This window comes from Hibiscus syriacus, unplaced genomic scaffold, assembly GCF_006381635.1.
Source record: "Hibiscus syriacus cultivar Baekdansim isolate YM2019G1 unplaced genomic scaffold, ASM638163v2 tig00111132_pilon, whole genome shotgun sequence".
NCBI lineage: Eukaryota > Viridiplantae > Streptophyta > Magnoliopsida > Malvales > Malvaceae > Hibiscus > Hibiscus syriacus.
Genome location: NW_024062992.1, coordinates 750731 through 822819, shown reverse-complemented (window position 1 = coordinate 822819; position 72089 = coordinate 750731). Strand labels below are relative to the sequence as shown.

Sequence of the window (72089 nt, the reverse complement as noted above, 5' to 3'; positions counted from 1 at the left end):
ATTATCCAAGTAGAAGTTTAGAAGTCACATGTATACACTTGAATTAAAGCATAGAAAAGTAACCTCACTAGCAAGTGGATGCCTCTCCTTTAAAGTTGTCAAAGTGGACCAAACTAACTTGGACATATTTAAGGCAAGAGTCTCCGGGCAACCTATATAAAAAACACGAATTAACACATGAAATCCCAGCATAAATAAGATTTTGCATGAAAGATCATACCAACCGTTGTTGTTATCTCCACCACCAACGATATAGAACATTTCATCAACGGAAATACCGGCATGACCAGCCCTAGGACTCACCAAATCACCCTGAACTTGTGGTTGGGACCACTCCATCTGCATGGTAATTAAAGTCCAACCCCCAAATTAATTATACCATTCAGACAACGTAAGCATAAAAGTACTATGGTATCAGAGTTACTGCACATCTAGCTTATTATCACTATGAAGTCTGCTTCACGTTCTGCAGTTCATATTTCTCTAGGAAGGAAAGAATGATCAAATTAGAATCGGTAGTAATTGCCAAGAAAGACATTATTGTAGGAATTATAGAAATGAGCTGTCAAGAGATTCTGTAATTATTTTCTGTTTTCAATCCCTTATTTCAAGGGATTACATCTCCTAGGATTAGTATCTTTCCTAACTTAAGAGTTTCCTAGTTTAGAGGCATAATTTGTATATAAATATGTAATATATTTCTACTGAAAGTAAGCAAGAATAAAATAATAGACTTGTCTGTTTCCTACAGTCTGTTTTCTACACTACAGTCTGTTTTCTTTCTACAGTCTGTTTTCTTTCTACAGTCTGTTTTCTACAATACAGTCTGTTTTCTACATGGTATCAGGTTAGAGCGATCAATTCGATTTCCGCTTCTCTTTAAATCAATTTCTGTTCAACTCTATTTTTTTTCATGGCTAATCGGGATCCCTTAGCATCCGAAATCACTTCCCAGACCAGCCCCTCTCAATCTGTTTTTCAGATTTCAGATTTTCAGTGCAGCAGAGACAAAATCGCCTCTGGTGTGAACATTGAAGAAACCAGGCCATATGATAGATCAATGTTGGAAGCTGTACGGAAAACTAGCCGACTAGCAGCACACACGGTCCAGGTTTAAAAAGGAGGCCCATATTCCCTCTCAAGATGATTCCTCAAGCAGTTTTAGCAAGAAACAGATAGAGGAGCTGCAACAGATTTTGAGCAGTATGACAGCCAAGCCTACCAATGTGACTTATACTGCTATTGATGGAAATAATCCATATGCTTTCTCGGTACAATGGATAATAGACTCGGGTGCATCAGATCATATGACAGGAAATATTAATCTCGATACAGAAGCATACTCGGTGAGCATTGTCAGCCAACATATGAGTGATCCTCGAGAAGAACATTTGGAAGTTGTTAACAGAATTCTAAGGTTCTTGAAGTTTACCCCAGGAGCTGGACTTATATTTAGAAAAAATCAAGACAGAACAGTGAAGGTTTATACGGATGCAAGCTGGGGAGGTGAATTAACTGATAGAAGGTCAACTAGTGGCTATTGTGCCTACGTTTGGGGTAATTTGGTGACTTGGAGAAGTAAGAAACAAGTCGTTGTCTCTCGAAGTAGTGCTGAGCCAGAGTTTAGAGCAATGGCTCTCGGATATGAAGGAATGGATTAAAAGACTGCTCACAGAACTGGACTTAGATGACAAGAAGAATTTTGAGATTTTTAGTGACAGTCAATCAGCTATGAGTATAGCAAAAAAACCCAGTACAGCATGATAGAACGAAACACATTGAGATAGACAGACATTTTATTTACGAGAAGGTCAACAATGGAGTTGCACAACTACAGTACATTCCGACGAAGAAACAACTTGCAGATATCTTCACCAAAGCCCTTCCACGAGTGACTTTTGATGAGCTGTCATTCAAACTGGGTATATACAACATATATACACCAGTTTGAGGGGGAGTGTAGGAATTATAGAAATGAGCTGTCAAGAGATTCTATAATTATTTTCTGTTTTCAATCCCTTATTTCAAGAGATTACATCTCCTAGGATTAGTATCTTTCCTAACTTAGAGTTTCCTATTTTAGAGGCATAATTTGTATATAAATATGTAATATGTTTCTACTGAAAATAAGCAAGAATAAAATAGCAGACTTGTCTGTTTCCTACAGTCTTTTTTCTACAATACAGTTTGTTTTCTTTCTACAGTCTGTTTTCTACAATTATGTCTATACATAATTCATTATTTTGGATGAAACGTAATGGTAAGAGAATCTCAAGTTATTTTATTTTATGATGAAGAAAAGATACTTTGTTTCTCAGACTCAAGTGTATCATACAAACGTATGTGCCTAAAACAGTTGTGTTTAATTTTTGCCAAGATTTCCATGTATTTAGAGAGTCCTCAAGAAATCATATAGACATATACCCGTACCGATGTCCAGATATCCATCAAACACAGGTATTGGACTCACATATTTCAAGAAAGATGATGAGTCTGAGCAACATAAGGTCAAGTGATGGGAGCAATACTTGTATGAAAAAAGTTTTCACATGCATTGTGCAATTTACATAGACTGTCTAACAAGTTTAGGCTGGAGCCAGCTAAATGGAGAATGTTGGGGAGGCCTTGGAAGAGTTCTTAGTGCCTCACAAAGTACAACTTCAACAAGTACAACTTCAACAAGTACAAATGAGAATAAGCACTCATCTATACTATTTTTAACTATGCCAAAATAACACTGATAAGCCTTTCCACACACTATGAATCAGGGGAAAATATGAGCACTTACTATAGAAAGAAAAAAAATGACATTCAACTCGTACCCAAAAAGTAATTAGAAAAAATGCAAAGCCACAGAAAGGATTCCAAAACTTACAGTCTGCAAGTCCAATACATGAAGATCATTGAAGAATAATGAATGAGAACAACCGCCAAAAATCAAAAGGTAGCGCTCTGAGTGCACTGCAGCTGAGTGATCATATCTTGGAGCTGGGGGTGTCTGCCTATCAAAATACAAGGAAGTGATGCAGGCTACTTTTAAACTTTTGAAGAATAATCAGCATTTAAAATCAGAAAAGATGTTTACGTTGCCTCGACTGCAAACCAAATCATTGTCTGTAGATCAAGAACATGTACATCATTAAGCAATTTCCTGCTCCTGTCTTCTCCACCAAAAACTATCAGCTTAGAACCCACCAGTGTGACAGAATGACCCCCACGTGCTACCTGGAACATATAACACAACAAACCAGCAAGTGAAATGAACTCTACACATACCAAGGAACATATAACTTAAAACTATAGATCAATTAAGAACAAAATAAACGAGAAAGCAGAGAGAAAAGGAAAACTGTAAAATATATTAATACAAGCTGTAAAAAGAGAGTTACCGGAATTTTTCCAAAGGTCTCCATGACACCACATACATGAGTCTCCAGATTGATGAAATGCACTACATGTGCATCAACTATTTTTATTAGACTCCAAACAATGTAAAAATGTTTGTTTGTCACAAACCATTAAACAAAATACTGGATTCATAAACTTCTGCTGTAACTGTACCAAATGACCCACAGAAATACAAACCTATCATTGCATCAGAAGATTTCTTAGAATTCCCACCAAGAAGAAGTAGTTTATTTTCCCACTTAATCTGAAACAAAATATATAAATAAATAATTGATTCAAGTGCTTATTCAAAATTGCATTGAACCACAGCATAAGTACGAGGAGTTTATTTAGGGAAAAAAGAATCATATCTATTGGGGTGGTGTAACAAAAGTCATACCATACTGTGATCTGAAATGCCTGGAAGAACTTCCTGTAAGCCATTGTCCTCTGATTTATCATCACTAGGCTCAATATTCAGTTTCAGACTAGACCATGTCAAACTTCTAAGATCAAATACCTGCAAAATCAGCCAAAGAGCACATTACAGACAATTAAGCACTTAATATGTAAGAATGAGGTCATGTAACAAAACCTGAATATCAGAAAGGTATCGACCATTACGACTGCCTCCAGTGATATATAGTTTCTCATCAGCCACTGCTGCAGCATGCTACATTGATAAGCAAACAATAACATGATAAGAAACCTAGCCCCATTGTAATAGAAAAATTCATAAATGGATAGCAGCCCTATTAACGATTAACAACATGATCAAACATCCCAAATGAGACATATACATAAAGTGACACAGCCAATATGATATTGTGCAAGCTTCACAAGAACAAAGCAAAATACCTTGTACCGAGCTGATGGACGTGCACCAGAAACCGGGAGTTTAACCCACTGCTCGTGGGCCAAATCTGAAGGCCAACTACTGATATCCATGTCTGCTTTAATTTCTTCTGCTCTCATAAGAGTTGTTTGTCTATCAGTGAAGTTCTTCAATTGCAAAATATAAACAATCAAGAAATGCACAATTTGTAACTCATTAGTTTTCAGAAAAAGCTAGTCGAGTTGAGCTTAAGCATGATAGAATTTTATATCCTCTATGTATAAATTGGTGTGACAGCATAAAAATGCAAACGAAAAAAAATTCTAGAGCAATTTTAAAACCCACTTTTTCCCCTTGCTTCAAGATCTAAACAAGACATCAATATTAGATTCTTGAGACAAGAGAGAGACACAGAGTTTTAAATATTGTACACACTGTTGTTTAGTCCAGTAAAAAAATGGATTTGCAGAAATTTATCAAGAATGAAACTCGTACATTTTTAATTCAAAAAGTAAAAGGGCATTAAACCAATAAATATGAACTTAAAGGGAATTAAAATATTTCATTACCACAACGTAACCTCTTTAATATATAGCTTATACATATAGATAACAATAGCTACTGATTAACTCACAAAAAGCATTTTAGTGGGATATTAAATTTGTCAAATTTAACTTAATTATCTACTAGGAAACAAAAATATAATACTGAAAACATTAACATATGATAATTATGCTTGTCCAAGAACAATTTGATCAAAACAATTCTTGAAATTCTTCAACTGAATTCTATCCATTAACTCACGATACTATTTGAAATCAAACAACCTAAAGTTTCTAAGGCAAAAAAAAAAAAGCAGAAAATTGTTGTTCCTGAACTCCAATAAAATTAAAAAATAATGGCCAATGCTAAATTACATGCTCGTTTGAAATTCAGCTATAATTCGACAATTCAGTGTGGTAGCAGAGAAAAGGCAGGAAAATCGACAAATAGTAGTAATTCACATCTCTTAGTTCAGGTTCATCTGATAAAACTTGTTTGACTAAATCAAGTCAACACTCTCCCACTTCCTTGGGAACAAACAAAATTCAAATTGCTTCCATTTTCTTAGCAACCAAACAGAGTTCACCAAATTCCGCATTCCTACCAGAGATCTAAAGCATTAATTTACAAATTCGAATAAAAATCTAAAGCATAAAATGCTTAAAACGAAAGAAACAATAAAATTACCTGAATTATGCAAAATTAAACGGAGAAATGGATCGGAGAAGATATTTAGGTATATGAGAATGGAGGACGGAGGGGAAATGTGGGGCGAGATCAGACGATGTTGATTATGCGATAAGACGAAAAATCGAACAGCAACCGTTGAGATCTAAATCTCTGAGTCCCGGGTGAAGAGATACTTTTATTTTCTGCTTTTCTGTGCAAACGTGTAATTTTGTGCAGACAAAAAAAAAACCGTAAACCTCGAGGTCATCTCTTCAAAACCTATAAATGGGCTTTTTTTTTAACCCGAATATAACCGTGAACACAAGAAGGCTTATTCAAACACTTAAAAAACTCGAATCTAAACCAAGTAGGATTTAAAAACATCTGATTTTCCCAAAATCCATATTGTTTAGAAATATGTAAATGGTTTTCAGAACAGGATCTGTTAGCGAATCGGTTATATTATCAGTTCATTGATTTAACTGATTGAATCGGTTTGATCGGTTGGAAGAATCAGACGACGTCATAATTATTTAAAAAATTAAATAAAAATACTAAAAATATTTAATAAAAAATAATTTTTTATATCATAAGTCATATTCAAAGCAAGTCATAACATATATAAGTTAAAAATCATAAAATCAAGTGAAACAAAATGATTCCAATTAACTACAACATAATATTTAAGGTAAACATATTAAATAATAAATATAATTATATAACTATAATTAAAAAATAAATTTGGAGCTAAAAAAATCATAACAAAATGATATTGTTTGGTTTAATTTTTTTTTAAAACAATCCCACATGGCTAAGAAACATAGAAGAGCATCTCAAAAGTCTAAAGAGTAAAAATATGAGAACAAAACAATCTCACATGGCTAAGAAACATAGAAGAGTATCCCAACTAACTTATATAAATAATAGAGGTAATTTGGCATTCAAAATCATGGACCCTTCTGGTGAGAATTGAGTAAAGTATTTTTTCACTTCAATCAAGCTCGACTTTTAAGCTTCAATCAAGCTTCTAATTTTTTTTTTTGAGTTCAAACATTTTCGAGTTCAAGTTTCAATATTATATTTCGAGTTCGAGTTGAACTTGATAATTTTTAGCTCGTGAATTTGAGTCGAGTTGAGCTTACTTTTAAAGTTTTCAAGTTCGAGTCGAGTTCAGCAATACTCGAGTTCAACTTGGCTCATTTAACAAACGACGTCGTTTGGTTTAATTTTAAAAAAATAAATAAAATTGGCGGTTTTTTCCGGTTCTTCTCGGTTTTTAGCCGGTCCGATTCGAACGGTTCAGCGGTTCTAGCCGATTCACTAGTAGCGGTTCAACCGGTATAAATTAAACTGGACTAGACAACGATTCCCGGTTGAACCGATCGATCCGATCTAATCCGATTTTCAAAACACTGAATATATATTTTTAAGCATTTAAATATAAATTTTTAAACATGTATTTGTTGAGTAATTGAATATAAAATTAAAAATGCTAGTTGCCAGTGTCACCACATCCTTGCTCAAGTTTATTTTTTTTTAAAGTAATAGGAGGTCTCATTAAAAACTTTTTATTAATACAATTAAGAAAAAACTCAATTCTAAAAGCAAAAGAAGAAAAGAATGCGTCAATTATTTTATTAAGCCAAAAATATTGTTCGAATACATGATTACGCCTTTGAGGAACCTAAGGAACAATTAACATCAGGAAACCGATTAAAAAAAATTAGCTAATCCTATTCCCCTATGTAATAGGGTAAGAAGGAGGTAGAGTAGTAGGCTTACTACCCAATGTCAGGTTGAGAGCATCTTCCGTGAAAGACCTCTGTTATGAATTGCCCTCAGTGAGACTCGATCCCACGACCACAAGATTAAGAGCCTTGCGCTCTACCAACTGAACTAGATCGACCAAACCATCTGACAAATATGTTTACATACCAACTAAGCTAGGGAAAACCGAAACCAGCCACCTGGAAAAGCACATAGAGCATACAAACTCCCCGAATACCAAACTGCATAGATAACTACTATTTAATCCCAGCTTTGGCGAGAGAGTCAACATCTGTATTGCAGTTTCGAGGAATCCATTTAATAACTATGCCTAGCTCCTTGACAACATCAAAAATTTCTGAAACCAAGCGAATCGAATGCGAAGGAGGAACAACTTTAAGTGAGATCCAATCAACAACCAATTTGCAATCAAATCCCAAAACTAACCTGAACCTTTTACACCAGGGAGAAGCAAGGAATAGACCAAGCCTCTTCTTCACAGCATTCAATTCTATCAAGGCAGGAGGGCTATCATTACACGGCTCAGAAAATTGAAGTAAAATCTCTCCATCTGAGTTAGTTAGAACCCCCTATACCAGCACTAAGACCACCTTGTGCAACTACCCCATCAACATTGAATTTCACGAAATCAATCGGAGGAGGAGGCCATTTCATCGGGACAGCACACTTACTAGGATTAATAATTTTATTGGAGACCAGAAAAGGATCAGCAATAATAGCATCCAAATGAATATGGCAGTCGAGATAATTAGCTTTAATCCAAGAAGCAAGGCCAAATTTAGCCAAGAAAAAGATTTGCATCCAACCATAGGATTTTTTATTAAAAATAATGTCATTCCTAGATAACCATAGAGTCCAAATTATTACGAAAGGGATAAAGCTGCATACTTGACTTACCGAAGACGACCCATTTCTCTGCAGGACTCCAAAAACAGCATGGGATCATAATGCAAAACAGTATAAATTACTAATTCTTTACAAAACCACATCCAAATCAACCAGTAAAACCAACAATCAAAGAAAATATGCTCAATACTCTCTGGAAAGTAAAGAGCAAAATGGGCACAGATTATTAGAGATAGAACTAACACCCCTCTTAATAAGTTTAATTTTAACCGGAACACGTTTCCTCATCACCAACCAGACAAACAACTCAACCTTCGGAGGGGAAAAACCAATCCAGATACAATTTTTCCAAAAATCATCAGCCAACTTATCTCAGCTTTTTCCCCAAACTCAGCTATACATCCTGACTGATTCATTTACTGTGCATAAATACGGGGGAATCGAATCTTTAATGATGAATTACCCAGTCACACATCATCCCAGAAAAAGATATATTTTCCATTTACCGCTTGTAAGGACAAGTTTAATCTTAGACAATTACCATAGCCATCATTGCTATAGAAGAGCGTAGAATTGAATTCCATATCCAAGAGAAATGGTGAAGGCCTAGGCAAAATGCTATCTTTACCTTTCGAATATTTACATTGAATCACCCGTCTCCACAAACTATCTCGATCATTGTCGTATCTCCAAATCCATTTACCAAGGAGAGATCTGCTCATACTCGACAAATTAACAAGGCCAAGACCACCTACTTCGAGGGATTTGCAACATGAGTCCCAACAGACCCAATGAATTTTATGTTTCTTAAGATTACTTCCCCACAGAAAATGGACATGAGACTATTTAGCTGCTTTAATACGGAGACCGTCGTCCTAAACAAGGATAAATAATACATCGGGAGACTTCTGAGAATTGATTTTATCAGGATTAACCTCCCATCATATGACAGGAATCTCATCTTCCACCCTTCCAATTTGCTTGTGAATTTTTTCACAATCGGTTCCCAAATAAAAGGCGAGTTCCTACTGTCCCCCAATGGCAAGCTAAACATCCGAATTCCTACTAGCCCCCTGAGCTCAAGTTTATTATTTTTATATAATTTTGTTTGAAAATTTAAAGATTATTTGGTTATTTTGAAAGAGACCAGTTTGCTATTGACATGAACCCAAGAGGTATTTATACCAATCTATTAATCAACTTTTGGATGTTCAAATAATAAAATATCATGTGTAAAGCATCATTCAAATCAAGCTACATGGTATCAATTATCCAAAAAGTATCTTCTCAAAATCCAATAGAAGTAAACAACTGCGAGCTGTTACAATTATATAGCCAAAGGAAAATTATGCTACTCTGAATTCTCAGTTACGCAAATGATAGCCTATTCTAACATCCGTTTTTCCCAACCAATAAAATTAGATTGTATGTTTCGGAAAACACCTAAAAAGATCTCTGCTATATAAAATTTCCCCGTTCTTGCTTCTACCTCCATTCTCCTATAGCTTTGTCAACAACTTGAACCAAACTATGTGAGGAATTCGTGAGCGGTTCCATGAAATGACTCAACGAAAATGGTTTTGAACCTTTTGATAACCAGAAGACTAATCCATCGCCCTCTCAGTGGCGTTTGCTACCTTCTGCATTATCATGGACTCAGCTTGACGAATTGCTCTTTGTGATCCCGTGATTGTGACTTTCCTGTAGCACAAGGTTGGGGGGGGGGAATTACCTAAGAACTCAATGCTTAATGGCAGATTGATAAAATTGGGATTGTTGTACCTGTCGGTTGTTCCAGACATGAAATTGCCTCTATCCGATATTTTTATCCTGGCACCACTTACCTGAAATGAGAAAGTGCTCAGTTTCATAGCATATGCAAAAAAACTATGGAACCAAATGTATCTATTCGACTTTCTAATTTATAAACCTGACTAATTTCCATGATACTCCTTCCAGCACGACCTAGAACCAATCCAATATGCTCATCAGAAACACCAATCGTAACGGAGTTGCTATGATCCTCCTGGATAGACATGTAAAAGAATTCTATCGAGTAAGGATCAATTTATTGACAATATACACATATAGCATGAGTTGTTGTTTTCAGAATATCAGTCACATCACTTGCAACATAAAGGGTTTAGGGAGGCATTAGAAATTGAAATGACACTAGAAATACAACTATTTTGCTCCTATTCTTCATTTAGCTTAAATCACCCATGTCCGACATATTCAGACAAAAATAAGGTATGGAGATATGACACCGGTACCCATATCCAACACTCATACCCAAACCCGAGTAACATAGTACCACAATACAACAATTATATAAGTATGGTAAAATTTTGCAGTAAAGAGTTAACAAATAACTATTCTATGAGTTTGCAAAAAACAAATGGAAGGACCATGTGATCGTCCTCTGCGAAAACACCAAAGCAAAAAATAATAATAACAATAATATAGTTTGTCTGGCACTGACCAAAGTAAATTAGCATCAGCCATCACGCAGGACAGAAAAAGCACATAGAGAGAGATGAACCTTGTGATTAGGAAACTTCACTCCAGCTCCATTTGGTGCATAGTTTATTGAATTATAAGTCGCTGTAGCAACAGAAGGAAGCACATATGCATACGGTATACCATGAAAACCAGAGAAGAAAATACCTAAATTCCTTTTTTTATTATTTAAAAAAAAAATCTTACCGGAACAAAATCAAAGATACTAGCAATATGTAGTAAGAACTCAACAAAAGACATAATATCATGGTAAATATGCAATCCTTCCAAAGTGAACATCTGGAATTTAAACACATAAAGGAACTTCCATGATATTTTTGGGCCACATTTTTTGCAGACTATGCTTACTTCCAAGCATTTGGCCACCAGTAGAAATCTGCAATTACTTTGCAATTAGGATAAATTATATAGGTGCAACACCTTCCGATTAAGTGTTTGTTATGCCCCTTTGCTTTAAGGTTTCTGCGATCATACTAAATGGCTCAGGTCCAATGGAAATTAACATAACAGTTCTCTAAGCATTCATCCTCGAGCTTTATTTTTTATTTTTAAAAAAGAAAATCATTTTCCAGAGAATAAGTGTGAAGGCTAAAAGAGCATTAAAATAACAAAAACTGCGATGAAAGATTTGTGTTGGATGTGGTCCTGGTGAAAGCTGAAATACTGAAGAAAAAAAATGTTGTTGCAGACAAAGGCAGTGTTAAATGGTCACAGTACAACTGTTTGCATAACAGGATTATGATATAACCATGAAAGAGGTGGGAGATAAAAAAGGCAATATAGCGCTGATAAAGCAGAGACAATTGATGCAATTGCAAACATGGACTCAATAGTCAAATAAAAAGATAACACACCTGCGCATGAAAATGGGGCATGCATAGCTTGTGAATAATGGGGGTCTTCACAAAGCTTTGAAAGAATCAAATCAGTAGCTCTCAACTGCTCATCTAGAGTGCCAGTTACTGTTATTAGCCTATCATTCAAGCCATAAAAATTATTATCCTGTGGAGATATCTTAATGCCAGCTTGGGAGCCATCAATAAATGACCTGCAAAAAGGTATAAATAATAATTAGGGTATGTTTAAGGCAGACATAATGAAAAGGGACAAATAATACTTCAATAACAAGTTAGAAACTAAAACATGCCGTGGACCACAGACATAAAACATGAGCCTAGTTTAAACAATCAATTTTAGTATATGTTTTGTTTCTCATTTCATCTAATGCATTTAGAAAAGATTATGTTCACAGTTCACAACAATGGTTTTCTTACAAGGGAGAATGTTAAGGATTTATGAGCTTTAAACAACCAATTATAACTTCTTGCGAGACTTAATCCACAAGTAGCAGCTATAAGTCACTTGGGGAGAAGTCATACTTTATGAATCAGATTAACTTGTGAGTCATACCAATTATCATGCATACTTAGGTGGAAGTAGTGGATAAATGTAGAAAAGCACAGGTTAACATTAATTTTCCTTGCATTTGAGTGTTACATTTAAGATACTGATCCATCTTAAAGAACATGTCCACAGCCCACACAACACCCCAGCACCAAGGTATAATGACAACATTAGATTGGTTCTTTTCCATGATTCTCAGTTGACATACAATCATAAATAAAGCCCAAGGTACTTAAATTGAAAAAAAGAAAGCAAAATATCATGCAGCTCAGATATTGATGCCAGCTGGACCTTCCTATAAGAAAGCACTGTTCTTGTAAACCTTAAACTCCACATCTTCAGATGTTATAATGAAACAAAAGCCATCCCCATCTAATTAGAGAATAAGCATGTCATGAGTATGCAATTCTAGAAGTAACTTATTAAGCTGCATCAAAATTATAGCTATGGTAATCTTTACTAAAGTTATTCCTATCACCAAAATTTCCCCTTTTCAGTGCCCACCTCACCAAGTTAGCTCTCTTTGCATGTGAAGTTCTCAAATCATCCCTAACTCAGTTGGTCGCGTATAACTTCCGTTGTAGACATCACAAATGACTCCATTCCAAAATAAGTAGTTCAAACACCAGTCATGCCTTATTAGCTCACTATAAATCAACAGTAGTTTAAAATTTTTATGAAGTGTATCCCTACGAATAAAAAGCATAATGGAAGAATAAACCCATATGCTGTATAAAACAAGCCTGCTTAATATGCTGCAATTCTATGAGCACTACTAAAAACTATATTAAAAAACCTTTGATTTCAAGCCTGCAAAACATCCTATCCAGGTTAATTGCCAAAATCAAAGCAACAAAAACATGTACAATAATCAGAGTATCCAAGTAGACTTCTTACTTTATGGTAGCCCCTCCTTTCCCAATTATGCTGCCACAAGAGTTATTGGAAAAAATTAGCCTCACTTTTGTTCTAGGTTCAGCATCATCATTATCATTGATATTAAGCTAACCAGAAAAACAAACTTTGTCATTTATAAAATTGTCGGAAATCTTATAGAGTTCAAAGCCAAAAAGAATAAAGGATCACCTCATTCAATAATTTCACAAGGATAAGTTCCATGGCTTTGAGTATATCATCAATTGCTCCAGAAACCATAATGATCCTGTCAGATGGTCCTGGAAAAAACTCATGACTGCGTGACAACTGAATTCGAGCTCCTGATTTTGACTGAAATTCTGTAATCGTTGAACCAGCCTTTCCAATTACAGAACCAGCTGAATCATTGGATACAAGAAACCTGATATAAGTAGGCTTCTCTGCATTCTCTGCCAGAAGAAAGTCAACAAAAAATATCATCACCAATGCATTAGTAGTCAATGAAGAGCTTCCGAAGCAAACATGAAATTTTCATCAATTCTAGCAATCTCCTCTCTTTCAGCTCAGAAGACAAATAAGAGGATAAAAAAATCAATTATGTATGATGCAACACCATATGTAATTTCTAACTAAAAAAATGACTAAATTAAATGCCTCAAATACAGAACCTGAGATAGCCTTATCAACATTTTGGTATACATTTGATTAGTTAATAGAAAGCAACACAGATCATTAAAAAGTATCCTATTTGCATCTCGAAAGTAACTTAAATCCCTTTCATCCATCACTTTACATTTAAAAAACCAAGGAAGAATCACTGAAGTAGATGGTAAATGTAAAAGGACAAGTCATAAACCTGGAGAATATGAGTCAGAGAAAACTACAGGCATATGAAAGATAAGAATTCAAACTGTAGATAACAGGATATACACTTGGTGTTCTACATTTAATATTTAAATAAATTTGAAGGACTAGTTTGCTAAATATAGCATCTAGGAAGTCAAAACAATTACTTCAAAGATATAAGAAACAACCAAACATTTGATATATCAGCGTTTCCATCAATAACTTCAATAATGAACTTCGAGTTTTCTTCAAAGAAACTTAAACAATTTTCAACATTTTTATAGTTAAAATGCACTAAAATTTTATTTTGGCCCTCCAAAAACTTGAAATGAAGAGAAACTAGAGACCAACATTATTAATAAAGAAAAACTAGAGGTTCCAAGTTTTCAAGAGATCCAAGTTCTTTCTTTCTTGTTTGTTCAGCCTAGTTCTATTGATTAACTGATGTTTTCCTCTAAACCTCGTCACAAGCTGACTAGTGTACCCAAACAATTCAAAAGACATCTTCTTTGGTTTCACATCCAACTTTTAATTTTAATTTAAAAATGAACAACCACCACCATGACTAAAACAACCCTTACTTCCAGCTCCTCACACCTCCTAACATTGTTTAACTCATAGTCCGTTCAGCTTTCACAGTTACTATACAAATAAAAGCAGATAAGAGGTAATGCGAGAGGAACTCCTAGATTTCTCATCCTTCTACTCTCTTACTTCGGGCAGCATTGAACATAAGCCAAAGACTGAGAAGTGAGAACGCATTCTTTCCTCACTATCCAATTCGCATTTCGCCCAGCCCACAATGCTGGGGTTAGAGTTTCAAAATCTAATAAATACTAATCTTTACATTAGGAAAAGAAATAACTCAAAAAAAATTAACGCCATTAACTCGAAAAACAGAAAACAAATAAACTGAAAAGCTTAAACGAAGAAAAAAAGGAAGATCAGATCAGAAATTTACCAGAAGTCGGCGATTTAGGCGGCGGAGATCTATTCCTCGTCACCTCTGGGGATGACAAGTAAGACGACTCCGTCGACTCCATTTCTCTCTTCTAAACCAGAAATACAAATAAAAATAAAAACAATAAAACAAGAACACCAAACAACATTAACAAGTACAACAAGTAAACACAAAGCTTAAGCAAATTAATTAAAATATTCCATACATTAAGGTAATTTATAAAAAAAACAAAAGGATTTATACTTCTTTTCAAACTTTGCTTACTAATTTAGTTTTTTTTTTCTCTCTTTGTGTTGGCAGCTTTCTTCTTCTTTGGTCTGAGCTCAAGGTTTCTGATATTTTCGTTATCTAAACATCGCTGGCTGGCTTAAGCTCGTGGCTCATCCTAGAGTTTTATTTAATTTCATTTAAAGCGTGAAAACCACCTATTTTAGTATAAATAAATAATATTAAATATTATTTAATTAGGGATCGGTGAACGTGAAGAGAAGGGGCGGCCCACAAGGTTGCGACCGCTCTTTTGGGCGATTTTACTAAACTGACATTATTTAATTGAATATTTATATTTTTAACATCGTTTGATATATATTTCTTAAAGTGACACCCTTTCGGTTGAGTTGGCGAAAGGCGCATCCCCGGGGACGCGTTTTTATTTATATTTTTAACATCGTTTGATATATATTTCTTAAAGTGACACCCTTTCGGTTGAGTTGGCGAAAGGCGCATCCCCGGGGACGCGTTTTACTCGGGTTTTCGCTGAGTTGGATGCCACGTGTAGAAGGCGCATCCCCGAGGACACGCCTTCACGGGATTCTGATGACTCGGCTGCCACGCTGATATTTTGTTTAATAATAAATATTTTATTTTTATTATTATTATAAATTAATAATATATTATGTAAAGTGTTTTCAATTAGATGTAAAATTATCAATGTATTTTGTTAATGTGTGTTAAAGGTAGAGTGAATTATCTACATTAATATGATAGAACAATATATGAAAACCAGTTTTGATTTTATTGTAGTTATAGGAAAAATGTATGAAATTATAATATTACACATATGGTTATATTATTATTTTTGATTTTGATTAGCGATCTATTAATTTTTTAAATGTTATCAATCTAGTCATCTCTTATCAATATTTAACGAAAATATTGATGCATAAGTTAATAAATTAGTATAATTACACATTTAATCTTCAAGACTTACATATTTTATGAATTTAGTCTTATTGAAAATTTAATTTAATAAATTTAATCCTCCAATCAGAACATGAAATGTGTCATCGTATACATAAATTTTTTAATAACTTTTAATTTTTTTAATTTAGTATTTTTCTCTACTTAGAATGTGAAATTATTATATTTTAAAAAAATTTATAACTAATAATATTAATTATTATATTAAATAAATATATTGAAAATATTTATGTATTTAAAAGTTAAAAAAATTATTTAGGTGTACATACATTGACAATTATATAAAATGCAATAACATTAAATTATTAGAAACAAAAACATTCAGTTAAATCAATATTAATTACATAAGATTTCTGTTATATGATGAACAGAGTTGTACATTTTTTCTATTGTACCCGATGTTTCTACAATGCCCACATCATTTTTGTTCTGTTGACTTCTCCCGAATATCCATATCACAATGTATTCTAGTAGATTTTAGACGACCTGAGTCCCTCAATAGCAATGGATCTGGTACAATTGTAAGCCAAGTTTGAATCTCATTTGAGTCTCTTTCGTTTCCTATGGGCGGAAACTCAAATTCATATACCTTGAATCCTTGTGAAAGTTGGTATACATGATCAACATAATTTTTGTAGTCCAAATACGAATGTGAGCAAGCTGCAATGACATGAGAGCATGGATATTTGAGTGCTTGAAAGAAATCACAATCGCACCACCTCTCTTGCAGATTAACTCTGAAAGAGTTAGTTTCAATCCCTTGCAGCGGACGTGGCATTTCGGTTACACGAAACAATTCACGGGTGCGAGAAAAATTTGTAACTAACTTCCCATTTGATGCATCCACTTTTTTCTGTAAATCAGCTACTAGTCTTGGGTGGTAAATATGGTCGTTTTGCATCCAAGTAAGAGCTTGTCCACCGAGCTTTGCAAAGAGTTGACCCAAACGAAAATAAGTCATTTTAACCAACGCCGTGACTGGTAAATGACGCGCCCCCTTTAAGGTTGAATTTATTGCTTCAGCCAAGTTTGTTGTAATATGACCATAGCGATACCCCCCGTCATATGCATTTGTCCACATTTCTTTGCTAATGTTCATAATGTACTCGCACCCCTTCTTATTTTTGCCAAACAGCTCTTGTAGCATCGACTCAAACCTTTGAGGTAAGAGTTCGTAACATAAGCCATTAGAAATATGTAATAGTTAATATGAAATATAAATAAGTAATAAGAAATTGATAGAAAAATTGGGAAAAAGTAACATACCCATCCGCACGACTAACTGACGTTCATCGTTTCTTGTTTTTCCGTAATAGTTTTTGCAGCATATGACGGACACAATAACGATGTTGAACATGTGGAGGTCTATACATTGTACCCAAAGAGTCATTGCTGCTTTTATCCCTGCTCCTCGATCTGAAATAATACTCATCGTTCCCTGGTGACAACATGTACACATAAATTTTTAAGGAAAAAAGCCCAAGACTCAGTGTCTTCTCCTTGAACGAGGGAAAACGCAACAAGAAGAATATTGCGGTTTCCATCTTGGACCACAGCCAATAATAAAACTTGCTTGTATTTCCCATACAAGAAAGTACCATCAATTTGGACAACTGGTTTACAGTACTTGACTGCATTAATACACTGAGGGTAAGTCCAAAAGACACGGTAAAATTGGCAGCGATCGCAAACCATTCGATCATTCACGTAATGATGTTGAGTTTCAAACTCAAAAATTGTCCCGGGATTAAGTCTTTGCATAACATGAAACCAACTGGGCAGCTCGTTGTAAGAGGAATCCCATTCTCCATGAAGTTTGCAAATGGCATTCTGTTTTGCCAACCACGCTTTTTATATGAGACATGTACCCATATTGTGACTGTATAGCAGAAATCAACACTGCAACAGCTATATGAGAGCTTTGCTTCACAATGGGCATGATTGCTTGGCAAATAATGTTGGAGTCCAAGTTGGGATGATCCTGGTTTATACCTCTTGCACAACATGTATGAGGACGTTGTATCTGGTTAGTTCCCATAAGTTTGTTCTTCCTCTTTGATACATGGACCATCCATTGACATCCGTTGTCACGTTGGGCGCAGTAGCAGACATATTCACAATGGGCATGATTGCTTGGGCAAATAATGTTGGTCCAGTTGGGATGATCCTGGTTTATACCTCTTGCACAACATGTATGGAGACCGTTGTATCTGGTTATTTTGTTCCCTTCCTCTTTGATACATGGACCATCCATTGACATCCGTTGTCACGTTGGGCGCAGTAGCAGACATATTTCTCTGTGTTAGATCGATCAACTCAGGACTGAACTGAGTTACGAATATTGTAACTCTTTATTGCCATCATTGTTTCCTCCTTCGATGCGAGCTCCATTCCAATATGTAAATTACCGTCATTGACTGATGATTGAAGTCCATAGTTGCCAACATCAGGAAGATCTGGAAATTCAGGCTCATACATTGCATCATAATCAGCCTCATACATATGTGCAGAAGTTAGACTGGTGTTGTGTTTATCGGAACGTCATCCTCATCATCAGAAGTACGTTAAACTGTGGGAGTCAGGTTCAACGAATCCCGTTTCAACACCATCTGCACCTGCTCCCGAAGAGGTTCTTCTGGTGGAGAGGGTTCATCCGATAATCCAATGTTGAGGTCAAATAAGTTCCCGCTTGCATGTCCCCCCTTGAACTTGAGGCCATTGTATCATGTGGGATGTGAATAGACTGCCGTCTCGTTGGCATTTCCATATGTAAGTCGAAAACATTGGCAGATGAATGTCTGCCCCTTGAAGTAGAAGAGATGTTGCCATATGGATTATTGGTGAAGCACGTGGGTTGAGATCATAAGCAGTTGCAGATGAATGCCTTCCTATTGAACTTGATGGCATGGTATCTGGCGTTGGATCCGCCATTGATGATGTGAAATCATTACAGATCATTGTGTCGGGCTATCAACTTGATCAGCTTGATATGCAATGCCAAAGTGAGAGGAATATGAGACCACGAGTTGCACGAACCTCAATAAAAGTGGCATACATTTCAATAAGAGATTGTGACCCCATATGAGCATCAACCATCATAGAAACATCATCATCGTTTGAAAGCTGAAATGATGTATACGTGAGCAGAAAAGTTCAGTAGGAAATCTGTACTGAAGTGAATATAGTCTTCTCTGGCCTGCTACCGAATCTTTAACGAAATTTTTGTGATTAACTCCTCGATTGTGATGTTTCTCTCAAGGTTAAGGGGATATGATCTGACTCAAAAACAACCCCCCCTTCAGCTTCCTTAATTTCTCATACAAAACACAGTAGAAAGACGACTCATTTTCAGAGAATTTGAGAATTTAGAGTTTGGGAATTTAAGAATTTGAAAGCTTGTGAACTGAAGTTTGTTTTGAATGAAAGTTTATAATACGTTGCATATAATAGTGTCTATAATCGGGGTACTATTCACATGAAGGCGCGTTCCCGGGGGCGCGCCTTCCATTATTTTATCAGAGAATATGTTATCATTGCCCTATTATGTCACTCATGTCCCTCGGAGACACTATTCATATCAGTACCTATTATTTCTCAGGGGACTTGAAGGCGCGTTCCCGGGGGTGCGCCTTCCATTATTTTGTCAGAGAATATGTTATCATTGTCCTATTATGTCACTCATGTCCCTCGGGGACACTATTCATATCAGTACCTATTATTTCTCAGGGACTTGAAGGTGCGTTCCCGGGGGCGCGCCTTCCATTATTTTGTCAGAGAATATGTTATCATTGCCCTATTATGTCACTCATGTCCCTCAGGGACACTATTCATATCAGTACCTATTATTTCTCAGGGGACTCGAAGGCGCGTTCTCGGGGGGGCGCCTTCTATTATTTTGTCAGAGAATATGTTATCATTGCCCTATTATGTCACTCATATCCCTCGGGGACACTAGATGGATTGTGAAATCAGGTAAATTATAACCAAAATTTAACTTCTTTTGAAAGTTCAGCAAGTTAAGAATAAATTATACATATAGATTAATTTAAGTTCATAACTTAAATTAAAACGTTATGTGAAGTTTGAATAAATTAGATAAAATGTTATGGATAAATTGAATAAATATGAAGTGATAAGTTGATTGTGACATTGAAATTTTATGGAATGAGCATCGAGATGTTTTTACGAATAAATGTGAAGTGATAAGTTGATTTTAATGTATACGTTTAATATATATGTTAATGATAAAATCATATGTATGGATAAATTTAATTTCAATTTAAGTATTGTAAACTATAATTGGAATATGACTTTTAATTTCGAATACAATTGGAATATTAAGTTGAAATTTAATGTTAAATTTCGAATACTATAATTTATATTTTAATTTTAAATTTCGAATATATTATTTTTTTATTTTAAATTCGAATAATATAATTTGTATTTTAAAAACATTTATCAAACATTTAATGTTAAATGTGAATAAAATAATATTAAAAATATGTATGTAACAACCATGAAACATTTAAATAACATAACCAAATTACATAAACTTCTGAAATATAACTATTTAAATAACATTAAAATACAACTGTATCACCAATGTCGTCTTCTCGAATGAGTTCCAAATGGCGGTGGTTGTCTATTTCGTGGAGGATTTATTTGTGGAACTTGTTCTTCAGTCTCCTCATCTTCACTATCATCATCATCAGCATTTTCTTCATTTGGTGTAGATGATGCTGAAGGGGCTGAAGGGCCTGTATAAAATAACAACCCTGGAGGAGTGCTAGTAACAATCCCATCGCTCCCCAAGAACTGTGAAAACTGTGGAAACATTGACATCGATTTCTGTGATCCAGATGGAGATTGAGGTGTCTGCGGAGAAACACCACCAGCCAAATAAGATGCATATGAACCATATGCTGGATCATTAAACATAGTCGTATATGCACCTCCATATGGTATAAAACCCTACGGGCTAGGCATGTAACCTGGTGGACTAGGAATGTAACCCTGCGGATATGGCATATGAACTGGTGGGCTTGGCATATGAAGTGGAGGGCTGGGCATGTACCCCTGCGGCATCGGCGGAAAAGGATATTGTGGTGGGACTGATGCAGAACCGGTAGTGCCTTCTCTCCGCCCACGCGTTGGGGGACGATGATATTGAGACGGTTGACGTCTTTCTCGGCGCCTAGGAATGCTAACCCCTCGTGCTTCCGCCGAAAGTAGAAATGACTTCCCATTTTCATTAAACCAGTCCATATAGTTATCCGTAACCATATGACCAGTTTCAGCGTAATATTGTCGAGGGGCCAACAGTGCATATTGGTTCTCCCAAAGCGCAATCCAATCTCTGTGTCTCACCACCCAGTTAACCTCTTTCTTTCCTCGTCTATCTATGTTATGCACGTCGTCTAAATTTCTAGGTGCTCCAGGAATATATTGCGTACAACCATACTGACGGAGCACGCGATCAACTGGATGCCACTCAATAATAGCATAACATATAAGAGGTATAATCGACATCCATACCTCTAATGACCCACTAAGGTGGGGTGGGATGCAAGCCTTCACTTCATCGCTCGCATAAGGTATCCACTGAAACTGAAATATAAATATACAATTCAAATAAATCAAATATTCTAATTATATCTAGCATTTTAAATTAAAATATTAATATTTAAACAGATTTAAAAACATACCTCAGACTCAGCTTTCGTATCAATAAGTAAACGAATTTCCTCTAACCCAGTAGGTATACTTTTATGGTTCTTTCTTTTCATCGACCACCTATGAAATATAATATAAACTAAATATCACCCTATTTAATTAAAATTATTTAAATCAAAATTTAGTTCGAAAATTACCTCAACAATAAGGGGAATACGTATGGTTCATTCACGATCGGGCATAAGAAAGGCATGCGGAACCACGCCCATGATTGTAGAAGCATGAGACATCCACCGATAGCAGTTTTCTTATAATTCGTCGCCCGACACATTTCTCTAAAGAGAAATGCCAAAACTGCAGCGCCCCAACTATATCTTCCAGCTTCATCAAAATCGATCAGATGCCGCAACCACATACAATGCACCTGGTTGCGAGATTTGTCGGGTATCAATATTCCTCCAATTATTCGTAGAATATATGCCCGAGCACATGCCTTTGCTTGATCCTCTGAAGCATTTTCATTTAAAACCTCAAAATTAGCTTTCAACAAAGATAAAGCTATTCTACCTCCATTAAACTCTGGCGGAGTAGCTCCAAGATAATCAATGCACATTGATTGCCAATCACCATCCGCCATACCACACATCATATTTCCGTCGACGGGAAGCCCCAGATGCATAAAGACATCATCCAATGTAATTGTGGCCTCTCCACATGGAAGGTGAAAAGTGTGTGTGTCTCGGGCCTCCACCTCTCAATCAGTGCAGAAATTAGGACAGGTTCGAGTTTGCAACCGCCAATAATTGTTGCAATATACCCGAACCCGGCAGAAGCCAAATATGGCAAAATACGTTCCGGTGTCGGTATACGTGGATTTTTAATAAAAGTCTCTAAAATACGATCAGTATCCTAAATAATATACATTATAAAAAATTAAAATTAATATAAATTCATAATAACTTTAAATTAAAAATAAATTTAAATATTAACATTAATTATAAAAAATATTACCATATCGCTAAAATGTCTGGAGATATGATCAACATCCAATCTTAGTAACATTTCGTTTTCCATTATAACTGTAGACAAAACAATATAATTAACAAAAAAAATAATTAATAATTCTAAATAAATAATAATTATATAAATATTATTTTAATAAAAAATAATATTTATATAAATATATTAATATAAAATATAATAACTATTTAAAAAAAATACTAACATAAAAATAAATTTCTTACCACTAATAAAAAATTTAAAACTCAAATAGTTGGAGAATTTGAGTTATATAAGAAAGGAGAATATGATTTTGGTGTGAAGAATGAGGGAGGGTTGAGGGGGTTTATATAGGGGAGGAGGAGTAGTTAGGGGAAAACGGATGGGAGCATTTATGGCATTTAATGGAAGGCGCGTCCCAGGGGATGCGCCTTCCACACGTGGCAGCCGAGTCATCAGAATCCCGTGAAGGCGCGTCCCCGGTGATGCACCTTCCACACGTGGCATCCAACTCAGCGAAAACCCCGGTAAAGCGTGTCCCCGGGAATGCGCCTTTCGCCAGCTCAGCCGAAAGGGTGCCACTTCGGGAAATATATATCAAACGGTGCTAAAGAGGTAAATATTCGGTTAAACAATGTCAGTTTAGTCAAATCGCCCCCCGTTTTGGCTAACCTATCAATAGGCTATGACAACATCTATGCATAAAAATGGGTGAACATTTGAGTGATCTGGAACGGTCTAAAATAGTCCAGATTAAGATTAAAGAAAGACGTTAAACTGAAAATGTTTTAAAAATCATAATATTTTTTATTAGATGTATTTTAAAATTTTAATTTTTTTTATTTTTTAATTAATTTTTTATAATACTTTTAGTTCAACTCAAAATTTTAAAAAATTAATATTTTAAGTTACGCTTAAAAAAATATTATGATTTTTATAACATTTTAAGTTACACTCATTCTCTACCGTTCTTTAACTTTAAATTATATTGTCGTACATCAAATATATCCGATGTGATCCATAAGGTGTTGGAAAAAATTGCTTAATTTAAGATATTCAGAGAATTGTTTTTTAATTAGAGTGATATGAACAATGCAGAGTAAAAATATAGGAAGTATATGATATTTTTATTAAGATGTTTGAAAGATAATGTGTCTTCTTCGTAGTAGCAAAGGAAAAGATGTATAATTTTTTAGGCATCTTTTTAAAGATTGTCATTTACTCCATGTGTCTTCCATTGTGTATTGTTCATATCACTCTAATAGAGAAAATAATTATTTTCAACTCTTCGTATGAGCCAATTTATTTTTTCTTTATAATTTTCAAGTAATTTTGTCTCGTACTCGTATATTAACAAAATTAATTATTAATACTTATATAAGTAATTATCTTAATTTTAATTTTTAAAATATTTTAATATTTAATATTTTATTTCTCAATTAAAATAGTTTTCATTAATGAAAATTGTTAATTTATAAATGGCCAACACATATTGTTGACGTAAAACTTTTATATGTATTTAGTTAATGACGTGATATGTGTAACACCACTCAAAGTGACTGCCTAACATGTATCACGTTATCAATTAAACATATGAGACTATCACGTCAATAACATGTGCTGACTGTTAATTAACTAATCATTATTATCTAAGATAAATTATTTTGATTAAAATTTAAAATATTTAAATTAAAATACACTAGAAAATAAAGATCAAAGTAGTGATTTATACAAACGTTGGAAGGTTAATTTTATCATCATACGTCAAACTTATTTGATGTATCTTTACCTTAACTACTATTTTAGTGGTTTTGTAATATATTTATTTAATTATATTATATATTAATTATGAAATGTATTATTTTAGATATTTTAATTTTTGAAATTTAATCCTATGAATGAAAATTTTCAAATTCGTCAATATATTTAAATTGATAAGATGATTAATTAGAAATATTATTACTAACAAAAAGAATATGTTAATAAGATGCATGATTAATTATTCATTGAAAATATTTAACGATATCAATATAAATGATTTAATTTACTATTAATTAAATAATTAAATTAAAAAATTTGTAAAACAAATCATTCCAATAATGCATGATGTATCCTATTTTTGCAAATAAATATCAAAATCCAATAAAACATGTTTGGCTAAACAAGTCTTATAAATTTATAATTTTTTAAATAACTGATATTTAATACATTAATTAATTTAAATTGAATAATGTAAAGACTTTTGATTCATTTTGCTCAGATCTGACTAGTTGTTGATTAATAAATTCTTAATTGAATTCAACTAAATTACATTTATTAATATCGATGAAAAACACCCATATACTTTAATCATTTTACAAAACTGCGTGAAGGGCCCCGTTATTTAGATTTCAAAACATCGCGCGAAATCAAGAAAATTGTTTTATTAGAAGAAAAAAGGAACTCTTTAAATCCCCAAATCGTTCACTTCAAACATCCAAAAGCTAGAAGAAGAGAAAACCCAATTAACGTATTCTTTCCCGTGATTTCTAAGGTTCATGTCTTTATGGTTTAGCAATGTCGAAGATAGGGAGATCGGTTTCAGCTCAAAGCAACTTGTTTGAATCCGAAGAAGAAAATGCAGTCAACGAAAGGGAGAATAGCCACTGGGTAGATGAAGAAACAACATTGTTTGTTCAGAAAAAGCTGCGTCAAAGCGATTACGATCATGTTAGTGTTTTGCTCTACCCTCCTAATTTTAAGTGCATTATTATTATGTTTGGAGTAAATTCAATATGTTTTTTGTTTTACTCCTCTGTGTTGCTTGAGATGTGATCTGAAAGGTTTATATGCTAAATGACTGAAGTTGTTAAGAAATTATCTCCCCCCATGTTGTGATTCTCAGTTGAAAGTGATAGATGAAGAAGAATAAGTCGATACAACTGAACGAATAGAGTTTTGAAATTTAACTGAAAGTATTTGTGCGCTAAATTTTATTACCAATTGCACAAGGATGAAAAATATTTCGTGATTTCGTAAAACAAGAAGACATATTTAAATAAAATGTTTAAATTTATCATGATTTTTGAAGTTTTGCACATGTGATCTATGCAACAAGGATCATGGATTCGAAGATTTGAATTTATGAGAAAGGCATACACTTTTTGGGTAAATTAATTGTAATTTATTATAATTATATATTTAAGTATAAAAACATGAATGTTCAAGTTCACAAATATTTGTAGGAAATTTACCAATAATCAGTTGGTCTAGTGGGATGAGGTCCTAGATTTCTTAAACAAAGTCAAGGTTTGAATCTTGTCGTTTTCGTATGAAGCAAACTGGAGTTGGGAGGGTTGTCCTCATATTGGGCCTTTGCAAAACTCAATCTGAATTAGTCGGTCAATAGATCAGATACTAGTGATTAATTAAAAAAAATATTTGTGGGAATTTCATATGAACTACTAATAGGCATTCATCCGTGCATTTAAAAATAATCATGAATATTTTATTTATGTGTTTCATCACGCAAACTGTATTTTAAATTCCAGTTCTTTGGATTTTTTAACTAAAGAATTTCTCAAAGGGAAACAAATATAAGAAAAATATTTGAAATAAAATGGAGAAACTAATAAAATATGCACTCAAGAGCTATAAAACCCAGAATCTTTGGTGAATGGGACTTGAAATTGCTTTAGATTTAAGGTACCAAAAGAATTAGTTATATTATAGTTCATTTGCTTTTGGTCATATATACTTCAGCTTTTAGTTCTCGATAGTTTCAGATTGATATGATTAGATTGTAAGAGGGGTTCTTCATGACAAAAGTAATAAACTGCTGACTCTTATCTTTTATCATTTTAGGTTGGTAACAAGCAAAACTGCAACATTGAAAATGTACAAGTTACGGGAGTTGGTCTTATGTCAAAGATTCAGAATCTTGAGAATCGATTTGCTTCTGCCTTCACAGAATTCAGGGTTTCTGACTTGTCTGTTGGCAACATCGAACTGTCCAAATTCGTTGCTGAGTTGGATGAACAAGTTCAACTTTGTTTTTCTGAGATGAAGCAATTGTGTACTCTTTATTCATTTGCAAATCTTAAAGGAATTAGTTGTTATTATGATTTCGAAATTTTGGGAAGTTTGGATTTGATTTGTCAAAAGCAGCAGTTATGTTCTCCTTATCAAGAACCTTTTGATATGGTAAAGGAATTGTCGGAAAAATTACTTGAGATAGAGAAGCTTAAATCTGACAATTTGCTCAAGGAACATGAGCTCGAGGGTTTAAGGCAATGTCAAAAAGAGTTAGAAACTTGGATTTATTCTGTTGAGAAGGAGAAAAGTCAGTTGGAGGAAGATATGGAAATCATGCGAAGGGAGGTTGTTGTTACAACTAAATTCTTGGATGATTTACGGAGCGAAATGATGGAACTGAATTGCAATACGGACACCAAGATTTCTGCTAACAAAATTCTCATAAAGAAATCTTTTGAACTTGAAGATGAAAAGCAGGAAGTGAAAGTTTATTCATCTGAACTCGGAGAAGAAAACTTACTTTTGTCTGATCAGTTATGTGGTTTAGAGGAAAAAATCATGTATCTAATTGATGAGAAAAACTCATACCATATGGAAGGAAAATGTCCAGATTTTGATGCTATGGATTTCAAAGATGAGATAATAAAAAGATTGGAAGATGAAATAGAAGTAGAAAGGCTTGTTATAAGACAGAAGATGAATGAAATGCAAAGGCAATGGTTTGAAGTTCAAGTAGAGTGTGATTATCTAAAAGTTGAAAATCTCAAACTCATTGAAGAATGTAGCATGCTTCAAGAAGAAAATGGAGAGCTATGGAAGCAAAAGACCAAGTTAAATGAGCATTGTATGGTATTAGAAATAGAATTGAACAAAGTTGATAACCTTCAGAGAAATAATCAACTGTTAGAAGAAGAAATTTTGGCTCAATTGCAAAAAAAGTTACAACTTCAGAAAGAAATCTTGGCTCTTAAGGAAACAATTAGTGAAACCAAGTCTGAAAATGAGATGCTGGAAGCTTCTTTTAGGATGTTATCTCGAGAGCATGAAGAGCATGAGGCTAAAACAACGTTATTTGTTCAGAAAATCTTGAATAGTTGCAGATGTAGGAGAGTTGCCCTTGAAGAAGCCTTGGGAACTCATGAAGCTTTGCCGGAAAATGAGCTGGTCTAGACTAGGAGAGAATCACATACGGTTTAATGTTGGTAGACTTTTTCATTTCATTGTAATTGATCATAATCCTTTACATTAGGAAATCATTTGTTTGAAGAGGTTCTCTTTGATGGAGAAGTCATAAGTTGCTGAAACAACTGATCTTTCTCTTTCTTTTTTACAGATTGATGAAAAGAAAAACTTCAATACTCAAAATCCTCAATTTATAGGAGTTAAGCTTGCCGAAGCTTTAAAGGCAAATGATATGTATAAGACCCAGCTGAAGAGATGAGTAAATGTGGTAGGTTCCTGAACCATAAAGATTATAATCTTTTGTCTTGATAAACCTGTAACATCTGAAATGGGGTATATAAATTTTTACTGTTAAATAATACAATCGATTATGTGTTAAATTCTTTTATGTTTTCTGATGAAGTTGTTTTGTCTCATCTTGAGTAACATGACACCAGGCAGTATTTGGTTTCTAATTAAAATCTCTAACCCTAGGATGCTTTTGTAATACATCAGGTGACTTTGAAAGGATGGTTGTATAAAAGATACAACCTAATGATGGGCTTTTTAAGGAAATATCCTTGTTGATTTAGGATAATGTTCTTATGCAATGAATAACTCCACATAAAACAAAGAAAAGGTGTGCTTCCTTGAGCTTCGACTGTCATTTACAACCTCAAACTTTACATTTATTTCTCTCCGTCTCTTCTTTTTGTATTTGACATCCGCTGTCATCATATATTGTAGCAAGATAAAGTTGTAGTCACATTAATTCTGTACTGTTACTCTCTCTTGGCTGGAATTACAGGCTTGCCAAAAGTATCCCGGGTAAGGGATGCTAAAACTAGTTCGACATCCGCTGTCATCACATATCGTTCAAAGTCAACTCTCGAAGTCAGGTACTGAACTGCAAACTTGATTGTGCTCGAAGACTGTAAGTAGTGTTATACAAATGTAATCTAACACTAGCGATATTTGAAAATTTCACTTGTGTTCAGTTTCTTTTTCCGGAGGATATAAGCAGCCATGTAGGTGTTCCGGTAAGTTGACAGATGAAGGAGGTGCAGGAAACGACAGACGTGAATGCAAGGTATCGATGCTTGAGATTGAGATGAGTGCAATGTGTCAAATATGCTAAGGTAGATGCTGATCCAGAGCGACTTGTAGTGTAGCTTAAGGATGTTAGCTTGATATCCACTGTTTGATTTCAGAATCCCATGCAACTTTGCTGCTTTTACCCACGGGTTCAAGGGAGTAAATCGGAAGCGTTATATAAAGTTGGGGCAACAAGTGCAACAAAAAAAAAAAGCTTAATTTTGGAATATGGGTGCACATTTTACTAGCTAATTCTGTAATCCAATTAGTTAATATTTTTATTTCTAAGGTAATTCTTGTTATATAATATTTTCTTTTTAACCGAAAAAAATAATTAAGCAAAATATTAGTTTAGAAGTAATATATCGATCCGAGTCGTACATTTGATTTAAATAGGTGAGTCTACCAATGAGAATTTTTTATATATACAATGACTCGAATATGAGACTTTGCTTAAGTGATATGAAATTGTTTACAATTTGAACTAATCCCTTTAGTACTGGTCATTTTAGTTTTGTAGGAGACTGCAAGATACTAATAAGTTCCTCGGGGATTAGTTCAGTTTTAACAAACAAACAAAAATAAGGATCTTATCAATTTATGATAAAATTGGTTATGGTTTTTAAATTTTATAAAATTAAAAATAAAGGGAAATTTTTTGACTTTAATAATATATGATTTTACTGTTTTATGGGATAGAAATTTTCTCATCAATCGTAATCTTAACTAGAAAATTTATAAAATTAGTGATTTGTTTGAGTTTTATAATTTTCTCTCATTGAATTCAAAAAACATAAGATTTTCTCATTTTATTTTTGTTTTAATTAAAATTTGATCATTTTTCGTTTCGTTTTAATTAAAATGAGATCACTGAAAATTAATTGTTGTTAAACTTTTAATTGTTTGTTGATTTAGTACGATAAATATATAAAATTAAGATTACATTATTTCCACTTAGATAATATATGGAATAAATTTTGGTCACTTGAGTTATTGTTTTTTTAAGTTTTAGTCACTTGGATGTCGAATGTCATTAGTTTAATGACATGACATTTTAGTAAAATGATTTAATTTTTATTTAACCCTTATATTTTAGATAAAATATTGATTACGAGTCTTTTTGAAAATTTAAATTAATTTTCCTTCCAACCCCATTATTGTTCATCTCTCTTCTTGTTTCTTCTTCAAACATCTGTACTCTATTATTTCATTTAAACCCATAGATTTTATGTCAAAAGTTTGTAAGTATGTTATCAATAAGTGAAAAAATTTAGAGATATTGCCTTGTAATGCCAACTATAACTATTCAAGAAAGAAATTCCCCTTTTAAAATGGCAGCTCTCTATCTTTAATAGAAGCATCTCCTCCAATTTCTCTCAGTTTGGTCTTTATCCTTTAAATTTGCAATTTAACAGCAACATGATACTAAAGTATTACCTTTTAATTTGCAGGTGAAATTCCATGGGAAATTGGAGAACTTGAGTGCTCTTATATAGTTATATTGAAACATTCAAAGTTTTTTAGGTAAATTACCAGACACGAGTGCTCTTTCAAATCTTGAGAAGCTTTATCTATATGGGGAAATATTCTAAGCGGAAATATTCCAGATTCCATCTGCAATGTTTCTAGGCTCAGACCCAATGCACTTGGCAATTGAGATTGCTCGAGGGATTATATCTTTATTCGAATCATTTGACTACCAAACCCTCACTTCATCTGAAATTGCAGCCACTTGAGAATTCTGGACTTATCATTTAACCAGTTGAGTGACATTCTTCCAACTTCATTCTCAAATCTCTCGATATCACTCAAACATTTTAAGGCCGGCGCTTGCCAACATTCCCATGGAAATTGGTAGTCTAAACAATATTATGGAATTAGACCTTTCTACCAATGAGTTGAGTGGAACTATTCCAGTAGAAATAGGAAGGCTAATCTCCAATTTCTGGGGTTTTCTGGAAATAAGCTGCAAGGTTCTATCCCACATCAACCTTGTGGCTTAAAAGGATTGCAGCAGTTTTTGTTAGCTATGAATGATCTTGATGGAACTTTACCGGTATGTTTGGGTGATTTGATTTCTCTGAGAGTGCTGGATTTTTCCTCCAACAAGTTGCATTCATCAATACCTTTTAAGTTTTTGGAGATTGAGAGATATCTTACAAGTAGACTTGTCATCCAACTATTTGAATGGTTCACTTCCACTTGACATCGGGAATTTGAAGGTAATTACAAGCCTGAATTTGTTCTCAAGTGATATTCCTCCCACTCTTGGAAGTCTCCAAGATCTACAATTTCTACTTCTTTCTAATAATCGATTTCAAGGTCCTATTCCTGAATCATTAGGTGGATTGTTGAGTTTGAAAAGTTTGGATTTATCTAATAACAATCTCTGTGGAGTAATTCCTAAATCTTTGGAAAGACTTTCGTATCTCAAATTTTTGAATGTCTTTCAACGGATTAGAAGGTGAAATCCCAAATAGAGGAGAAATTATTTGATGGACTCGGCTCACCACATCATTTGTGGGCCGAGTTAACGAGAGTAATAAGTTTTAAAATAACTTCCATCTAACTACTCACCTCTTATTTACATGTAGGAAAGATGTGAAGATTCACTTTGAAAAAAAATGATATGGACAAATGTTATTAGTTGGGATCACAGATGATGTGGTGAGCCGGGATCATCTAATAATTTCTCCAAATAGAGGGTGTTTTATAAACTTCACTGTCAAATCATTAATGAAAAATTATGCACTCTGTGGCTGGCCTAGATTACAAGTCCAACCTTGCAGGAATGACATTCATCAACAATCCAACAAGGCGCTTCTCCATGCTTTGAAATATGTTTTGCCAATATTTGGTTCTACTCTCATGGTTGTAGCTTTTGTAATTGTCTATAAAAAACGGTAAAGCAAGAGTACAAGCTTGACAACTGCATAAGATGTAGTTCCTTTCAACAAATGGAGAAGAGTTTCTTACCATCAATTACTGGTGGATTTAATGAAAGCAAGTTCCTTGGTTCGGGAAGTTTTGGCTCGGTATACAAAGGAATACTTTCAGATGGGATGGAAGTTGCAGTAAAAGTTTTCAACTTGGAATTAGATGGGGCATTTAGGAGTTTTGATGTTGAATGTGAAGTGATGGGAAACATCCTTCATCGCAATCTAGTCAAGGTCATTACTTGTTGTTCTACTGTCGATTTTAAAGCCTTGGTGCTTGAATTCATGCCTAATGGTAGTCTTGAGAAATGGCTATACTCCGACAATCATGCTTTGGACATCCTGCAAAGAGTCAAAATAATGATTGATGTTCCGTCAGCCTTAGAATATCTTCATTTTGGACGTGTTCTTCCTGTAATCCATTGTGACCTGAAACCAAGTAATGTCTTGTTGGATGAGGACATTGTTGCAAATGTGGGAGATTTTGGAATTGCTAAACTATTGTGAGAAGCAGATTCCATCAAGCAAACAATAACACTCGCCACTATGGATACATGGCACCAGGTGATGTTCTCATTTTTTTTCTTTTCTATATTCCATCTTTTACAGATATTAGCATTTTATTGAAGAATAGTGATGCAGCAATGGCATAATACCATTTTAATGATTCAATTCAATGTTTAAAATACAGAATATGGATCGGCAGGAATTATTTCCATGAAGAGTGATGTCTATAGTTATGGCATTATGTTGACGGGAACTTTCACAAGGAGGAAGCCTACCGATGAATTTTCTTCTGGAGAAATGCGTATAAAGCATTGGGTTGTTATCTAGAGGAATAAGTGTAGGGGACTCCTGCATTAGGCAAGAGGAGGATGAATATTTGGAGTTAAAGCGAATTGTTTATCATCGATAATGGAATTGGCTTTGGATTGTTTGACTGACTTACCTGAAGATAGGATGGATATGAAGAATGTTGTTTCGAAGCTCGAGAATATCAAAAGAAATCTTCTGAACAACATTGACAAAGATTAATACACTTAGAAATGCCATTGTTACTGCTGATTCAGTAGCAACTGTTGATATTGGTAGGGTTCATAACCACAAGTAATTGAAGAGTATCATTTCTCGAGAATCTTGGTTTCTTAACACATGATCATATTTCATGTATTTGTGTTCTTCATATGAATCATATCATGGCCGCATTAAAAAAGTAACCAATTGAAGTGGAAATTAAAAGGGGGAAGACCCACAAAAGCAAGTGGTCAATCATGTCGTTTTTTCCTTTGCTAATGGGATTGGGATGTACCCTAGCTGTACTATGGAGGTTTTACTCAACTAATTAAGCATGACCACATTTGTTGGTAGGTCTGTTTCAAATGAATTTTTTTTAAGCAATGGAAAAGGAGTAAAAGTCAAGTGACAGATGGAATATCAATGTGAATAAATTATTTGGACGGAGAAGTAATAATCAATCTTTATAAACAACAGCCTTCTGGCTCAAACAAAAAACATGTATAACCTTGATATTCAGAAAGGTTTAAGGTTCAAGCATGTCCTTGGTTTGGGTTGCTAGTAGCGGTGCCCTGTTTTCCATAGGAGAAAGATTTATCGACGTTTTGGAATACGAAAGATGTAAATAAAAGTTAAATTGCTTAAAATTGTTTGATTAAACTCGTTTGCTTCTATTAAACTTAAATAAAAACAAATAATTCCCATGCGCGAACTTCAAAGTCAAATACAAACTCAGATTCTTACACTACTAGATCTGCAAACAACCCGCTCCAAGAATCAAGCTATTTAAACTCAGCTTACTCAATAACTCGTATTCTTCGAGCTTAAACTTAGCTCAACAATGACAACTAACATTCAAATCTTTTTTGAACTGAATCCCAGTAGCTGGTAAGAATTACTCTCATTTATATCCTACATGAGTCCAATTTCAGGATGGAAAATACTTTCTTCAATGATCCGATCATAAAATTTGATTTTAGAAAGCCATCAAAGAAATAAACAAATAGCAAAGCCTCGGTCAAAACTAAACTATAACTGATAAAAATTGCCTATGAAAGATCCAAAAATTAGTGAAAGAAAAGAGATAAAAAGACGCATCACTGAACTGAATGTTCTTGCGTGGTGTGAAAAAGAATTACCATGATCGTCACCCTGTTAACCAAAAACCCACTATGCCACCGGAGATAACCGTGTAAGTTGGCTTGGATCACTAGCGAAACATGGAAACACCGGGAAGCTATTTTTGTTTAACTTCTGCTTCTGAAAAGCAATTTACTTGATAAAAAAGAATTGGAAGAATAAAATGTCCCCAACAATGCTGTTAGATTTAACTCGCCTTCTCTTGTCTGCAACACTTTTCTCCGGCTTCCCGGTTTGAGAAAAAGGAAAAGGGGTTCGGTATTCATGTTAGGGTACGGTGATTCTAGGTTAGACTTAGAATATGGAAATCTGTATTAGCTTCTACGTATCCTATAATCCAAGCGGTATCTGCCTATACCCATTCTTCATCCTTTCCAACAGTTTCTCTTTAGTTTTCCTCTTTTTATCCATCTTCAACCGATATCTTTCTTCCCTCTCCCTCTCGTAAATTCCTTGCCAATGTACTTCTCCCGTCAATGGCCACAACCACATCTTCCTCGGATTGTCATCATCGTCTGCAGCCTCAGCTAGATCTTCATCCATGGTCTTTAATAATGTGAAATTAAAATATCTAGCCCACATAAATTCTTTCCGTTGTTCAACCAGATGCTGCTCTTCAAGCAAACCAGAGCGCGGCTCGATGTAGACCATCCTCCGCCCACTATGGTAAGCCCAGACATTGACTAAAAGTTCCAATACCCGACAGTAACATTGTTTTTTCTGCCCATTATTAAATAACCCAGAAGACAACGTTAGATTAGACTCTTAATGGAACGAACAAATATTATAGGAACAAGGATTTTTTTTAATAAATAGGAACAAGGATTTAAATAACAGTCACAGATGCAATCTCGAAGCAGTCATGGTTATCGCAGTTGTGGGAATAATGAATTGTTGACCATGAATATCAGTGGAGGAGAGAGCGAAAACTGTAGAGTAATGGTCATAATATCATGTTGCAGCTGCTATTTAAATCACTTATAGGAACAAAAGAGCTTACCTCGAGATATGTTGAACCTAGCAAACATATACTGGGCTCACTAGAATTGTAATGCAAGGCATCAAGAGAATCAACAAACATCCTGCAGTTAAATTATATAAGTTTTTAGTCATCATCAACTGGATAAGATGCAATAAAATGTGTAGAGAACTTGTAAATTACCGTGAAAACATAACAAACTCCAAAAAGGACTTGGTTGGCATCACCCAGCTATGTAAGGAAGACCAGTGGCCTTCATCTTGGGGCATGGGAGGAAGAGCTTCTATATCTGATGGTAAGTTATACATCTTGCGGAAGGCATTTTCAAAAGCAGTTCTGCAGCATTTAAAGCATCAAAGCTACTCATATAATTTTCATATAATAATATAAGTCATCTAAGATGCACAGAAATTTATTGCAATTTAAATCACAAAGCAGTTGCATGTCGACGTAACTCAACCACAAATCTGTGGATCCCGTCCCTTATATGGATTATATGCACTAAAGCACTCTCCATTTTAATAGCTAACTTTTGGAGTGTGGTTCACATAAGGTACCAGAGCTATCCACCATATATCTCAAATGCAATCATGCAGACTACAAGGTGACACTAGAATAACAATGCTCGCCTGGGGTTAGAATAAGAAGCACAGAGCCATAGCCCATGTAGGCGGCATGATTGCAGAGCATGCCTGGATTTTTTATGATCCTAATTGCAAGGTCTGGGACTTGAATCCCTTCCTGGCGAGGTTTATTTGGAACTAATATCTCCCATCCTAAAAATTAGCTTTTGGGGTGTGGTTCTCGTAAGGCTTGTATCTATTGTCACCTCCAAGCCCATGAAACCTGACCACCTCGTGAACAACTGTTGACATTTGAATATGTTATGAACTGAGGAGAATAGAGAAGGAAAAATCGAAAGAATAAAGGTTTTAGAAGAAGAAAAGAAGAGAGATTTCAGAAATCAGAATTTCATTCATTCATCAGGTGATTTCTTTCTTCCCCAGTACACGGTTTTATTTGCATTACAATGTACTATGGCAATTGTGAAAGTGACAGCTGTATAACTAACTTCTAACAGATTCCCTGCAGATAAGAACTTAATATTTTCCTCCTCACTTGCTTCCCACGTGCACTCTCCTCTTTCATCCAATCCCCAAATTTCCCAATTGATTTACTCTCAATCCCTAACCCTTCCTTAGTAATTCCCAAATTACTTTCTTCGAGTCTAACTTCTTCTTCTCTGCCTTCTCTCTCGTGCATGACAGAATATAACAGCCATGAAGTAAATCCCAGCCAATGATGATTGTGTATCTTGTCACCCATTGAACCTGATCTTGGCCCATTTTCAGGAAAAAAATTGAACCCTAATCAGACCAGACTTAACAGCTGATAAATCAAAGCGAATGATTGCCTCTTTACAACACCACCTATCTTTTTTTTTCCTTATAAAACATGTCATAGAACAGAAAATACATCTTTTACCGTGAAAACTGAAGAATGATGTTTTCCTTGGTGCCATATTTAAAAGAGTAACCAAAATGGTACCATGATGGCTTAAGCAGAGAGAAAATGACACATTTTATTTGACGTAAATCGTAACAGAAAGAAGAAACCAGGGAGAAAGCAACTTAACATAGAAGAGATAATCTCTATGCTATTGCTAGGGGCAGCGAAATAAAATAGAAGCAAGACCAATGGAATGGAAAGCAAAGAAAGTGAAAGCAGGGGAAAAGTTGTATCACTCTGTATCAACAACATGAAAAGATGGCAAGCAAAACACCCTCACTCAACTTGTACAAAATTAAAGTGCAAATCTTGGCATCAGCAAGGTGTTACAGTACAGAAGAATCAGTCATCTATTATGCTTAATAATCATATATCCAACCGATATAAGGAGAAACAAACCTGCAGTGTCCAGCATTTAATATATCACACATCGACCAAAATGAAAGTGCATCATTGCTTCCTTCACCTCCACCATAAAAATCAAGGCGCGCCCAAAAGTACATTACATCTCCTTTACTTCTTTGTATTGTTTCTTCTAGAACTTTTTCAGCTTTTGCAGACAATGAAACCTATTTCAAGAAAAAGACAGAGCAGTCAATAGTTGAATACTCTAAAAGCTGATACTCGTACACTTAAAGCAATAGGTATCAGAATGGAAGCAAAAATGGATCTGTTTAGTTTTACGATCTTTTTCATTTTTTCCCTGGGAACAGAATATGGATGGTTTAAAGGTAAAAGACCATAAACAAATGGAAAGATGATAGCATATGAGAGTAAACCACCATTCGTTAATTTATTTGAGAGTAGAAGAAAATGAAGTGAATTTAAGCCATTATCATTGTAACTTAAAGACAGTTATTTCGATAAATAGAGGGGTAAAATGGAAATCATCAAGCAGACTACTGTCCTCTAAATTCCTCCAGATTGGAGGGGATTAGAAAATGAGGTTCATGGGGATTGGTTCACCTTCAAACCATCCCCCCAATACCCCACATTACGTCTTTCCGAAAAAAAGGCTGACAAATGCACATCTAAAAAGGATAGAGTTACCATTAACTCTCTTCATTATAGTCTGTTGAATGCCTTCCACCCCCCCCCCCCCAAAAAAAATGAAAAGAGTAAGAAAATTGAAAACAAGTATTGGTTCATAAAACTCCAGCTAATATTCAACATGTTGAACGCCATAGTAAATATCAATATAAGGAATACCTTCCTACCAGCAGCATGCCATGATTGAAAACCAATCCAAGGTCTCCTGTGAATGCTATCCACCCTATTTGCAATGGAGAATATTCCTCCAACTTCACATAATAAATCCCTATAGTAAGTGTCATTCAAAAGTGGAAGTCGGCCAACTGCATCCACATCATCTGATGTCAACCTCCTTGCTCTTCTAGACTGGCATATAAAATGAATAGTTACAAAATGTAGAAAGTATTTCACACCATTTTTTAGTTGCAGACAAACTAAAAGGGAAAGTTCCTCTAATAAAAGGGGAGAAGAGACTAAGGAGCAGTATATAGCAAATGGAAGAAATCAGCTAGGTCTAAACAAGTAGACTACATTAAGGAAGAAGGATAGAGGTGAGGTAGCAATTATGGTGAGGAAGTTATTAGCCGACAGTCTCTTGAGCAATCACGCTTCAATCCACCATTTCCAAGAAGACTAAAGTTACCCAATAATTAAAAAAAAAAAACCAAAGTATTTTCGTCAAGAACCATAGGAATATATTATTTATACAATAATTTCAGCAGAGTGATTTGTCTACATCAAATCACACCCAACAGTTGAGTATAAAGTTTCCCAATCACAGAAACACTTATGAGAAGGTGATGAAGTAAAAAAAGATTGACTAAAAGATAAAATGTCAAATATGGATCAGGAGAAACTCACAAGGCTTAGCCCACGGTACAACGATCCATGGTGCAAGAATGGCCATGCCCCAGCTCCACTATAGATCTCATAAATGCATACAGTTTGACTTGTTCTTTCTAGCTCTCCCTCATCTCTTTCGTTTACTTCAAACCTCAGTTTCTCAGATTTCCGAGCATTTCGATATATCTCATCCCATACACCAAGGTCTCTCTCTGTTCTTTCATTAATCTATAGATTTAAGGGGGAAAGAAAACATTTTTCACGTCACAGTTTATTCATGAGAATGTTAAATGTTAGGAGGAAAAGGCGGGGTGGGGAGAGATCAGAATAAGGGGCTCAAATAGTTAAGTATGTTATACCTCCTCCATTTCAAGTCTTTCGTAATCTTCAAAGTTCTCTATTTCTGTCACAAAATCCAGGTCTTGTCCGGTAAGGGCATCCTGATCCTGAATCTCAGTCCTATTCTTAGACTTATCAACAATATGTTTGGTGAATTCCTCCTCAAGGGCATGAACAACACTAGAATCTACGGAAATATCAACATTGCTGTGTACAATTTCCTTCCTGAGAAGGTTCCACTCCCAGGATCCCTGCTTAAGTTCAGAAGCAGAACCTGGCAGCAAAACATCTGATGGGAAATAAAGTAAATTCACCAGAACGCTTGCATAACCAGTTATGCATTCAGATGCCAGAATGTTCTTAGCAAGCAGTCTTCCAGAAGAAGCAACTGTTTCAGCAAATCTAGACAGTCTGCCATTCGATATCAAAAGCGAGAAAGCCCTCAATAGAGCATCAGGGTTATGTTTTTGAAAGAAAACACAATGGGTTCCATCAGCCACCTGCAACAAAAGAGAAGCTTAAAATGTAATCTGAATGGAAACTGGAAAGTCCTCCAATTCTCTCTCTATCTCACCCTCTTTCTCAGACACACAAATCAGGAATCAGGAACTATGAGGATATAATTTAAATGGACCTACATATTTTTTGATGATAGGAAAATCAGGTGTGATGATAGGGATTCCAAAGGTCATGGCTCGGATAATTAATGGAGGAAAACCCTGTTCTTCTTGGGAGGAGCCATATATAACAATGTCAGCCATTAATAAAACTCCATTGGCATCACCATCCAAACCATAACGCCTAACAGAGCCTTGGGTAAGTCCTAACCGTGATGCAACTTGCTGCACAGAAACACAAGGTATGACATAAATCTTGAACATAGGCAACAAACTAACCACAATGCAGTGTGCTGAATACATCATATACATAGAATAAAGGACAAAAGGAAAATTACATGACAGCTTCTTATGATATTCTCTCCAGGTTTAGCAGTCTTTTAATATTTCTAAGCCTCTATCATTCTAGCATATATGCGACTAATTGAAAGAAGAAAAAGAAGTTAGGCCATGCTACAATTTGTAAGCGTGTAACTCCAAAAAGAATAATCTGAAGCACGAAAGACAAACTACAACTGAATAACTTAAGCTAGATATTCAAACTAAATAGCAAAATCAGGTGTTCTCCTTTAATCCATGCAATAAGACAACATTTCTTTGTTACCAATTTAATGTATTATTACCCTTATCACATTAATCAAACAAGTTTAGCCAATAAAGACTTCTTTCAATTCAAAATGGGAGCATCAATATACACAATGGAAAGGTACAAGGAACTTATGAATATATAATATTACACACATATATGATGCACCTATAAATAATTGGTTACCTGTAAAGCATCATTATATCCATAAGTGGAGTTACCACTCAAGAAAATAAATTTAAATGGTCCTTCCGCATCATTTCTCCTTGCATATCTCATAAGGAGAGGTCTGATAGTTTGCATTTCAACAGCATAGTCCAACGATAACTCATCATAGAAGAAAGAACTTCCAACAACAAGAACCACCATATCATCCATGCTAAACCCATTGTCTTTCCTTATCTGATGCTTTGCATGGGTCTTACTGTAACTTTCTGCAGCCCACACATCCACAGGTGATCCAGGAATTACATGGAAGTTTCCAGTGTCAAGCATGCTATATAACATCTGATATGGGAAGGAATGGAAATTGAAACCACATAAGATGTCTGCTAGAATGCCATAAAAAAAATCAGTGTGAAAGTATAGACAGAATGTCAGATTTACCGGTAGTGTAAAATCAGGGAACAGAATAACATTGGCCCTGGAAAAAGTAGCTTTCCAATTAGAAACAAGATGATCCAACCCCATCTCCCTATAGGAAGGAAGTCTTTTTGCCAGAGTATCTTCTTGAATTATCCATATAAGTGGTACTGTATTAAAAGGCTCCTGCATAAGGCTGCATGCAGATATAACTCACTCATCTCAAACTAAAACAAAACATTAGGGGTGTTTGTACTGTTCAGAAAATGTATGTATATAGTGGAAAAAGTAAGCTAGATATAAAAGGTACCTTGAGATGGCTTCTTTTGCTTCAAGAGAATCAGCAATAACACCTTCAAACCTGTAGAAAATGCAAAAGAAAAAAATATATAAAATCAATGCCAAGTAAATAAATAAAACTATGAGTAACCACAAACCACAAATCCAGATAAAAACCAATATAAACATAATTGAGAGGAAAAAAAAGAGGAGAAATAGAATTCATAATACAGGAATTAGATAACATACAGAGACCAATCGATATGACCAAATTGCTCTGGACCTAAAAATGAAAACTGAACATTTAGGTCCTCCCATATTGCACGTACTTCGCCACTTCCTAATCCATAAATCTGTCCATTTGACATTGTAAGGATCCATAACATTTTCTGAACTAATCAGTAGAAAAATATAAAGCTTTCATGACTATAATGTGAAACATGTGTACACAATACTAACATCTTCACCATACAATGGAATTTATAGAAGACGTGTGTATCATAAAATCAGTTTGTGAGCATATTCAAAAGAAAAATAGCAGCACCAATGGAAATAAATTTTTCAAAAAGTAAATTCACCTTAAATACATAGCCAAGCCTCTGAAGACTCTTTACCACAGTCACCAGCATCAATGATTGAGGGTTCTTCTTCATGTTCCCCAAAATCTATCAATTATTAAAGATGCACAATGTAAATGCAAAACTCAAACCACTCAAAATAGAGAAATAACATGAAGAAGCTGTGCATTTTATGTGAGGTGTGGGCTGAATAATGCTAAATGACTTAAAACCAATGTTGTCAAGGCCGTAAGGCAAACCTGGATGCTATAATACTTATATTGCCTAAGGTACAAGGCAGAAAAAAATGCTCACATGCGTCATGTAAAGCTCAATGTGTATATAAGCCTTTGTTATGTTTGTATATGTATATAACAAACTTAAAACATATGATTATGATAATAAACTCTAAAAGTGTGGTCTGGTTTATTTACAAAGCATACAATTTTTTAGTTCACCAATTTGTATGTTTGCTGTTTAATACCCAATTGGTAAAGAGTTTGATACTATCCTGTTTCTTACTAGTAAAGGTACATCTAATGGAAAAACTGAAAAAGTATAAACTAAAGAGAACTTCAATTAAGCGGGCACTTTTATCTCTATTGCCTAAAAAAGGGTGTAGGGACAGCAGACATGTTTTTGATCAAATGCAGGGTCCAAGGTGCTTATTTTTACTAATGCTAAGGCAAAGGAGTAGGAATGTCTAGATGCATGCCTTCACAACACTGCTTAAAACATCCCCATTCTAACCAATGGGTTGATAGGCATATAATATCAGTATAACTTTCAACATCTTTCCATTCAAATACTTACCATGAAATAACAGGTTCTCTTTAAAGGTATGTTTCAGACGCCAAACTTTGGCAATAATCTCATAACCATTTTCTGACAAATTAGTCAAGTAAAGCCAGTTTATCTTTACCGACCTTCCTTTGCAGGAAGGAACAAAAAGTCAGGAAGTTATATTTTCTTTAAATTATTGCCTCTATTACAGTGTTGTCAAGTGGTGCACTTAGGTGTGCACCTGGCTTTAGCACTAGACAACAAAAGCAACTCAAACCCTTTCGGGTGAGGCCCATTTGATCAGGAAACCACATACTTTTTTGTAAGGCGATAGAATAAAAAAATTCCACCTGATTGATGTTCTCTTTAATTTCTTTATTTTTCACTTCTTTTATTAGTTATACCTTTACCAGGAAGACAAGGATAGTACCAAACTCTATAGTTCTCAATATTCATGTATTCAAAGACAAATATGGACCATAAGGAAATCATGTACACTGGACTATAAAAAAGTTTTTGGATGTTCTTTGGATCATCAAGAGCACAATTTAGAGTTTATATATTACAAATACTAGCTTCATTTCTAATTTGAGATTTACTTAAATACTTAATTGCATGTTTAGCAAGAGATTTTTTAAGAAATTGATGAACCAATGAAAATGAATTTCATTGAAAATTTCAATTTACAACCATATACATACATATATTTACATTTATATATCAATGTGTATGTTTCCCTTAATTTGGAAGTTTCCAGTACTTGAGACCAGAGAAAAAAAATGTGATCTAATTATCCAGTTATTTTATTATTTTTTTCAATTTTCTTTTCTTTTTAATTCTAATTGAACAGATCATTTCCATAGTGTCAATATAGCACTAAAAAGTAAAAACTTATTTTGCTAAAATTCTGCACATAATTGTTCAAAATTTAAAAATAGTGTCACAATAAAGGATGGAAATTATATTTTATGAACCTCGACAAAAACATTACAAAATAAATTTCGCTCAACTACGACCAACACTTCAACAAAAAAATAGAAAAGAAACCTATACTGAAGCTTCTGAGTTAGCCTTTCAAGATTTAAAAATTCGAATAGCATTCATTTTAACAATAAAACAAAAAAGACACAATCAATTCATAACCAAAGTAACCGGAGTTATTCATAAACCATAGGGCTAAAAGAATCACCAAAAAAACTACTTACAAATTCAATTTGGCCAAGCCACTACTTACAATTTAGAAAATATAGGAAAAGAATATAAAACTTTAATAAGCTAATCCAAAATCATAAACTACAAGAGAAAAACAAATAAATAAATATGACATCTGATTACGAACTGAATTATGAACTTAAAGTGCCTTTAACATTCTAACGAAATATAAACATCTGAAATACTAATTCCTAACCGAAGATAAAATTTCAATTAACTAATCCAGTTACTAAAAGAAAAATAAAAAAATGAGACTTACAACTGCAAGTCTTGGGCCGCAAATTCCAATCCTATCAGTCGATCTCATCGGATCAAGTCCACCACCTTCGGCGAGTATCCTCGAGATCCCTGCCGGCATAAACTTCAACGAGCTCCCGAACCTCAACCCTACTCTAATAGACCTCCTCCAACTCCTCTCCCCTCCTTGCCTAAACAACATCACCGTAATCGAACTCTGCATCACCATTGATGCAACAGCAAAAGCGAAGACGGAGAAAAATATCAAGAAATAAAACAAATAAATGCCTCGAAAAGGGAAGTGCAATAATCCTTTCCGGTTGAACCGGGCGCGGTTTCGAACTAGAGGCCGCACGAGGAGAGAATATTGTTTATTTTGGTCCCGACTTTGGCCAGGATTTCTTTTGAGAGGAAACCGATCGCGGATCGAGTAGAGTCCTTGATCGTTGTTATTGTGGCTGCTATCACTGTTGTTGTTAATGGCGTTGTTTTTTCCATTTTCGTTGTCATTGCCGTCTAGTCTCGGAGGAGACGAGTTTCGGCCCATAGGAAGTGATTCCTCCCTTCTTTACTTTCCTTTTCCTTTTGTTATGTTCTCGAGAAAGTGACGGAAATTTCAGAGAGTTTTGTGACAGTTGCCTTCGAAAGAGAAATCAAGAGTGAAAAATCGAGTTGTTATTGGTATTTTTAGGGATATGTGATTTTTTTCCCGGGGAGACACGGTGGTCAAAGTTCACGCGCCGGTAATAAAACGCGTCAAATTTTTTGTTTTCATTTCTAACTATTTTATTTTAGGGTAAAGTAATGATACTGAATTTTTTTAAAGCTTGCATTTAGGTCTTTTAATTTTTAAAATTTGTAATATATTCCTCTAATATTTAGTCCGTTTGTAACATGATCCCCAATGTTACATTGTCATTAGTACATTTGTAATATGGTCACTAAACTTTTTAAGCGTTTACATTTAGGTCCCCCAACCTTTAAAACTTACAACACATTCCTTAATTTCATTTTAAACCCCAAATTCCTTTTCGATCTCGAATTTCATTTTTTTTCTCTTCTCTCTTCTCATTTCCAGCCTAATTTTTCAGTCGGGGATGTATGGGAAATTCTAATCTAACTTTGCATTTTATGGATATGTTGACTTGAATAAGGGTCCATTGAGAGAAGACCTGACCAAGGGACTATCAGGACCATCAACGATTCAAGGTGTAATGTTAGATACAGATCATCTCAGGTGAAGCATAGATGTTCGATGAAATGCTTGTAAGAAAAAATGGGGTTAGAAATGCAGAGTTGACAAATACTACTAAGATGAATTAAGTATCATTGTTGAAAGTCACCAACAAAGCTGGAATTATTTTGTATAAATGATATATAATAATTTCTTCGTTTAATCCTTGTGGTTAAAGATTTTCCAACAGATGATCAAATATAATGAAATCCCAAACAACGCCTTCACCTCTCAGTCTCTTTTGCTCACATGCACTCTCATTTGGTTTTTGTTCTTCAGTTTTCCGCCATGTAAAATTGTAAACCCAATCAGTATTATGTCTTTCAGCTTTTTATTTAAAAGAAAAATGGAGAAAGAATTGTTGGATCGCAACACTGATTGTGTTTATTTCTTAGCCTCTCCCCTAACTTGCAAGAATGTATTTATTTTCTCTTTTGGGCTATCCGGAAGTAAGCTTTCCCTCTTTCGTACTTTCCCATTTTCATCTCGCATTGTGTGTTTTTTGTTGAAAATTTTATGTTTCTGGAACTGCATGCCAAGGATCTCAATATTCAGTGTTAGTTTTGAACCAAAATCATCTAATTTTCTTTTTTTTTCTTAATCAAAACTTTTAGTACTCCTTATTAAAGATATTCAGTCAATCAGCATATAAGTGAAAAAGGGTCCTAGTCTAAATTATTTTTGATCTTCTTGTTTAGTTTTTCTTTAAATCAGGGAATTGGTTATGAGTATCGACATAGTGAAATCGCCAGGCTCAATCCGAGAGATTATTGGTACTAGTTTACTGGGAATTGTATTGATCCGACCTGTGGTTTTCGGCGTCCTGTGAGCTCGTATTCTTTTTAATAAGTTCATATTGATTATGAGACTGATATATCGTGAACGAATTGGAATTTTTTACATGTTTTGGAAATTTTACAGTTGAATCTGTATTGAATTATATCTTTAGAAGATAATTCTGCATGCACGTAACTCGAAAGACATCATGACAGGGTAGTATATTTGGAGCAGCTACTTGATATGTTGCTCGACCATTGCACATTTGCACCTTCATTTCTGGCATATATATGTTTAATGCAATGTACTTTATGTTTTACAATATCTTTTATTGTTGACATGCCATGAATTTACAAGAATTATGGGGTCCTGTGATTTTAGTTCCACTATCTGCTTTAGATTCTCATCATGTTTGGCTATTAAGGAACATTAAACATGGAGCATTAAAAGCAATTATATGTTAAAAGGGTAGGTCATTAATACATTTGCAACTGTTAATATTGTATTTGACATCTAATGTATATCTTAAACAACCCATTTGATGCCTTAGCTTTTGGAGTGACTATGACCGAACCTCTTTCCCTTTATTTATTATGCCCTCATTTTGAATGAGTTATTAATTGATATTCTTGGTTTATTTTAGTTATTGTTTGGTTGTATGTTGTAGTCCTATGAACTAAAACTCTTTACTATTCTCGCAACCATTGGATGTGCATGCTCAAGTTCCATATAAACCTATTGGATTGTCATACAAAAGTGCGGCAGCTACGAACAAGACAAATTGGCCTTGTTACTTTTACTTCAGCAGTTTATGCAATAAACGTGATAGGTGCACTTTTCATGTTCAAAGTGCGGCAACCGTTTGATGTGCATACAAAAAACCTCAAATATATATTGAAGTAAACACTGTCAAATAGCAAATTCATGTTCAAAATTCCAAAACACTTCAATTACATTCTAAACCCTAAATTCCAAAAATACTTTAATTACATTCTAAACCCGAAATTGAAGTATTTTAGAATTTAGGGTTTAAAATATAATTGAATTATTTCATAATTTGGGGTTTAAAATGAAATTGATGATTATGTTGTAAGTTTTAAAAGTTGGGGGACCTAAATGCTAGCGCATGAAAAGTTTAATGACCATATTATAAATGTACTAACTGCCACTTCGAGGGACCATATTGCAAACGGACTAAATGTTGGAAGACTGTATTACAAGTTTTAAAAGTTGAGAGACCTAAATGGAAGCTTTAGAAAAGTTCAGTGATCATTATTATACTTTACCATTTATTTTATTAGGCTGGCTACGCTTAGACCACCCAAATGTTTTCCCTTTAAAGGTTCCAAATTATATTCCAGCCTTTAAATATTTATATATATTGAAAATTAATTTAAACTATTAATTTCAAAATTAAATTGATAATGAATTCAAATAATTTCATTTACTATATATAATAAATTCAATTAATTGATTCACATATCTAAATTTGATAAAAAAATTTAAAACTTATTTGTTTTAATTTGAATCAATTGATTGAATACTCGACTCATATTTCATCAACAGAGCCGCATCGCTTCCACAAATAATAATGATGATAAGTAAAGTTGAGCTCAGATCTCGATTTTACAGCAACCTCCGAATGAAATTCAAAGTATTCTCACCTTCGATCAAGTTGTGTTAAGAAAATGACTTAGACACGGGCGGAACTTAGTTAAGACTATTGGGGCCATGGCCCCCTAAAAATATTAAAAAATAAAATAAATATATATTAAACTAGAGTAAATTATATACTTAGTATCTAAATTATTAGTTTTTGTTCTGTTTTGGTACTCACATTTTTTATAACACACCAAACTTTTAGTTTAGGTTTATTTTAGCACCCGTATTTAAAAATTTAATGACATTGATGACGAGAAATTATTTTCTCTTTTCCGAAATTCTAAAACCAAAACTAGTAAGGGTCAGTTTGACGCAGTTTTTGAACCTTAACTTTTAAAAGTAATAGAGAATCGAACTTTCAAAAGTGTTGTACAAATGTAGTTTAAAATTTAATTGTTTAAGATTGTTGTTAAAAAGTGAGTTTGAAAATACAAAATATCCATTATAGACACACATTAAATTATAATTGAGTGGAGGCTATGTATTAGTAAGGTAAAATTATAATTTCCTTCAAAATGTAAAGTTGAAACTGAAGAAACTAAAAATCTTAACTTTTGTGGTTGGTTTGAAACCACCATTCCACCATATTTTTTTCTTATTTTTACTCATTTGGCATTGATTTTACGTTCAAAATGAATTTTTTTTACCTAAAAGTGTTTTTAAAAAGCTACGTCAAACTAGGGCTAAGTTTAAAAGACATATATGATAAGTTATTAAATTTGGTTTATTGCTTTAGAATTTAAAAATCACTTAAATATTATTTACTAAAAAGAGTTAATATATATTTTTTATGTTTATTGTTTTATTTTTAAATGAATGAAAATATAATTTCTTTTGTTATATCACATTTCAAGATACAAAAAAAAAATATTATGTGTGTTTTTCCTGTTTGTTGTTCATTTCTTTGAATTGTTCATCTTCTTTGAGTTTAGGACTTTAATCAAATTATCAAGTATTTAATTTCAATTTAAAGTAATTATTTTTAAATATTTTTCAATTTAATATGAATTTATAGTTTTATTTCAAATATCTATATTTATTATGTGCGTTTATGACTTTTCATCTCTAACCATAACAACTTAGACACACACATATATGCCTCTAAATATCTTAATTATATAAATATATATTTTAAAATTGATTGATTAAATTTGTATATCATGTGAGTTTATTATAAAATTAAATTGATATATTTTTATGGATATATGTTATAGGTTGTATGAAATTACGAACAAACAAAAAAGATTAAATAAATTTTATTTCTTCGAATTTTTATGTTAACAAGTGAATTTTAAGGATTTATAAATTTTTCTTTTATTAGTATGATATTTTGATATATAATTTACATGGCCAAAGTACTAAAATGTTTGCATTAATATATACAATTTAAAAAAAAATAAATAGTCTCCTAAAACCTCATAAGATAATATTGAGTTCTGTCACTGCTTAGATTAGACATTATTAATACAAAGACCATTCTCTATAACAAAAAATGTAAGTCTAAAAATTATTCAAATTTGTTTACCTTTCAGAAATCCAAATTTATTAACCAATTTTTTTTTTATAAATCTAAGGTACATATAATGTAGTATTTATTTAAATACTCTCATCTATTTAACAATAAACGCTCATATATTTTACATTTACGAACTCAAATTCAAAACCTCAAAGGACAATAACAAATCCCTTAACCACACTTTACAAATAGATATCATGTTTTTCATATATTATTTATTAACCCAGCTTTTTTTAAATGCATGTAAATAAGTAAAAGAACTAGATATACAAATGGATATCATGTTTTTTTATATATTAACCACAGAACTCTCTCTGTCTCTTTTTTACCGTTTGTTTGTTTGGCAGAGTTTGTGCCGTCCATTCCTGGGTTAGGCCATAGATTATCATTCAAAACCAGTTATTTCATTCAATCCGACTCTTTATTGTTTCTTCGATTGATTTTTTTATCTTTGGAACATAGGAGATAATAGGATTGTAAATCTAGGGTTCTGGTAATTCGGGATCTGTGTTTTTCAAAGCTTGGTCCTTTTTTTTACAAACTTTTGGTTCTTGTTTGGTCGGTGAGAAAGCTGAGGGAAGGTTTTGGGTTGATTGATTATTTGTTTTTCAAAATTTATAGTACTCTGCAGGCTCGGCTCTTGTTTCCTCCAAATCCAACACTTGCTTTCGCGAATAAAAGGTCAATTTTTTTTCTCCCTTTTACCTTTAACTTGGAAGCATCTCCAGGTCAAGTAAACTATATTTGGGAACACGGGGAATCTCTCTCTCGCCGGTAAATTCCAGATCCAGATCGGCAAAAAAAGCATACGGCCTCCGGTGTTTTTTTAGCTACCCAAGATCTGTAGAAACAGACCCACATAGCCTATTGCCGGAAAGCTTTTTCGCCAGTTACCCGTTCCCAGCAGAACCTTCGCAGAAAAATAATCCCGTCGAAAAATAGTAACTACTTCCTACTTGTCGGCCAGATACATATAGTGGTCGGTCATGTATTTAAACGTGCTATGCTTCTTCTATAACTATTCTGATCGCGTATGTTGCATGTTATTATGCTTTCTGGTTTTTTCTTGGTTGATTCGACTGGGTATTTAAATTCTCCGGTGACAAAGCATCCAAACTATAATCTAATTTTGATTCTATATTAATAATAGGTGTATCTCTGTGATTGTTTAGTATTTTTATTTTGGAATCATCACTTACTACACTGCTATAATCATAATTATATTAGTTGATATTAAATTAAAAATCTTTTAGGGGTATTATAGTGTTTTACGCAATTTACTTTTTAATTATTAATAAACTTACTTATTACCATTATTAACATAATTAATAGCAATAAACTTAGTATTCGATTCAAAATTAAAAAAAAAGGTTTTGAATTTGATAGTAAACATTAGAACGTATTTTTTATATTAACAATCAATATTATTATATTTTCTTCCCTTTTAACACTAGGCTTTTAGCAATTAAATATATTCATAAATATTTACTCCCGCATAATAATAAAAATCAATATTATTCTTTTTTCTTCCCTTTTAACACAAGGCTTTTAGCAATAATAATAACAATAGTATTATATAAAATAAATTCCTATTTTAGTAACCAATTAGGCTTCTTAGTACCCCTCAATTCTCTAACGTTTTATTGGTACATCTTCTGTCTTCTTTGGATTCTTCTTTCATAGTTCCTCATAGCTTTGACTTTAGATGATTAATTGAGGTCATGTCCTTCTGTTAGATCCCATAGGGCGTATAGGGGGCGGGTTCGACAGAGTGGTGTCAAGGAGACTAGACTTAGAGTCTGTACGTTGAATGTAGGCACATTAAATGCTAGGCTGCTGGAGCTGACCGACGTACTAAGTAATAGGAAAATAGATTTTGTATGTATTCAAGAGACTAGGTGGAAAGGGGCTCACGCCAGAGAGTGTAACGGGTACAAGTTGTGGTATTCAGGCGTAGATAATGCTAGAAATGGGGTGGGTATCTTGGTATCCTCTAGGCTCAAGTAAAATGTAGTTGAAGTTTGTAGATACCGTGATAGGATCATGATGATTAAGGTTATTATAGAAGCGGAAGTGATGAATCTCCTTTCAGTGTACGCCCCACGCGTTGACCCAGGGGAGGGGGAGAAACGTTGTTTTTGGGATTCGTTAGATGATGTACTTAGGAGCATTCCGGATGACCAAAGAGTTTTCATAAGGGGAGACTTCAATGGCCATATAGGTAGTGAAATCAACAGGTATGACGGTGTTCATGGGGGTTTCAGTTTTGGTAGTAGGAACGAGGAGGGGCGTACGTTGCTTGAATTTGCTACTGCACACAATATGGTGGTCACTAATTTCTTCTTTTACAAGAGAGATGTGAACTTGATTACGTTCCATAGCAGGGGACATTATACCCAAATCGACTATATCCTGGTTCGAAATCGGGATCGATGGGCTTGCATTGACTGTAAGGTGTTCCATGAAGAGGAATGTGCATTACAACACAGATTGTTGGTTTTGGTGTTTTGTGTAAGCCACGGGCGGGTCACTCATAGGAGGGCTAAACTAGGTAAACCTAGGATCCTTTGGAAGAACTTACATGGAGCGACAACTGATGATTTTAGGAGTAAGGTTTGGTCTCATACAGGTTTTGAAACTACAAACTCAAATAATGCATATATGTTATGAAAAAATATGACAAATTCCATCAGAGAGGTGGGCAAAAACACCATTGGGTTGTCGACAGGGAAGGCCAAGGAATATGAAGAATCGTGGTGGTGGAACGACGAAGTCCAAACTAAGGTGAAGACAAAGCAAACTTTCTTCAAGGAGTTGCTACAATGCAATGATGACGAAGAAAGATCGAGAGCTAAACAAAGATACAAGGAGGTAAAACGGGAAGCCAAGAAAACAATGGCTAAAGTAAAGGATAAGGCATACGAGGAAATGTACAAGAGATTAGACACCAAGGATGGACAAAACGACATCTTCAGGCTTGCAAAATCCAGGGAGAATAGGAAAAAGGATCTAGGTAGCATTAGGTTTATTAAGGACAACAATGGTGTTCTTTTAGTGAAAGATCATGATATTAAGAGGGTTTGGGGTAGTTACTTCTTTGGTTTATTTAATAATGGCGCCTCTCCCTGTAGAGATAGTACGTTGATGGGTCAGCCGACCATCATACTACGACCAATGACTGCACTCCAAGTAGGATTAGGATTGAGGAATTCAAAATGGCCCTTAGAAAGATGGGGAAGGACAAAGCTGTCGGTCCAGATCAAATTCCTATCACTGTGTGGTTGACCCTAGGAGAAGAGGGAGTTAAGTGGTTGACCAACATCTTTAATATTATTTTACAGACTGTCAAGATGCCAGAGGAGTGGAGAGAGTCTACGGTGATCTCAATCTATAAGAATAAAGGAGATCCCCAACGTTGTGGTAACTACAGAGGTATTAAACTACTCAGTCATACCATGAAGCTATGGGAAAGAGTGATAGAGGCTAGGTTGAGACATGTTACTAGGGTTTTGGAAAACCAATTTAGCTTTATGCCAGACAGGTCTACTACGGAGGCGATCCATCTACTTCGACAACTAATGGAGAAATATAGGGGAAAAATAGAAATTTTCACATGGCGTTCATTGACCTTGAGAAGGCATATGATAACGTACCCCGCGATACGATCTGGAAGACCTTGAAAACGAGACGGATCCCAACTGCTTATATCCAGGCGATTCGTGATATGTACTGTAGATCTACTACATACGTCAAGACTATAGTTGGCGACACCGAGGCATTCCCGGTGGAAATCAGACTCCACCAGGGGTCGACTCTTAGCCCTTACATCTTTGCCTTGATTATGGACGACAACTATTATGCGACACCAAACGGTGTTCCATGGTGTATGCTTTTCGCTGACGACATTGTCATGGTTGCTAAAACAAAAAATGTGTTGAATAGTAAACTGGCTACCTGGAAATCTGCTTTAGAAGAAAAAGGTCTAAGGATTAATATTGAAAAGACAGAGTATTTATGTTCAAACTTTAGTGGAAACCAAAACGATGAAGATGTAGAAGTATGCATCGAAGGACACGTTCTCCCCTCAAAGGATTATTTTAAGTACCTAGGGTCTATGATACATAAAGATGAGGGTATAGATGATGACGTTACACACCGTATAAAGGCGGGATGGCTAAAGTGGAGGGCTACTACTGGAGTTTTGTGTGACAAGAAGGTGCCTCTAAAACTTAAGGGAAAATTTTATAGAATGGCAATAAGACCAGCGCTGCTGTATGGATCAGAATGTTGGGGAATCAAAAAGGATTACGTAAGGAGGATGGAGGCCACATAAATGAGTATGCTTCGATGGGCATGTGGTAGGATTCTGTGGGATATGACACCAAAATCTGCAATTAAGAGGTCCTTGGGGGTGGTGCCTGTATCCGAAAAATTGAGGGATGGAAGACTACGGTGGTTTAGGCATGTCCTTAGGCGACAACCGTCAGATACGGTCAGGAGGGTAGAGTCGATTACAGTTAACGGTGCCAGAAGGAAATGACGACCAAGGAGGAAGTGGGTAGACTACTTGAGATCTGATTTGAAGGATTTAGCCCTTACCGAGGACATGACCTCTGATAGAAAAGTATGGAGACTTAAGACCAGGGTAGCCGAGTAGTGTGGGTCACAACCATATGGTGTAGCATCTCTGTCTTCTTTTTAATTGCCTTTGTAGTAATTTCCATGACCTCTACTTTTTATACATTTCTGTCATTGGAATTTATAAAGGCTTAGAACTAGGGTAGCGGAGTAGTGTTGTCTTTGTTTAGGTTTTAACCCATTTGACTTTATTCATTCTCGTAGCTTGCTATCGCTGACTTCTGTGTATCCTTCTCTTCATGTTTCCTCTTTTTAAATTTAGCCGGGACTTACGTTTCTGTCTATATGCAGAGATTTCTACGCATGGATTTATTTGCAGGGATTACTTCCCATTACAGACGCGCATTTGAAGACTGCATATGAAGACTGTTCAACTATGTATTTATTTATTAATTTATACATGCATTGTATTTTATATTTAATTTTAATTTTTTGACTGTCGGAGGTCTTACACGGAAGTTGTTCTCAACCTGGCATTTAGGGACAACCTACTACCCTACCTCCCCTTACCCCATTGCATATGGGAATAGAGTTTTGTTGTTGTTGTTGTTGTTGTAAATATTTATCACGATTTAATTCATTTAAGTTATGGAGTCGTATTATCATGTAAGAATATTATTTTAGATTATATTTTTTAAATTTTATGTATTTTATCAAATTTTCATCTTCAATTTTATTTTAACAGATTTAATTTCGAAATAAAAAACACATTAACATCTTATGCGCAAATAAATACCAATTGATATATGTAGTATGACATGAATTTGAATCTATAATGATAAGCTTAAAGATGATAAAATCTTATAAGATTTATAAGGTTTCAAATAAGATAATTATGAACTATGTTGCCATGGTATGACACGACTCAAATATTGTGGTTGAGTTTGGTTGAGCCTTCACTCATTACATAAATCGATATTTTATATTGCAACTTGAGTTAATATATGAAATATAAATTGTGTCATGAGAATATAATCTATAATTGTTTTAATGGATTGTATAATCAAATTATTTCGGTGGTTAAAGGATATTATTATCCCTGAAGATCTCAAGTTCGAACACATTGATCGTATGTCGAAAGTAATTGAACGTGCATTATCAAATAAATTGATAATCTTTCAAATATATACTACTTTATAATTACACTTAAATTAATCAAATTAATTATCTTAGTAAATTAATAGACATTTGTTCAGCACCGAATACATTAATAGGCATAATTATTGTTATTGTTGTTTAAGTAATTCTATTATAAATTAGAATAAAATAGAGTAATTTAAATTTAAGTTTTTAAATAAATATATTCAATTTCTTAATAAGTAAAATAAACCTATCGTATAAATTAAAATTTAAAATACAAAACATTATATTATATACATTCATATTTTTATTAAAATATGTTATATCATGATACGCCTTTGTTAGTATATCCAATTCAAGCAAGAAATATAATATGTGGTTGTTATGTATTATGATCTTTTGGAATACTTTTGAAAAATATTGAAAAGAGATGAGATAGTTATCACTATTAGAAATCCATATCTATCATTTTCCATGAAAGTAAGCCATTCAATTGGTTTTCAATTTAAATACAATATCTCCCTTTCTTTTTCTTTGGCGTTAATTGAAAAATAAATATTTAATTATTTTTTTTTATTTTTTTTGAATATTTAAAATTGCTTTTGTTAAAGTAGAATTTTAACGTTTACAAAGTTATTATTTATGATGTTCGAGTGTTAACGATAATTAAAAAATTGTTATCTAATCAGTACTTGAGATATAACATATATTTTTTTAAAAATATTTTAGTTTTGTTTTTTAAATTAAAATTATTTATTTTTGAATTAAGAAGAGGCGAGACGCCTTAAGCAATTACAATGAGCTTAACACAAGGAAGGCCTACAATATCGCGATGCAGCAAAGGAAGAACAGAAGGAGGGGGCTTCAGAAAATCTATGCATCTGACATCGAGCTTTGCCATGCTATCAACAACTATATTACCTTCGCGTAATGTCCAAATGAACTCAACAAACCAGCTGCGAGAATACAGTCGTGCGATGGCGTGGACAAGGGGAAGCGACTCATCAGCAACAACATTATTCTACAAGAGGTTGATTGCATGCAGATTATCCGATTGGACTGCAGCAACTCTACACCATGGAACCATGCTTCAAGTAAACCAAGATATATACTCTACAATTAAGCTTGGAGAGGGTGGGAAATACCAATAGCTTTATGAATTAAATTAAGATTATTAATTGTATAGAAACCTGTAAAATTCCTAAATCTTGTGGGTCGCTACGTAATCAACCACCTTTTTTTATTGTCGAACTCCCATTGGTCGGTCGACCCATTTGTCGTTGCTTGTCATCACCCAAAAATCTTATATCATTCGTAAATCTTATCGTACAAAATCATTTTTCACCCAACCATCATTTATTCATTGTCGTTTGTGAAACTACATCGTTGCCCGAACCAATACCGATTCACCTTAATCTGTGATTACGCCATCGCTACTTGATCTTTGATCTTTTGGAAAATTCTAGGTTGAGAAATTAAAAAATAGATTTTTTAAATTTGAAAATTTGGTATTCTTTTTTAAATAATATTAATAAGGAATTAACATTGATTGATCAATTTTCGTTATCGTTTGTTAACGAGATGATTGATAACAAAATGAAAGCTCCTTAAATGGTAACAACAGTTTTAAATAAAAAATTGAAATATTTAAAAATAAAGAAAATATATAATTTAATCATTTATTTTTTTAATTAAAATTTTTTCTTTCATTAAAAGCCCAATTACAATGGCAATACCTTCTTACAGGGATGAGTCTACATAATACTTGGGAGCTTCTCCCAAATTGTTTTGGTATAATAGTATTTTAGGTCTTTTTTAATTTAAATATTAGCTAAATTAGGTTTTTGTTTGATGGAGATTAGGCAGCGGATGATTGAATGTTGCTCTTATTGAAGAATCAAACTTAGAAAGCTCTAGACTTGATCAAAAAATGAGAGGGATAAATATAGATGACGTGGACGACGACAAGGAGGAGATGTAAGAATCATGGTTGTTGGAAACTGAAACAAAAGAAGATAAAGACAATGGAAAATAAGGGTAATAAAAGATAAAAGATAAATAAAGACAATGGATAAAGGATAATACTAACTTAGTCAAATCAGGGTTTTCGGCCAAATTGATCTTGTGGATAAGGTGGATATGGCGTGAACTTGATGATGGTGATGATTATGATGATGATGGAGATGATGGAAGTCGATGGATAATTATCCTACGAACCCTTTTAGTCACAATTAACTAGGAAAACTCAATAATCGTCTCTAATCAATCATCCTAATAGTAATAAAGAGGCAAACCGGAGTGTGAAGATATCTCTCACGAAGAACTTGAAAAAACTTAATGAAAAGAGCTTCGAAGACACAAATAAATCCGATCCGAGGTGTCACATTAAGGTCACCGGAGCGAACCACAATAAAAATTCAAGAAAAAAATAAAATTTCTGTTAAAGTGCATAAAAACATAAAATAATTTATATTTAAAAAACAAGTTCAGAAAAACATTCATGTATTACAAATAGAATTAAAATCTTACAAGTTTCATATACAATATAAAAATCAAATGAGACCTACACGCCCCCTAATTACCCTTGTACCGTGCTCTTTAACCCAAGCCAAATGAACTCCCACTACATATGTCAATAGATGCGCTGGATTAATTCTTTTAACATGAAATAGTGAGTAAAAGATTGAGCTTTGGGAAGGTTAGTAATACAGAACTACCAAATGATGCTGAAAGACATGCAAATAAATGGAAAAACATAAAATTTTCCTTATTGATAAAACATCTATAGATTTTGGGGATGAGTCGAGGTTCCACTGATATTTCTTCGAGTAAAAGATATGAAGATTTCAGTTTAGAGGAAACATTCATAGGACCAACTCTAGGAGATCGGAATATGATGTATAGTGTGTTCCAAGAAACTAAAGCAATGTATATATATACTTTAAAAATATGAGTAGTTCAAAACATATTTTAAAACCACAGTAATACCCTCCAACCGAACATCGATATGCAGTTCCCCAGAACTACATCCATAAGGAATTACCCTAAGCACACAACAAAGGAGCTACCCTAAGGGAGTACCTTGGGGTCTATGGGCCTACCAAGGGTCTCCTTAGGTCCGTAAGGGATTACCAGCTTGATAAGAGCTGAACCTCCATACTCTAGAATCCTACCCATAAAGTATCTAGTTGAAATTAGATTGAGCAATAACTTTATTATCAAATCTTGATCCAGTAGAATGTTGTAAAAATGACAATGTAATGATTTAAATCACATGAATGCCCTCCACCCATACACCAAAATATAATTCCCATACTAAGGGAGTGTCTTGGGGCCTTAAAGCCTACCAAGGCATACCTTAGGTCTGTAAAGGATTACCAGCTTGATTAGAGTTGAACCTCCATACTCCAGATTCCTACCCATACAATATCCCAATAATCAGTTCATACAGTAAACAATATATTTCAATGATCCATAAATTAAGAACAATTATATTTTTTTAGTGAAAACAGGTAGCCGGAGAACATTTATCATGTAGCCATAGTTCATTAACAGTAAATCAAAACACCAATACTTTCATAATTTTAGAAAAATCACATTTTAAAACAGGTAAAAAATTACTTGTCACATAGGGAACACACTAGAGGATCCAATTATTCTCCAAAGGTGTTTGGCATTTATTAGGTAGGGAACCATGAAACTTTTGTAAATTGATAGGATTCAGAATCAAGATCCCTATAAAAAGTGGTTTGATAGCTAACAGATTCATCAGTCATTTAGGAAGTGATTTATCAAGATCATATAATATTCATATATTTTTCGGAGGCACTAAGTAGTAAGGAATGTATTCATAATATTTTGCATCAGAGTTAATTAAGATTTCAAATATGGCAGGAGTGATTACATTTTTCAAGAAATCGGGGTCATTTTGGACATTTGGTTCTTGGAGAATTCTTAGTAATTTATTTTGATAAGGATGAAGCAATGATTCATGGTATTTAAGATTCATGTCGATTATCAGGATATCGAGCCAACTCGAATTGAACCAATCTTAGCACTGTGATACCTTCCAATTAGTCAAATCGACATAATTCAAGGATATTTACACTTTAGTATTGACATCACTAGTCGAACTAATTATCTTTAGAATCATCTTTGAATGGATCTTAGGGAGACAAACATGTATTCTCTCCCCAATACCGATTGCACTAGTTGAACGAATCTCCTTTATAATCAATATCGACTAGATCTTCACATGATGAACAAATATTTCAGTGGTGTTTAATTAATTTATGAATCGCAACAATATCCATAACGGTTGATGTATTTGGGTCGTGATTCACCTATAATTGCGATACAAGACTTAGATTTATCGATGATTATAAAAATCTACCAAAGATATCCATTTATTTCAAGTTGTTAGAAAAACAGGCCGCTTCTACAGTCGAGGTATTATGGTTTTTTTAGAGTTTAGGGTATTTTGGTCATTTGAACATTAGAGGTTATTTTAGTTATTTCACAGCTCAAAGACATTTCAGTAATTTTATCAATCCAAACATATGTACATTTTCCAGTAATTTGGTCAGATATATCCGTTCAGAGTTATTATTCGCTTTTAGGGGTAATCTTGGTCTTTTGTAGTGTAAGGGCATTTTTGTAATTTTATTCTATAGGGTTATTTTTTTCATTTTGGTCTTGAATGAATACTTAATAATTTAATGATAATTTTTCATATTCAAGATTTATATCGAATTAACAAGGTTCTGGGTCAAATAAGGTTGGACAGATATCAACACCGCAATACTCACTAATCATTCGGACTGATATCCTTCCAAATATTCACCTCTCAATACTGATTACACTAGTCAAACTAGTCACCATTATGCCACCATTAGAATGAATCTTGAGGAGACGAACATGTATCCCAATAATATTATTTATTTCTGTATTGCAATGGTATCGTGAGAGACCTACGAGCTTGGGTTGTGTTCCAAGACCTTTAGAGGCAGTTCAATGCTTAGGTTTAAAGTGTTTTTAGGGTTTATCCAAGGTAATTCATTTATTCTAAGTCGTTTCCACTATCAGGGGTAAATAATGTCATATTTGTATCTGGAGGGTATTTTCGACATTTTATCGGGATTAGTATGGGTTTAAAATAATTAATATTTATTTCAATCCCAAATCATATTTATTTATACATTAACCAATACCTAACTTATACCATATAACATGCAATGGGTAGTAGAGTATTACCTCAATTTACGAGCCATATCGACCGACCATTTAAACTCCAATCGACCGCCCTCGAACTTTAATTCCACGTCCCATTTATGTCTCGGATACATAGCAAAAAAAATTACGTTAGAAACAGAAATGAATAATAAACAAATTGAATCCAAAGATAAAACACTGAAAAATGGCTTATCAAGTTCGAATTTGGGAAAATGGACTTCAGATTCGAACTCAGATAGTCGAAAAACATAAAATATGACATTTCAAAAATTTTGACTTCTTGGGTAAAGTCAACGGTCAACTCTGGTCAAAGTCTACAGTCAATAGTCAAAGTTAACGGGTTGACTAAGATGAGTTTACTCAACTTGACTGATTCGGGTTGACTCGATCGGGTCAAATAGATTTGGTTTAGATCGGGTTGGGCTACTTCGGTCCACTTGGACCGTTTTTAGAAGAAACCAGAGCTGGGGGACGAGCCCCATGCGCACTATTAGTGTGTGGCGGTACGTACAATGGTGATGGGGGTCGAAAATGATAGCTGAGCATTCCACGAGCAGCCAATCATCATTATCAAGTTATACAATCTAAAAAAATCAACAAAACCAGAACAATTAACTGGATGAACAAGATCGGGAGCTGAAAATGACAGATGGTAAGAATGACGAAGGCAACATGACTCATCGGTTGGGTTTTAGGTACACAGTGATGATGAATCTAATTGTAATGGCGGTGAGGCACGACGATGGTCGAGGCGACCGGAATCATCAAAAAATTAAATGGTGGGGCTAGTGATTTTGACAGACTTGACGAGCTTTTAACGGCAAACGGTGACAATTAGCAACGATCGATCATGGGGGTTTTTTGTCAAACAATGTCAGCGCTATAATTGGAACGGTCGAAGTCGCTCACCGACGAATGGTGACAGAGGAGGGGCGATGAGGATTTTGAAATTCTTTTCTCTATATTCATGCCAAACGATGGCTAATTTGGGGTCATTGATGGTCGGGTTAAGGTTGTTGATTGCTTTCGTGTCTGATGGTGATAGCGATGTACTCCTCTGTTGATTGGAGGAGGCTAATTGGAGATGGGTGACGGGAATAGCTTAGAATCGGGTAGGTTAGGGGTTTATTTTTGGGTTTGATTTATGTTGGAGGGGTTTCTGGTTATGGGAAATGGGTTATCCTATTTTATTCAATAAAAAAATTCTTATTATTTTATATCAAAACAATAGCCTAGCCCGATCGGTAGGGCATGGTAGGCTATGTAGGGGGTCAGGGGAACAACACCTCTCAACCACACATTTTCCCATTTTTAAATTTTCTACTTACTAGAAAAATGGGACAATTTAGGGTTAAGTCCCTAAACTTCCCACAGGTTTAAAACTGAGTTGCAAGTTTTAAAAACATGCAATTTAGTCCCTAAATTGATTAAATTAATATTTAATAAAGCTAAAATTTTTCGTGTGTGACCATTCTCATCCCCTTAAAAGAATTTTGTCCTTAAAATTTACTCAAGTCATAGAAATGCAGAAGTGAAGCTTTCAACAATTTTTCAATATCTTCAGGTAGCTTTTATAGAAATATGAGTTTTCTACTAATCCTTAACCAACTGAACATACATTCTCGTCATAACTCTCCCTTATAAAAAAAATAAAAGAATCTGAACAGAAATTAACTTGTGGAACCAAGTCGACCTTGGGTACGAGGTTAGGTTCATAGAGTAGTAATATATTCATATTTCATTTATGGAGTTGGGTCAGAATTTCTCGAATAAGTAACTTACATTACTCGTGAGGCACTATATAGAATTTGAACAAATGTTATTGGTATTCCTTTTATGCATAGGTCAAGCCCTAACGGATAGAAAACTTAAGTTAGCTTATTACAGAGAGGGCCTCGACCTTGGAGTTCCAGCTTCGAGAAGTACGATTATAGTCTAAGGGCATGTACTAACCAGACATCCTATGACAGTCGACTGGTCGGTCTACCCAGAAAGACTCAACCCAACCTAAGCTTTGATACCACTAAATGTAACACCCACATACCCATACGGGTGACCCGATCCAATATGAGGTGTCACATTAAGGCCACCAGAGTGACCCACAATAAAAATCTGAGAAAAAAAATTTATGTTAAAGCACATAAAATTATAAAATAATTTATAATTAAAATACAAGTTCAAAAAAGTCATTCATGTATTACAAAAATAATTAAAATCTTACAAGTTTCAGACTCAGTATAAAAACCAAATAGGACCTACATGCCCCCTAATTAGCCTTATACCATACTCTTCAACCTAAGCCAAAGGAACTCCCACTATAAATGTTAATAGCTACATGAAATTGTGAGTAAAAGAGTGAGTTTTGGGAAGCTTAGTAATACAAAACTACCAAGTGATGCTGAAGGACTTGCAAATAAATTGAAAATCATAAATTTTTCCTTATTGATTCAGACATCTACAGGTTTTAGGGATGAACTGAGGTTCCATTGATATTTCTTCGAATAAAAGATATGAAGATTTCAGTTCAGAGGAGAAAGTTCAGGAGATTGAAATAGGATGTCTAGTGTGTTCCAATAAACCAGAGTAATGAATATTGATCCTTTAAAAATGTGAGTAGTTCAAAACATATTTTAAAACCACAATAATACCCTTCAACTAAACACCGATATACAGTTCCCCAGAATTGCATCCATAAAGACTTACCTTAAGTACATAATAAAAGAGATACCCTAAGGGAGTACCTTGGGGCATATGAACCTACCCAAGGGTCTCCTCAGGTCCGTAAGATTACCAGCTTGATCAGAGCTGAACCTTCATACTCTAGAGTCCTACTCATACAATATCCAGTCGAAAACAGATTGAGCAATAACTTTAATATCAAATCAAGATCCAGTAGAATGTTGTAAAAATGACAATGTAGTTATTTAAATCATATTAATGCCCCACATTTGTACACAAAAATACAGTTCCCATACTAAGGAAGTGCCTTGGGGCCTTAAAGCTTACCAAAGAATACCTTAGGCCAGTAAGGGATTACCGACTTGGTTAAAGTTGAACCTCTAAACTCCATAATCCTACCCATATAATATCTCAATAATCAGTTCGTACAGTAAACAGTAGATTCCAATGATCCATAAATCAGGAACGATTATATATTTAAGTGAAAACAGGTAACCAGAGAACACTTATCATGTAGCCATAGGTCATTAACAGTAGATCAAAACATTAGTAATTTCGTAATTTCATAAAAATCACATTTTAAAACAAGTAAAATAATTACATGTCACATGAGAAACATATTAGAGGATCCAATTATTTTCTGAATGTACTTGGTATTTATCAGGTATGGAACTATGAATCTTTTGTAAATTGATAGGATTCAGAATCAAGATCCCTATAAAAAGGGTTTTGATAGTTAACAGATTCATCATTCATTCGTGAAGTGATTTATCAAGATCATATAATATTCAGATATTTTTCAGAGGCACTAAGTAGTCAATAAGGTATTCAGAATCTTTTGTATCAGAGTTACTTAAGATTTCAAATATGACATGAAATATTCCATTATTCAAGAAATCGGGGGCATTTTGGATATTTGGTTATGGGATAATTGTAGATGCTCGATTTATCCGGGGCTAAGTCGGAGCAGACCCGAAGCAGAGTAGTTGGAGGCCCAATTCAATGACCAAGCCCAGTCCACGTGAAATCCTAAAAAACTAAAAAAACGGTTATTGGGAGTTAAAAAGCAAAGTAGAGGTGAGGGTCGGTTTTTTTTAGGCATTAACCACTCATCATAGCAAAAGGGGGGGAGGACTGAAAACGAAAAAGGGAGAGACATCATATAAACCACTGGGGGACACGATCACAAAATTACACGGGTGATAAGTAGAAAATACGAGAGAATGAGAAAAGGGAGGGGATTTTTTTACACAAGGAAAGAAGCAGTGTAAACAACATTTCCATTTTCAAAGATCAAGCAGTGTAACAAGGGTCTTCCCTATTTCTTTCTAAAGCAATCTAAGCAATTCGAAAGCATGTTATTTTCATTACCTTCTTTATTTTTCGAAATATATAGTAATGTTATATGTGGCTTGTCGTTCTTCTTTTAAAGCATAAAGAATAACAGAGAACGGGATTAGAAACTTACCTTAATTGTGAACAATGGTAGAATTTCAGTGGTTTCATCTTAGTCGTTTGGGGTTCAATTGCCAGAATATAGGGATTGTTTTTTTTGTCTTCTAGAGGTCGATTTAACGAGCTTTTAGTCTCGGGTTTATGGTCTGGAGAGAAAACCAAGGAGTTGGATTAGTTTGGGGTACCCGATGGTTGAACGGTGGTTGGGTTCAAGGGTTGAGCGGTGAAAATTTACGGCAAATAGAAGTCTCGGCCGAGAGGGATTTAGGAGAAGAGAATTGAAAGCTTAAGTCCTTCAGGGGTTGTTTAGATTTTCGTATGTTTGGTGCTGGTCGGAAAAGTTGGTCTTTCGTTAAATGGCTCTGTATGTGGTCGAGAAAGAGAAGAATGGAGAGGAAGATGGGAGTTAAGCACTGTGCACATGTTTCACGCGTTGTTCATGTTTAATTTAGTTTAGGTTTAATTTGTTTTGGATTTATTATATTAAATGGTTTGGGCTTTCTGCGTGATGTTTGTTTAGGCATAGAAGCAAAAGAGTAAATTAGTTTCCAATTCCCCATGTTTAAGCAACTTTTACATTTTAGTCACCTTTAGGACTGTTTTTCGAATTAACCTTTTGTTTTTGTCCTAATTTAGTTATTTTCCAGTTTTCAGTTTTAGTTATAATTTTGTTAGATTATTTGGGTGTAGATCCCTCATTTATGCGCATGTTTCATTTAGATCCTTACTTTAGTTTTAATTTGTATGTCAAATTTTACATTTAGTTAAATTTAGTCCTAATTCTAATATGTATATACACTTTTCAAATTTTTAGTTTAGCATGTTATGTTTTTGTTTTTATATTTGAGTCATATTTGTACATTGTATGTTAATATGCATGGTTTATGATTTTTTTAAATTAAAATATATGTATGTAATTTTTTGTATGTCACATTGTATGATACTGTTAATGTTGTTTAATTAATTTTGGCATGACATCCACTTTTTGCATAATTTGCATGATAGCCTCACGCGCATAACTCGACTTATTACATAATCGGACTAAGGGTAATACCCTTTTAATTTAAAATTGTTTCGAGTGGCCTGTCTTAACTGATTAGAGGGCTGTTTTGACTATTTTAAATTAAAAGTGTATCCCAAAAGTGAAACAAAAAAATTGATTCGTCACCTAAAATTTGGGAACGAAAGAAAAGGAAATGTTCGTTTATTTAAATTTATCGAGAAAAGGTTGTTATATAATTTTTAAGATATGGTCTCGATATTTGTAAATAATCGAACATTCTTTATCTTTCTAAAACGACTTGGTAATTTTTAATTTAATTATTTTGAGTGCTTTAGAATGTTTTTAAATTTACATCTTTGTTTCATGGGATCAAAAATCAAATTAAATTAGAATTTGTAAAATTCATTGCAAAGACATTAATTAATCGACTAGGTACCGTTTTAGGGCGTTGTAGGGGTGCTAATCCTTCCCCGCACGTAACTGACTCCCGAACTTGGATTTTGGTAACGCGGACCTTAATTTGTTGTTTTAATTAAAATTAATTTTTATTTAAAATAACAAAACATTTTTGGGTGCCCAATCACACCCTAATCAAAGATTGGTGGCGACTCTTTGAACAATATTGTTTTTAACGTAAAGAGAATTTCAAAATTTTCGAAACGAGAGGTTTTTAAATCGTATTTGTTTTTAAATTAAAAATCAATTAAAAGAGATAAGTTAAAAATTGATGTGGTTTTCAAAATCTCACTTTTTTCACCTTTTAAGAAAAAAATCGTTTCGACAGCTTGGCGACTCCACTGGGGACTTTTTTTTAGAGAGTCAGGCCGATAGCCGATTAATTAAATGTCTTTGCAATTGAAATTTATAAATTTGTTTTAATTTGTTTTTTATCCCTTGTTTGGTTTTTAATAAGCTTTGTTTGTATTTTGATTTAATTCGATTAACAATTAAATAGTTGTACTGATCTGTTTGCTAATGGTTTCAGATTATTTGTGAATTGAGATTTGATTTTTGAGTGCTTTTATTATGTGTTTTTTCGCTTTTCCTTACACACTGCACAGTTGCATTATCATAACATGAGCTAAAACCCCACTCCGTCCTAATTAAGTAGGAGTGAGAGACTATGCCCTCATGTGGTTTTCACCTCCGCATGGGATAGTGGATTGCTCCTGGAGCTCACGCCTTATGGTCCTCGTGATGGTATTCACCTCCGCATGGACATAAGGAGGTGTGTTCCCTCGAAATTGAATTCGATCCCCTAAAGCCTGTGATGGGCCAAGATTGAGGGTTCGGCAGCCCAAGGGGCACCGACAAGGACAATTCGAGAACCTATTACTTTAGAACTGAACTCAGCATATAGTGAACATAGAGCCCAAATTTAGGTTGAACCAAACCCGAACCTTAAGAGTCCCGTGAGGAGGGTACACAAGGAAAAGCTTTTTGAGTCATTTATTTTCGTTTTTCGAATAAATGCATGCGAACTAGATATCATGCGGTTAGGATTTTTTGCAAATGACAAGGCATGGGGGTAGATATCATGTTGGGTAGGATTTGCTAAAGCATGATTGGGTAGCCAGCATGTGAGGGTAGGTTTTATTTAATGACTTTGATACTTATTATCTTGTTGTTTATCTTATGAGTACTAACCCATTTTTTGTTTTATGTCTATTTTATTTTTGATATTTATTGCATTTGCATCTTCATGTCATCCAAAGGTGTTAATTCGCAAGTGATTGACTAATAAGAAGGCTGGTCATAATGAGACAATAAATTCTTAACCATGTAATCAAAATCGGGAGATCCAGAGGCGTTCAGATGATTCATGAAGAAGGACATTCGATGAATGAAGAAATTTGAACCTGATTGAAGAACGATTCATGAAGAAGGACATACGATGAATGAAGAAATTTGAAACTGATTGAAGACTGATCCACAAAGAAAGACATCCTGAAGATGTTCCCTCAGGATATAGATGCAGTAATGCCAAGGACGAAAAGACCCTTCATAAATACGTGAAGAGCACTTTTCATTGAAAGTGGAGATGGAGATCCCAAGATTCAATTCAAGTACAATCGATTTCATCAAATGTGATAAAATACGCCGACCATTTTGGAGATGCAATGCCAGATTCCATGAAGAGTATGATTCAAGGACATGAAGAATCAAAATTGTATTTTGATTACATGGTGTAATGAAATCTTTTTGTCTAAATGAAGGTTGTTCTATAGTGGTCACTTTTGGGATTAACACCTTTTGCATTTGCATTTTGCATCCACATTTGCATTAAGCATTTTTACACGCATCAATTATGAAAACGTGAGAGTAAATCATGAAAGATACTGTGACAGAAGCTTTGGAAGCAAATTGAAGTTACCCTGAGACGTGTTTCTGGAAAGATAGACAACAATAAATGAGATCTTAGCACGAGTTAGTAAGATAGAGAGAATTCAAGAACAACTTGTAAAGACCCAACAAGAAATGATTGATGAAGCAAGGAAGTTCCAAGTTGAATCCATGGGACAGATGTCCAAGTTGATGAACATGATGATTACAGTGATATATGGGGAGAAATCATCAGATGACCCTATTACACAAGAAAATATGAAGACTTCGGGTGAGAATCTAAATGTTAGTGGTGCAACCAATGTGATGATAACAAATGATCAAGAACAGATGAAGACTTCGGGTGAGAATCTGAATGTTAGTGGTGCAGCCAATGTGATGATAGCAACTGATCAAGAACCTGTTAGGGGATATGATAATTCAAGTCAACTCCAAAAATCAAGTAAGATTCCAGAAGATGCTACGGAGATCATACTGGGAAAAGCAGAAGTTAAGGGTGAAACTTCTAATACGAAAGTGGAGCCGGACTCAAAGAAAAGAGGCATAGAGGAGGCTCAAATGCCAATAAAGAAGGCCAAAAAGAATAGAAAAAAGAATAAAATGACACCTCTGATTCCGATTCCGATCTCATATTCAGACTTGTTACCCTTTCTCTTTGAAAATGGGCTCTTAAAGCCTTTTCCTCCGAGGTACAACACTTATTTGTGTCCAGACTGGCAAGGCATCAAAAGATCATGCGGTTATCATTCTCAAGAGTTTAGCCACTCTACAGAAGATTGTACGATCCTAAGATTTAAAGTTCAAAACTTCATCACGGAAGGGTTGTTATGCTTTGAAAATGGAAAACCTAAGCTCCCCGGAAGCTCAAAACTTGTCGATGAAGGGAGATCTGCAAATCAATGTCTCTCCCAAGATGTTGGTCAAACGTTAAGCCTTCAAAGCGAACGTTCCAATGGTCAGTCACAAGGTCTTCAATATGATCATAATAACGGCAAGGAGAAAGTGGGATCAAAAGAGCTTTCATATAGCCAGATATATCCAAAGTTGCTCCAAGCCCAACTGATTGTCCCACGTTTGGCCAAGCCTTTGCTGCCCCCTTATCCGAGTTGGTATAATGAGGATGTTACTTGTGAATATCATGCTGGTGCCCGAGGACACTCCATCGAGAATTGTAGCAACTTCAAGCGACAAGTTCGAGATCTTTTGGCTCATGGAGTTATAGAGGTGGATGCTCAGCAGTTGAAAGTCAATCACTAGAATGAAGTTGATGGGGTTGAAACAAGTGAAGTACATGCCGAAGAGAGTGTTGAAAAGGAGAAAAATAAAATCAAGGAAAGCGAGATATGTGAAGCAGAGATAAAAGACTCAACTCTTGAGACCTCTCTGACGCTAAAAAAGAAGATAGAAGTAGGAAGCGACAAGAAGAAAGTTAAAGGAGAGATAGTCCGAGACTGGCCGCAGAAGATGTCTTGGGAAAATACGACCCTCAAGGTTTTTCAAGTGCCCATTTCTGACTTGCTATCCCCTTTAATCAAGAATCAGTACCTCACTCCAAGGCCATTAAGAATGAAGACTAGCCCATCCGCTTATGGCTATGACCCGAATAGTGCTTGTGATTTTCATCTAGGGGCATTGGGCCATCACACTGACAAGTGCATACCATTGATGGAAGAGATAGAAAGGCTCGTTGACAAGGGAGTCCTGACAAGAGAAATGATCGAGAAATGGGGAGTAAGTGAGGTTAAAAACCCTAATCCAACGAGGCACCCGCCATTCTAGGGAAAGTCGGGCCTTTTGGTTGAACAAGTGAAGGTTGTGCTCCACCACAATCGCATTTTCCATTTGTGGCATCTTGTTTGAACATGTTTTTTTTTACTTTCTCATCTTTCTATTTGTAAGGATATTTTAATTGAATTCATGCTATTTTATGGATGGTGAGCATTGAATCGAATTTACGACTTGAAATTCTTTGAATATCAACTAAATTAAAAGCTCTTTAATGATTAGAGTTATAAATCTTTGACAAAATGACAAGGTTGAAACCTGATAAAGCAAGGACCTTGACCTTAACCCTAGAAGATGCACTCGAACACTATACGCTTTTCTTACAGGGACCGATATAGCCTTCTCCTTTCATAAGGGATTGAACAAGAGGCTTGGTATTCAGGTATGTACAGAAGCGGACAACATGGGGCATCTCTTGTATATGATGTTACAAAACTGACTAGATTACACTTTTGTTGATGACGTTCAATGATGATTATGATCTTTACGGATGAAATAGTCGAGTAGATGAATCTAGTTTAGGTCAATTGCTTAGAAATTAAACTCTAACGATGAGATTTTCTAACTTTCAACAACACCTAGACTATGACAGGTTCTTCTTGACAAGCTTAAGAAATTGGATCTGTATACTTAGATTATAATATTATATGTATACAATAAAGCTTGAGCTGTCCCTCTAGAGCAATTGGTTAAAAGCCCCATCTTTATGGATAGAATTCATCTAGCCTGATAAAAATGATTATATATATACAATAAACCTGAGCTATTCCGCTAAAGCAATTAGTTATAGAGGAAACTTGAAAGCCCTGGCTTTATGAATAGATTATATTCAAACCATGACCTTGATTGGATACTTGGCAATTCGGTGTATGCTCCACTGTGATTGTCAAGTCAAAGACCTTGTGATGAGATGAATCCTTCAGCTAGCCCGATAAAGGCAAATTACAATAAAGCTGATTTCAGCAAGCCAGACAATGGCAAATTAAATCAATTTTATAAATAAAGAGTTACGGCAAAAATGGATTAAGGGAGTTAAGGAACACTTGTTATAGTCAATTTCACACGTGAACTCAGAAATTTCATTTTTAGATTGATATTTCTGCACTGCCTTGGTTAGAGGAGTCTACGAAGCTTGAACAAATGGAAGATTTCAAAGAACTGAAATGAAAGTGTTCTAAAAAGTCTAGTAATGGATTATGCTAGTTGCGTCATTTTGTCTGCATTCGATTAAAATACCAAGCCAAGAAAGAAGGGCATGTTGCAATATTCACGATGACCGAGAAGGAAATGATATTTCGGTGGTTGTAACCTTAGAAAATAGGAAGCCAACCCCTCAATTTTGACATTTGTCAAAGAGCTATAACCCTGAAAATATTAAAGAGCTATTGATTCTTTTGATATTTTGTGAACCCATGTTTATGATTTGATTCGATTGTGAGCCTGAGTTAAGGGACAATATTTTATAAAAATTCTTTCATTCTTTGATCCCTAAAATAAGAAAAAGAAAAAAAACATTTTCAAACAGGACAGTTCAAATATGGAAGGTCCTTGGAGTTGATGAGGCTCATTGTGCCTCTATTTGAGAAGAAGAATAAGCAATGCCAGAGCATGAAGCATTATGCAATCTTGAAGCAGATAGTCCGAGATATCAGAAGGACGAGGAATGGAGCTTGTAACGTTTCCTTGTGACGTTGTCAGTAACCCATCAAGAAGTATATGATCTCATCATTCAGAAGAGGCACATCTTACGGCTTGTATAAAAGCACAAGACATTTTGTTAGAATAATTGATCACTTATTAAGTGTTTAGGGCAACATGAAGAGAAGCCCTTAAGATATTCGACTATACTGTTATGTAGCGGCACTAGAATTTGAGCATTCAAAGTCAAGAGATCTTGGTACGAAGGGAGCCGTGAATACCCACACTGGGGCATGACTGAACCCCCATCATTTTGAGATGACATGATTCAGACGAAGAAGGAATGAACCCTACAATTTGAGGTGTTGGGGCATTTTGAAGGCCCGTATAAGAATAAGATAATGTTGCGGCATTAGTGAAGACATGTTTCAGCCAGAGGTATTAATGTGGGGCATCTTTGGAAGCCAATGAAGATCTGTTGAAAGATCATTGAATTAAACAAATAATTCCAATGAGATAGAAATGTATGAGTGTTGAAAATGGTGAAACAATGACAGTGGAGTTTACCATATATGATCATTTTGTCCATCATCAGTTGCATTATTCCAGTGATTTCACATGCATTAATGTTGGCGAGCCAAAATATCCCACCTTAATCTCCATTGAGTTTTGGTATCCTTGTAATACCATGCAAAAAAAAAAAACTCTGAGCGCTTTGTAAAAAGCTTCTCCAATTGAAAGATACGGGCAGAAGCCACAGGAAAAGATGAATGTGTTAAATATTTTACGAGCCAGTAAATATGATGTTGAATCAATGTTGCGATCATGTGTTGTTTCCATTATCCAAGATGAAGGTTGTCTTACGCAGCTCCAAGGTTAAAATGAGAAATGATGTGATGAAAATGAAATTTGGATGGGTCCTCTTGGCATCATGTTTCAAGAGTCAAATCAGAACAGATGCAACTATCCCATTGATCTTTGTGGAGTTTGGCGCAGTCATGTACATAGTCTCTAAAAACGGGGCAACACAATCATGCTTCTGACCATAGCAAGAAGTTGAGAGAGAAAACATTTTCTCCGAAATAAAGATAGATAACAAAGACGACAAGGAGATAGAAGAAGATCAGAGGGCTCGTCAAAAATGCAAGTTGGAAATTATGAGTTGCTACACGGGTATATAAAGCAGATCCTGGAAAGGAATGATCAAGTATAAGAAGACTAAGTTCACCACTTTGAAGTCAAATGAAGATGGAATCGACATTTATGCATTCATGAGAACATCATTTGCATAAAAGAAAATGCATTACACTAATACATTTAATTGCATTTGTGTTCGTGTTTCATGCATAAACACATGGTTTTGACATATCTTCCAGTGAAAAGAGAAGATGCATGATGTCAGAAGCCCGACAAGTCGAAAGGAAGATTTCAAACCTCAAACACAAGAAATCACATTTAGAGAGGCATACCCTGAAGAATTGAGAGGTCTAATCCACAGAAGAAGCATTACTCTAAAGTGATAACCATCTGATATAGAAGAAAAACAGAGATGTTCGCGTATGAAAAGAGAAATCACTCGATTAAA

General features: G+C 34.5%; 5 protein-coding genes across 7 annotated transcripts in view; 2 read left to right on the top strand and 3 right to left on the bottom strand.

Moving 5' to 3' along the window:
* Positions 1 to 5667, bottom strand: part of LOC120154596 (acyl-CoA-binding domain-containing protein 4-like) — a 14087-nt gene extending 8420 nt beyond the window's left edge. The window contains exons 1-10 of the mRNA XM_039166292.1: positions 5453 to 5667; positions 4246 to 4389; positions 3983 to 4060; positions 3788 to 3907; positions 3586 to 3652; positions 3390 to 3451; positions 3086 to 3225; positions 2876 to 3002; positions 225 to 339; positions 64 to 152 (exon numbers count right to left, since the gene is read on the bottom strand). Coding sequence (XP_039022223.1) covers positions 64 to 152; positions 225 to 339; positions 2876 to 3002; positions 3086 to 3225; positions 3390 to 3451; positions 3586 to 3652; positions 3788 to 3907; positions 3983 to 4060; positions 4246 to 4362 — 915 coding nt within the window. The 5' untranslated portion in view covers positions 4363 to 4389; positions 5453 to 5667. The remainder of the gene's footprint in view (positions 1 to 63; positions 153 to 224; positions 340 to 2875; positions 3003 to 3085; positions 3226 to 3389; positions 3452 to 3585; positions 3653 to 3787; positions 3908 to 3982; positions 4061 to 4245; positions 4390 to 5452) is intronic.
* A 3675-nt stretch (positions 5668 to 9342) lies between these two features.
* On the bottom strand, positions 9343 to 15095 carry LOC120154557 (protein BTR1-like). Its single transcript, XM_039166266.1, has 9 exons — positions 14940 to 15095; positions 14676 to 14766; positions 13079 to 13317; positions 12890 to 12996; positions 11443 to 11636; positions 10611 to 10672; positions 9999 to 10094; positions 9851 to 9912; positions 9343 to 9769 (listed from the first exon to the last, which is right to left on the bottom strand). The coding sequence occupies exons 2-9, from the start codon at positions 14755 to 14757 to the stop codon at positions 9673 to 9675; spliced, it is 939 nt and encodes a 312-aa protein (XP_039022197.1). The 5' UTR covers positions 14758 to 14766; positions 14940 to 15095; the 3' UTR covers positions 9343 to 9672.
* Positions 15096 to 25057: 9962 nt separating this feature from the next.
* Positions 25058 to 27944, top strand: LOC120154589 (CDK5 regulatory subunit-associated protein 2-like). 2 transcript variants are annotated; one of them, XM_039166289.1, is made up of 3 exons: positions 25058 to 25256; positions 26391 to 27763; positions 27895 to 27944. In XM_039166289.1, exons 1-2 carry the CDS (start codon positions 25104 to 25106, stop codon positions 27729 to 27731), a joined length of 1494 nt encoding a protein of 497 aa, XP_039022220.1. In that variant the 5' UTR covers positions 25058 to 25103; the 3' UTR covers positions 27732 to 27763; positions 27895 to 27944. The 2 variants fall into 2 exon arrangements, with proteins under 2 accessions (XP_039022220.1, XP_039022221.1); XM_039166290.1 differs by having other exon boundaries at positions 26391 to 27759; positions 27895 to 27937.
* Positions 27945 to 31774: 3830 nt separating this feature from the next.
* LOC120154576 (receptor kinase-like protein Xa21) lies at positions 31775 to 32260 on the top strand. The gene has a single exon (XM_039166279.1). It carries the CDS (start codon positions 31775 to 31777, stop codon positions 32258 to 32260), a length of 486 nt encoding a protein of 161 aa, XP_039022210.1.
* Positions 32261 to 33788: 1528 nt separating this feature from the next.
* LOC120154598 lies at positions 33789 to 44164 on the bottom strand. 2 transcript variants are annotated; one of them, XM_039166294.1, is made up of 14 exons: positions 43485 to 44164; positions 41252 to 41338; positions 40923 to 41026; positions 40705 to 40755; positions 40419 to 40590; positions 39999 to 40319; positions 39248 to 39451; positions 38630 to 39109; positions 38289 to 38498; positions 37605 to 37793; positions 36795 to 36964; positions 35070 to 35222; positions 34908 to 34989; positions 33789 to 34627 (listed from the first exon to the last, which is right to left on the bottom strand). In XM_039166294.1, exons 1-14 carry the CDS (start codon positions 44007 to 44009, stop codon positions 34238 to 34240), a joined length of 3138 nt encoding a protein of 1045 aa, XP_039022225.1. In that variant the 5' UTR covers positions 44010 to 44164; the 3' UTR covers positions 33789 to 34237. The 2 variants fall into 2 exon arrangements, with proteins under 2 accessions (XP_039022225.1, XP_039022227.1); XM_039166296.1 differs by lacking the exon at positions 33789 to 34627 and adding an exon at positions 34749 to 34836.
* Positions 44165 to 72089: the final 27925 nt, after the last annotated feature.

Excerpts from the sequence above, each read along its gene's own strand:
- LOC120154598 (XM_039166294.1), bottom strand. The coding sequence starts at position 44,009 with ATGGGCCGAAACTCGTCTCCTCCGAGACTAGACGGCAATGACAACGAA. Across the intron at positions 40,756-40,922 it reads GGTCATATCGATTGGTCTCT|GTTTGAAGGTGTTATTGCTG; the intron begins GTATGTTATCTA and ends CATTTTCTACAG. Across the intron at positions 40,591-40,704 it reads GCAAAAGAAGCCATCTCAAG|CCTTATGCAGGAGCCTTTTA; the intron begins GTACCTTTTATA and ends ATCTGCATGCAG.
- LOC120154557 (XM_039166266.1), bottom strand. The coding sequence starts at position 14,757 with ATGGAGTCGACGGAGTCGTCTTACTTGTCATCCCCAGAGGTGACGAGG. Across the intron at positions 13,318-14,675 it reads GCCTAAATCGCCGACTTCTG|AGAATGCAGAGAAGCCTACT; the intron begins GTAAATTTCTGA and ends TTCTTCTGGCAG. Across the intron at positions 9,770-9,850 it reads ATGTCTGGAACAACCGACAG|GAAAGTCACAATCACGGGAT; the intron begins GTACAACAATCC and ends CTTGTGCTACAG.
- LOC120154589 (XM_039166289.1), top strand. The coding sequence starts at position 25,104 with ATGTCGAAGATAGGGAGATCGGTTTCAGCTCAAAGCAACTTGTTTGAA. Across the intron at positions 25,257-26,390 it reads GTCAAAGCGATTACGATCAT|GTTGGTAACAAGCAAAACTG; the intron begins GTTAGTGTTTTG and ends TTATCATTTTAG.
- LOC120154576 (XM_039166279.1), top strand. The coding sequence starts at position 31,775 with ATGGAGAAGAGTTTCTTACCATCAATTACTGGTGGATTTAATGAAAGC.